This window comes from Miniopterus schreibersii, assembly GCF_964146895.1.
Source record: "Miniopterus schreibersii genome assembly, chromosome: 5".
NCBI classification, from domain to species: domain Eukaryota; kingdom Metazoa; phylum Chordata; class Mammalia; order Chiroptera; family Miniopteridae; genus Miniopterus; species Miniopterus schreibersii.
In genome coordinates this window covers 58,230,326-58,302,414 of record NC_138106.1, presented here as the reverse complement: position 1 = coordinate 58,302,414, position 72,089 = coordinate 58,230,326, and the positions used below count along the sequence as shown (strand labels likewise).

The 72,089-nt window shown below is 37.1% G+C and overlaps 1 protein-coding gene across 1 annotated transcript; it reads left to right on the top strand.

Moving 5' to 3' along the window:
• Positions 1-28,997: 28,997 nt before the first annotated feature.
• Positions 28,998-62,542, top strand: TRAT1 (T cell receptor associated transmembrane adaptor 1). Its single transcript, XM_081138649.1, has 6 exons — positions 28,998-29,156; positions 39,179-39,289; positions 50,617-50,653; positions 55,150-55,211; positions 57,481-57,566; positions 61,963-62,542. The coding sequence occupies exons 1-6, from the start codon at positions 29,150-29,152 to the stop codon at positions 62,218-62,220; spliced, it is 561 nt and encodes a 186-aa protein (XP_080994775.1). The 5' UTR covers positions 28,998-29,149; the 3' UTR covers positions 62,221-62,542.
• The last annotated feature ends 9,547 nt before the right edge of the window (positions 62,543-72,089 follow it).

Below are 72,089 nucleotides of genomic sequence, written 5' to 3'. Positions count from 1 at the left end.
CAATTTATGCAAAGTATCTGCAGATGGCTCAAAATGCACCCCCAGTGGGCTGTGAGCAAAGTTCTGGGGCTCTCCCTCCCAACAGCACTGCGGGAGGGAGTGTGTGGCTGCATGCCCGCATCCCTTCAGAGCTCTCTTAGCCATGGGACCTCCAGGAGTACAGGAGAGGTAGGGTTCTCACTATTTTTGAAGGTATTCTCAAAAGCTATATTCCTTGTCCAGAGAGAAATGAGAAATTCTTTAGGAATATTAGGCAGAAAATGGCACGAAGTTCTCTGTTAACTTTTCCTCTGAAGTCTCTATCTTCCCAATATCCTACCCTTTAGTGGCCCATGTTATCATTATAGGAATAAAAACTTGAAGAGGAGGCCCATGAGCCTGTGTCTCAGATGTCAGCCCAAGTTCAGCATTAGAGTCTTAGAGCTTACCAGGGCCTTTGGAGATTGATATAATCCTATTCCTTCATTCAAAGACAAACTCAATCTAAGACTGAGTCAATTGCTGTGGCTTACCTGAGGTCACAACCGAGCGACTCTGTGGGCACAGAGCTGGGAGTACACCCGAGCGTCTCTGCTTCTCTGCATTGTACTTTGCACAGTGTTGTCCCACTTCTCCAAGCCCGAATGAACCCTGAGGGATGGGATTAGACTTGGCCTTTGCTAATTTTAGGTTCATTTCACATTTCAGTGGGATCACTGGTTACAGGAAAGAGAAATCCTGAAAATTACTCAGTCAAAAGTTTCATACAATGCTGTAAATATAATCATAAAATAAAATAGCAAAGTGATTCATTTCTCTGGATTCAAGACTGCTTGAGATCCCCAGAGAATGAAGGCTGCACAGATTCTGTTTCACAGCAAAGCTGTGTTCTCCTCAGCAAAGCTCCTTCCAAAGCCAGATGTCTGGTGATGGATGTTGACTCTCTCCTCTCCTCCTGGGTAATTGATATTTATTATGAAACTAAACAGGAGCATGTGGTGTTTGGGGAAAAGAATTCTGACAACTGCTAGTTTTAATATTCTATTTTTCACAGTTCATCTGCCCCAAGCATAATCCTCACGGATGTCACCCTCACTGACAGATTCCTCTGCAATCAGCCTCCATTATTATTATTTTCTCTCTTCCATGCTGAGCCCTGGCCAAGAGCCCTGAGCTGCGGGTGAGGCTTCAAAGATGTGTTAGCAAATATAAGGATGATCTATTGTTAACATGCCCAAACTTGGCAGTTGTGCCCATAGATCAGAATCTAGTAGTTAGTCCTGCTCTGAGAGCCCCTTCTTCCCCCTGCTGCACTTTCTCCCTAGAATTAGGTATTTCCAGCCCAGTATTAGGGAAGAATTTAAACCTCTGGCTCTTTCTGAAGCTGTCTGATGCCAACCAAGACATCTGGGGTGGGACCTCAGCATTCCCTATTGGCATCAATTTTGGCATAAGGCTCCATGATGTCTAAGTTTGCCTTAATCCTGACAGGTTCTAATTTTTGTTGGTCCTCTGCGCTCTCATTCATCTCACTTCTCTGCCAGCAAGATGCTAGGTTATGCTTGTGCACGTTTGACAAGGGCCCAGACTATTTTGGGAGCTGTCAGTCTTTGTTGGCATGGAGCTTTGTCCACTTGTCCTTTGTGGGGTCTGGCCGTAGAGGTCTGGTGCTAGGATTGGAGGTCTGGGCCATATGTGGATCAAGAGCTGGAACACCACCCGGCCAGGCATGGCTCTGCGGTTGAGCTTTGACCTGGGATCCAGGCGATCGGGGTTCAATTCCTGGTCAGGGCACATGCCCGGGTTGTGGGCTCGATCAATGACTCTCTCATCATTGATATTTCTGTCTCTCTCTCTCCCTCTCCTTTCCTCTCTCTGAAATCAATAAATATATATTTAAAAAAAAAAAAAAGCTGGAAAACCTGCTAACTTAGCCCTTGCTTTTGAGAGATTTTTTTCATTAAGGTCAAGGGCATGCAGGGCATTTAGAGAAGGAGTCAGAACCCAAGAAGTCAGGAGTTGAGCACACATGTAAAGCAAGATTGGGAGCAAAGAAAAGTCTAATAAGGTCTAATAATACAAAGGATGCAAATTTTGGCTAAGGAGCTTGGCCTGCATAATATTTTGAAAAAAGTAAAATTAGTCGTTCACATTTAATCAGAGGGTATATCACATTCAGATGATTTCCAGCACGTTTGGATTTGCATCTCCTATTGAAGCACCTTGTAGGTCCTCAGCCCAGGTTGGATCTTTCTCTCCACCCACTTAACTCAGCCTAGAGGAAATTGCTCATTTCAGGTTTGTATTTCTTAGTCTTCATTGTCCATTTTCTTCACAAAGCATTGGATAGGGGACAAGGGACACATACCACCATCTGAGTTTTCTTCCTGAGGAGTGATTCACTGTTTAAACCAAGGACCAAGACTTGTGAAACAGAATTCTGACATCTCTGAAGCTGCCTCTATTCCGTGTTATAATTGATGGCGGGGGGACAGCATACTTTGAGTTGGAGACACTCCTCTATCAGAGGCTGACATTTCAATGAGAAAATAATAATAAGAAGAAAAATATTAAGGGTTTGAAAAGTAGCTAATCCAATTGATTTAGCAGCCATATTTATAGAATTTAGATGTCACGCTCTTTGATGCTTTTTTGCTTTAACTTATACAGTTTTATTAGTTCAGGAAGTCCTCTCTGCCTTCTCCATCTATTCATTTTTAAGTCCTCTGTTAAATGGCAGTTTCTTAGTGATGTCTTCTTGTCACCAGGATTAAGCCTGGCATCTTACATGTGCCTTTTCCTAGGCTTTTTTCATTGTGACTGTTTATTTTTATGTCTGATTTCTGGTAGATTATAAAGGCAGCAGTCATCTTCTCATCTTCGTATACCTGATATTTAGCACAATACGTGGTGGCTACTGGCACTCACAGAACCACCGTCGAAAGAAAGGATAAGACGGCAATGAAGGAATAACCAACCCATTTTATCAGTATGAACCAAGGGCAGTGACACGATCATTGTCTTTCACTCGTTAAGGCTCATGAACAGAGGTGAGGGACACCTGGAGGAAAGCCACAGTCCGCTCAGTGGCTAGTCCTTTGGCCCCAGAGCAGGGCCATTCTACTCAGATGATTTAATTCCTTCTCAAAATAGTGCACTTACCTGAAGTGCTCTATCGTTTCCCATCTGGAAGGAAATGGCATCAGAGAGCAAAGTTCAAAGCAACCAAGTGGAGAATGTAGTGGGTTCGAGGTATTTCAAGATTGGGCTGACAAGGGGAGGGTAAATATAGGCACAACCACAAAGCAGGGTTTTCCTGCTCCCGACTCTAGCACGGCATCCAGAAAAGCCACTCGGGCACGCGGGCACAGCCAGCCTCTGCGTCACGTGCCAGTGTGGCCTGAGCCGCTCCCGGGAGCCGGCCCAAAGCGCTGCTGCCCCGAGAAACCGGGCCGAGTGGCCTGTCCCTGCGTGCGCTCGGCTGAGGTCCTGCCCTGCCCCGGGGCGTGAAGCTGGAATGGGCTTGGGGAAAGGTCTCCTGAAGCCTCGTTTCACAATTAGCTTTGGATGGGCTTCCGAGAAGCAACTTGTCACAATGAGCGGAGGGGAGACATCTCTCTGCGTAAGCTGCTCCATGTCCAACGTAGCCAGCAGGTGTGGGCGGCGAAGGTGACAGATGGAGATATTCGTGGAGACTCTTACCAAGGAAGTGATATAAAACAAAAGAGAAACAAACGGGGGGAGCATGATACAAATGGCAGATGAATATAAATTTAAATTAAATGGACACAGACTATAGACAGGTGAAGGTTTGGGTGGGGTGGGAGATGGGTGGAGGGGGGCAAATGGGGGATTTTGTAATACTCTCAACGATAAAATAAATTTTAAAAAAAGAAACAAAGCATTTATGAAGGGCCTAGCTGTGACGAGCTCTTCCTAAGGTTCTCTGGGGAGGCTTTTCAGAAAAAAAAGCCTGAAGGAAGCACTGAGTGATAAGGAGTCGGTGGTTCGGCGTCCTCAGAGGGAAACCAGCTGGTGAAGAAATCGGGTCATCACCAGATCATGTTTGTGGCAAGAGCTTGTTCTTTGTCACTTTCCATTCTTCTTTGTCACAATTCTTCTGTGAAAAGGCCTTGAGCAATATTTGCATGAAGAGATAGATGCCTTCCTAAGGGACATTTAAAAATTAATCTGGTATAAATCAACCCGATTCTAGAGCCCACGATGTCTGGTTCATTGACAGTTAAAAGAAATTTAAAATATTCAGTGATTTAATCAGTCTCTCAATGGACCATGTAAGAGAAAAGTGCGTTTTAAAGCAAAGCAAGCATCTTTAAAAGCCTTTTATCATCACTTTCTCCTCCATATTTTTCACTCAAAACATATCTACTCTCTTCACCCTCTTCTTCCCATGCTCAGTGCTTCCAAACTCCTTCCCCCACTGTCGGGAACAACCCTGAGTTCGAGTGGTGGGAATTAAAGAGACAAACAAAGTTATAGGATCAGGAGGGCTGCCTCCAATGAGGTGCAGCCCCAAATGGCTTCAATGCCTTTATTATATAGTGAGTAACAAACAACTGGTAAGGAACTGAGGGTGATACAAAGTAGTTCTTCCATGGCTGCACAAACACACTTTCAGAGTAAACATCCTGCCTCCTGCATGGGCTCAGACCTTGGTAACTATCTTCATTTCAGCTCCCCACAGGAACCTGCGGGGAGGGTCGAGTCCTTGGCTCCAGGCCCTCAGGCTACGTGGACCATGTCCAGACACGTAGCGGGCTCTCAATATCAAGGGTCACTGTGGGGAGGGTCCAGTCCCTGACACCAGATCCTCAGGTGGCGTGGACCATGTCCAGACACGTCACCGGCTCCCAACACCCCACCTCTCAGAGCTTCCCCAAATGCACACAGCCTTAGTTCCTTATTAGACAAGCCAAAGCTGAATTCTTTGCTTCCCTCGGTACTCCCTCCCCATAAGCCATTTTTCTTAGATCCAAGAAGTGCCCAGGAGGTGACTCAACATGTAAAAAAGGGAACTGAAATCCTTGAGAAAGGGTGAAAATTGAGAATGTTCATGAATTAATCAATTGTTCATTAGTAAAATTTCTATTTTGGGGAACTAAAAAATAAAAGAAATCTTGATAAGGAGTGGTACCATGAAACACACAATTAAACAATAGAATAAAATTGCCTGCTTCTTTCCTGAAGCTCAATTTCAGGGTTACTTTACAAGGTGGACTTCATATAAGAGGAGAAAATCTAGGAAGCATTGTGTGTAAGGCTGGATTTTTTTTTTTTTTTTACCAGCCATCTTTTATTAGATGTTAATTGTAATATGAAAGGATTCAGAGGTGCTGGGCAAAGGTCATGATGAGGAATGTGGAGTCCACACTGGGCCCACTTCATGTTTTAGTTCCTTATATAGAACGACAGTAGTTGAAAAGCACACAAGCTGCCAGCACCGTAGAAACCTCAGCAGTGCTCCTCTTCACATTGACATACTTGCTGTAATACCTGTAGTAACCTCTTTGAAACGCTCCAGCAGTGCCTTTAAGGGGTGAAATCCCGCATCACTATCCAGCTTAGCAGCTTTCCTCTTTTGACATCCAAGAGTCTCTCCTTCAATGGTACAATTGACAGCATCTGGGAGTCCAAGGTGTCTGCTCTCATCTTGGGTTTGAACAAGTAGCTGAGAGATGAGGTGAAGTTGATTCTTTACCACATGGTTGGATGACAATACAGACATTAGTGATTTGGACACTTGTTCTTGTTTACTACATTTATACTAGTGACATCTGAAATGAGGCACGGTGGATTTCTTCTGAGGCCTCTCTTTAGATTGTAGATGTCTGTCTTCTCCCAGTGGCTTTACATGGTCTTCCTTCTGCATATATCTGTATCCTAATCTCTTATTATAAAGACACCAGTCATATTGATTTAGGACCCACTCGTTTTACCTTAATTATCTTTTAAAAGGATACAACTAACTGAATTCACCAGCTCATTAAAAAACACACAACAGGACCAAATATGATTTATCCCCAGAATACAAGGATCATTCAACATTAGGGAATTTGTTAATTTAATGCACCATATTAATAGAACAAAGGGAAAAATCATTTGAGTATCTCTATACATGTTTAAATATCTTGAAAAAACAACAACAGATATCCATCCCTGATAAGAACACTCAATAAAATAGTACTTGAGATACTTTCTTAATATGATAAAAAGTATATACTTTCGTACTTAAAGTAATCACTTTATTGAATGGAGAAACACTAGATGCTATCCCAATAAGGTTAGAAACAACGTAAGTATGCTCACTATTTCTGTTACCACTTTGCATTATATTGGAGGCTTTTAACTAGCAATATTATATTCTTAATGTAGGTGGCTACAGATGGAACGATTTTATAGTCATTTTCTAAATTGTATGTGTGTTTTGTACACTCTTTTGAATATGCATTTCACAATAAAAAAGTAAAAAAGTTAACATAAGGAAACCATACATACATTTAAAAGGGCTATTTGAGGTAATTTATGTTCATTTGTACATTTAAGATATAAAGCCAGGCATGTTCAGCAAAATAAAAGGAAGCACCATAGATACAAAACATGTAGCATAAGATAAAAATGGTTATGTGGTAATAAAAAAGTAAATCAATGGCAGTTGATGTACTGTCAAGAAGAAAAGCACAAACATTTTTAATATTTAAGTATAAAATTTCATCTGCAAAATATAGCCAATGAAAGTTAAATGCAGGCTTCATCTCCAACATTAAAAGAGCTTGGAGGTCACCACTCCAAGTTCACACACACACATAAAAAAAGTTGGACAAATTGAAAATCAACACCTTCTCTTGGACCCCTCAGAGAACTGAGTTTGCAGTACAAAACACTGCCCTGAAATCTGGAGAGACAGGTGGATCCAACATCACAATGGCTTTGCTTGCCTAGAGCAGAGACCACTGAAGGCATAAACTAATAGAAATACTTAAGTGGTAAATTTGATGAATTGCTGGAGGCTGACTATGGACTAGCTTGAGAGTGAGTAACCCCTGAGGGACTAAGTTTTTGGGGCATCCAGATTTTATTGACTTTACCTCTGAGAAACCCAAGTTCTCATGGTGAAGATGTAAGAAAGATAATCTTTTTGGTTCTGGCAGATGGAGAAAAGAAATAATCATTGTGAAATGCATGTTTGGAGCCTCCCCCATAACAAAGGCCCACTTTTCATGGGGAAAGACTTTATCAGAGCATTGTTCGAGAACTGTGAACTGTGCAGAAAGGCATTTCTCTCATTTCAGGGCCATCAAGCCCTCCCGTTTCACCTAAGGGTGTTGGAGGGAAGCAATACAAGAGAAACCATTTGTGAAAGTCACAGTCCAGAACACAAACCCATTAAAAGGCCTCAAGCCCCCACTTCACTTTAGCAACACAAAGACCCAGTATAATAGCATCGGATTACAACTGAGTGACCTATTCTGTCTGAAGAGGAATACATAGGAAAGTCTGGAGTAAAGAAGTTAGAGGGAAAATGAAGACACTAGAGAAATTTTAAGACCCTGTCACTGATAGCTATAGCAAACATTAAATGATACTCAGCTCCTAGACAGATTAACATAAATCCTTACACTAGTGGCCTATTTAGTTGAGTTCCTATTTCCAAACAGCAACATATCTGGCTTTCAACAAGGCATGCCAAAAAGGAAGAAATAAACAGTATGAAAAGAAACATCACTAGAACCAGACTCAAATATGACACAGATGTTGTAATTATCAGACAGAAAATTATAAAATAACTATGATGACTATGTTAAGAACTCTAATAGGAAATGTAGACAACATGCTAGAAAAGGTGGATAATATAAGCAGAGAGATGACAATTCTTGACATGGCTGAAGAAAGAATCAGTGTGCCTGAAGATGAGTAATAGAAAATCCCCAAGCTGGAAACTAGAACTCAATCACAAGAAAAAAACTGAAAAACATATAAAGATGTGGAGGCTAAATAACATATTACCAAACAATGAATGGATTAACAATAAGATCAAGGAAGTAATCAAAAGATAACTTGAGACAAATGAAAATAAAAACACAACAACCCAAATCATATGGGACACAGCAAAAGCAGTCCTAAGAGAGAAATTCATAGCCTTACAGGCCTATCTCAAGAAACAAGAAAAATCTAAAATAAGCAATCTAACTTTACACTTAAAGAAACTAGAAAAAGGACAACAAAGCCCAAAGTGAGCAGAATAAAGGAAATAATAAAGATCAGAGCAGAATTAAACAAAATAGAATCTCAAAAAACAATACAAAAGATCAATGAAACCAAGAGCTGGGTTTTGCTGAACAGTGAGTGTCATTCATCTGTAAGGGAGAAATGGTGTCGATTTCTTCTCAACCACATGACAGCTCAGTTGATATTGACTAAAACTATTTTCCCATTCTTCTTTTAGACATAATTAATTCAGTGTTATTCAAGTAAATGCCAGTTCCTGAAACAGCTGTGAAATTTCAATATTTTTCCTTGGCCAAGATTCTCAAAATTTTTTTTATTTTGCCTGGGTGGTTTTAGGTGCTTCAGTCTGGCAGCTTTTTGGTATCAAATGAGAATCTGGATTTCTGAGCCAAGTGATAGTCTTATGCTGTGATCTCTTCCATCCAAACAGTTTACTTTTATTAATAACAGGGCGATGTTGAGCTTTTTGTATAAATCATTCATTGCTACTAGTTATTTTTGATATTTTGAATACCAAGTCTTCTTCGCTGATATAAGGATTCAGGGAAATAGGCACAATATGTATGCATATTTACTAGAAAAATTTAGCAATGGAAGCTTCTCAAATATAAACATAAATATAAGCAAAAGAGCCTTTTTAAAAAAATGTAATTCTCTCCATAGTGAGAACAGGCTAACCAATGTGAAGGACTTGTATCAACCTATACAAAGCACCTCAATAAGACTAAACAAATAGCAACCGTATCCATAACGCTTACAGCTTTTTCCCTGTTCTCCCTTTTTGTCTGGAAATGTATATGCTTTTAAAATAATCACTTTTATTATCATTATTTGCTAACCCTGCAGAGTTTCCTTGGAAACGATGCCAGTTAAGGCTCAGTGGTGGGAGGAGGAGGGTTAGGGGCAGAGAAGTGGTTTCCCACAGGAAACCCATCTTGCAGCTTATAATAAAACTGACTTCAGGGGCAGGTTAATGAGACTACGGCCTGCTAATCATCCTGATACCCATTATTTGATGCTTCCAAACAAGATGGCAATTATCAAGCAGCTTTATCTTGTAAAACCAAAAGCCTGTAGGTCTACCTTTCAATGCTGCAATTGACAATTTATCTATGTATACAGTGAAGAAAAAGTTTCAGAAACTGATTACATTATCCAGCTGTGGGTTTAGTAGCATGGGACACCACACTTAGTCTAATAAAAAACCATGCAAGTATTTTTGGTGCACTTATTGCTGATGAAATCATAGGAAAACCTCTTCTGCCAAAGTATACTTGCTGTTCAATTCAGTTAGTATGTAAGAGAATATTATGTTAAAGTCTCTGAGTTGGGCAGTTTGAGAACTACAAAGATAAATAAGGTAAGACCCTGTAAGCAATGGCTGTGGCCAAAGAGGAGCAATTAAATGATTTTCAGTGGTAGAAAGAGAAATTGTCATATATGCAAGGTGGAAAATTTGTGCTTTTGCTCTTTTCTCTCCCCTATCCTTAGCTTTCAGATGACATTTTGTCTAACTCCACAAATACCTAGTGACCAGACTGTTCAAAGCCTTCTCTTGGAGAACGACATCGTAGCCCAATATCACTGAGCTCCAAAAAAAGTCCTCCACCCCAAACTGCTCCTCTCTCTCCATTGCTGACCAGACTCACAATTCCTAGAAGAAAATTCTGCTTAGAGAGTGCTTCAGCCACATCTATCTAAACACGCTTAGTTCTACAGAGCAGTTTCCACTGGGGTTCACATGACCATTGCTGACTGTTATAGTCCTGGGGTTAACAGCAAAATTCTTGCTGAGTCTTTGAGGTGTTGTTTCTGGATAACTAGCATGAGCAGGGTAGTGAGTTGGGAAAATCTCAGTCAAAATCTTTAACTTTTGAAATGTCTTAGTCATATTAAGACAATGATAGTCACACTTCTGCCCAATAGACAAGCTTATCAGATCTTGCCACTTTCCCCACAGATGGCTATCAATAAATATTTGTTGAATGAATAATTGCACAAATGAATGAATCCAAAAAGCAACTTGACTACATCTAGAAGCAGCAATAACAATGTTTATTGTTATCCTCTTGTGTGTTCTAGGCTATTTTGAAGGGAGAGAGAGAGCACTGTTTTTCCTGTGGGAAATTCATATTGGCTGTGAAGCTAAGTGATTGGATGTCATTTAGGAAAATGGTCGCAATTGTTATTGCATTAAATCAATAAATATTTGCTGAGCACATACTACATACAGTCACTTTTTAAGTTTGGGGGGAAGCAAACTGAAGAAGGTAGACACAGGGCCTGACTTCCTGGAGCTTAGAGTCTTGTGGAAGAAAGTAGACTAAAAAGAAACAGAAGCAAAGAATTTCCACTTTACTGTGTTATACAAGAAACAGGATATGATAGAGTGGAATGTACCGGGAGAGATGGGTACCCTACTTTAGTTAGTTATATTTATCTGTTCTGAATATTTAATCTTGAGCTGAGCCATTGAGAAGATGGAAGAAGCTTCATGAAGAAACATTTACCCTCTCCAAGCAGAGGGGAAAGCAAGTACAAAGGCTGGAGTTGATAAAGAGTTTATCCTGATCAAGGCAGGGGGAGGAGGCTAGTGAGACTTATAGCAAAACGTTTTCTACAGGGCCTGATACTAAATATTTTGGGTTTTAAGGGCCACATGTTCTCTGTTAAAACACTCAGCTTGTGCTATTGCAGCCCAAAAGCAGTCATACACTTACATAAATGAATGAATGAGTATGGCTGTGTTCCAGTGAAACTTTATTTGCAAAAACAGGTGATGGGGTGGATTTGGTCCATGGGCTGTAGTTTGTCCTGCTCCATACTATAGAGAAAAAGGAAAACAGTTACATATTGAAATCGGAAAACTGTGCAGTGACAAGACCATGAGGTGCCTGAGGGAGGAAAGGAGAGAGAGAGAAACATCGATGTGAAACATCAATCAGTTGCCTCCTGCATGCACCCGGACCAGGGATCGAACCCGCAATCTGGGTATGTGCCCTGACGGGGAATTGAACTGCCACCTTTTGGTGCGTGGGACACTCCAGCCAACTGAGCGACAGTGGCCAGGGCTGGAATTTTATTCTTAATGCAATGTTAACACAGTGAGAGTGCCCATTAAGCAAGGAAATGACTTGGTATAATTTAGTTTTTAAAATATTGTTCTGCCCGGCCGGGCGTGGCTCAGCGGTTGAGCGTCGACCTAGGATCCCGGCGACTGGGGTTCGATTCCCCGTCAGGGCACATGCCCGGGCTGCGGGCTCGAGCCTACATGGGGGCAGCAAAGAGATGGTGTGAATGAATTAGTATTTCTTCTGAAGCGGGGCATGAAAATGGATTGGATATGAGGGTGAGAGACATGCCAAGGCAGCAAGGATGAGGAGTTTGGGGTTTCTGGATTGAATTAGGTTTCTGGGTAATGATAGTGCTGTTATCAAAATGTGGGAGATGGAGAAGTCATCAAAAGTTCAATTTCAGGAAGCTTTAGTTTGACATGTCTATGAGACATTCTGAGTCATCCTTCAAAAGAAGAATTACAATAAATAACTACAAGGAAAAATGGACCATTTTTGAAGCAGGTCAAAGACAGAAGCAAGACTAGTATCCAGTCATTCACACTAGAATGACTCTGGAGGAAGAGTACCAAAGCCCCTCTCTGTAGATCATGATATATAGAGATGCCAGGCTCGGAAACTACGTTAGCAAATGCAACTCACGACTTTTGGTAAAGTGTCCACAACCATTACTTCCTGTGTCAAAATAGAGGATTGTCCGTCCAGGCGTGGCTCAGAGGTTGAGTGTCAGCCTAGGATCCAGGAGATCTCGGTTCAATTCCCAGTCAGGGCACATGCCCGGGTTGCGGGCTCGATCCCAGCGGGGTGTGTGCGGGAGGCGACCGATCAATGACTCTCTCATCATTGATGTTTCTGTCTCTCCCTCTCCCTCTCCCTTCCTCTCTCTAAAATCAATAAAAACATATATATCTATATCTATATATAGATATAGATATATAGATATATATGGATGGCCTCCTTCTTTAGCATGGAATGCTGCCTGTATCCACCTCACGTCTTTGTTTCTGTACTGTCAATGAGCAAGCTCGCACAGTAGTAAAAGGGGGCTGATTGCAGGCAGATAAAAATAACTAGTATAGAGAGACACAGGATGTTTACTGTGACCAGAAAAAAAAGTGTGCAGGCTAGTTGTGATCTGCAAATGTGCTGCATATGTTTCTGTGTTGGGCTTTGACCACATCCTAGAAAGATGGCAATATTTCAGAGCTAACTAGTTTGCTTGCTTGAGAAATCTGGGGCAACCAGTTTTCACTGTTTTGCTTAATTCAACTTAAATGGGATGATCCTAGGAAAACTGCTGCAGGAAATAATCATAGAAATAGAGAACAAGTTAATGAACCACGGATCAGAACACATGCTAAACGAAGTTTCCCAGTCCATTTCACATAAGCGGGTAAAGTTTTACTAGGTATTTTTTAGTTCGTTGAAGTAGGTTCATTTATGGCAGAACATCTTAATGCAATTAATTGATATCATGCATGCTAATATGCAGTATGAAATCCCAGACGGAAGATAGAGTATTTGGTGTTTTCGAATTTATTGCCAACACACTGCAATTTGGTAAACACACACACACACACATACATGTTATCAACTATATATTTTCAATAGAGTCATTATCCTATCTTATAACTCTTCATTCAGTTTGGATTATGCTTTACAGCCAGGGACAAAATATCCAATTTTAGCTACTTTAACAGTTAGGGTTATTTTTCTTTAACAGCTACCGAGGGTGGGAGAGCAAGTAGAGGCTCTAGGAAGCAGAGAACAGGATTCTTGTAATCGATTTAGATACTCATGTTACTTGGCCTGCCCTGGGTATGTCGCTGCTTCAAACAAATTAGGACGCCAGGAGAACACGGGTCTTGGCCGGGCAACCAATAGTATCGGCCACACAGATCGTGTGACAAGACAAACTTAGTATAACTCACTTGTATTTTCAAATTGTGATGAACACTGTAATGTGCTGCACACACACATCTCCCTTCAGGAGTAAAGGGCTGATTACTCAGCTGCTGGGAGGGCTGCTCCAAGAAGAAGCCCTTCAGTTCCCTTCACCACCTGAACCGAGCAGAGTCGCCTTACCAAGGACACGTCCCCTTCTCAGGGATGGCTTCATCCGTGTGGGCCTGCAAAGGCCCTTCCCCGTCCGCTTCCCCTTCACTCCTCCCTCTTCTCCACTCCTTCCTTACCTCTCAGAACCGCCTGAAAGGTCATCCCATCTTTAGGGTGGTGGGTGGGCTGGCGCTTCTATTGAGACTGCGTTGCAGCTTAACTTTTCCCTTTGCCCAGTCCTGCTTCTGTCCCTTGTCTTCCACAGGCACCTGTGATCCCGACTGCACTCCTAATAAACCTCCCGCAAGCTAATGTTCATCTCAGAGCCTTCTTCCTGGGAAAGCCAACCCGCTACAAAAACAGAAAAGAAAACGGAACATACTCAAAACATGGCCTTTCCTCTTTTAGTTTCAAAGCTTATTTGGAATTTTGAAGTAAATTTTTAAAATTAGAGTTATCAAAGTTGAAATGTAATTTTTAAGACTGCCACGTGCCAGTGAAATTCTTTGTCCTTCCAACGTTGGCAAGTAAGACAATATTTGCCATCTGCACCAACTGTTCATTTCCCCAGTTGAGCAAATACTTGATTTGTTTATAAAAATGTATTGTTTTTGGAAATAGCTGTATTTTTCTGAATATAAAATTAATTAGTACTCATTGAAAAATTACAAAGCAGGTGAAAGTTTAGATAAGAAAAAAAATTCCTATACTCGTAATGCATAACTGTTACTGATCTTTGAGTGGTATCTGTGAACTTTGTTAGTCTCAGGAAAATTCGAAGATTTGACTCATGCTCCATCCTTTGCAAATTAACTGAAAAAATATTTAGTAATTTAACTACAGAAGACCCATATTAAAAGAGAATCTGGCCAGCGACTAGGTACAGGATCAACCATACCTCCCTCATTATTGAGACGGAGTATTGAACACTTGGGATTTAGGAGATGCAGCTGTGCCAGAGAATTGAGGCTGGTTGCAAACACTTGAGAGATTAATGTGACTAACTAGGAATAAAAGCTTAAAGAAATATGTACAGCACAGAGAATATAGTCAATAATATCATCATGACTTTGTACAGTGACAGATGGTTACAAGACTTACTGTGCTGATCACATCATAAAGTGTATAAATATCGAATCACTGTGCCATACACCTGAAACTGATATAATATTGTATGTCAGCTATACTTTCATTTAAAAAAAGAAAATGTGAAATTAAAAATAAATGAAGATTTTAAAAATTAAAAAGAGGAAAACCGAGTCACTGATTTAAAAAAACAAAAAAGCTTACGGGAAACCTACAGCAATGGTCCCCTGAGGTCCCATACTCTACACATTTCAGCTTCGTTCCCTATGACCATGCGTGTTCTCTGAGCACCATGACAGGAGCATTGCAAGCTGGGCCTGGAGATGCAACACCGTGGGCTGCATTGTTGCATGTACTGGGCTCTTTCCTGTTTGTTCTCTTAAAACTAAATGAACTTGATGCTGGGTGAAGCCTGATGTGTCCTAAGAGTTTAATATTTTAGCTGATCTCTAAAAGACTACAGGTAGGAGAGACAGACATTTTTATCATCACACAAATAATTCATCACTATATTCTCATTGTAAAAGATTCAAATAATATAGAATTTTATAGTCTCCCTCCTTCAATCCTCCTCTTCCCTAATTTTAACTACTATTTTAATTTTAATTTTCTTCTTTTGCTAGGTTTATTCAGGTTTTCTATTACTTCTCAAGTCTGTTTTGGTAATTTGCATCTTTCTAGAAATTTATACATTTCATCTATGTTTAATTTTTAGGCATGCAAATTTGTTCATATTTTCTTTTAATTATTTTTATTCCTATAGGGTCTCTATTTATGATTATCAATTTTACTGACCTTTACAAAAAAACAGCTCTTGGTTCCACTGATATTTTATATTGTTTTTATGTTTCTATTCTACTGATCACTGCTCTGATCTTTTTTATTTTTTTCTTTCTACTTTAAGTTTGAATTCTTCCTCCTTGCTTGTCAAGTAGAAGATTATTGATTTAGATATTCCTTCTTTAATTATGTAAGCATTTTATGACCTATATTTCCTTCTAAACATTGCTTAAGCTGCATCCCCTAAATTTTGGTGTTGTGTTTTTATTTTCATTCAGTTTAAAGTGTTTTGTAATATCCCTTGTGGGTTCTTCTTTAACCATCAGTTATTTAGAAGTCTGCTGCATATTTTCCAAATATTTGGGGATTTCCCAAATAACTTTCTATTGTTGATTTCTAATTTAATTCCATTATGATAATAAAAATACTCAGTGTTCTTTCAATCCCTTTAATTGTTGTAAGACTTGCTTTATGAAATAGCACATACAAGTCATCCTGAAGATTGTTCCATGTGTGTGCTTAAAAATGTGTATTTTGTTAGAGGTGGATTAAGTCCTTTTGATGGTGGCGTTCAAGGCTTCTATATTTTTGCTCATGTCCTTTCAACTTCTATCAATGACTGAGTCAGGAGTAGCTAAATCTCCAACTCTGGCTGGTGTAGTTTCTATTTCTCCTTAAAATGTGTCAGTTTTTACTTCATTTGTTTTGGGGGACTATTGTTATAAGCATATATATTTATAATTTTTATATGTTTCTGATGTGTTGACCCTTTTATCATTATGAAATGTTGTCCACAAAATCACCACCAGTAATATTCTTTGCCTTGAAGTCTATTTCATCTCAGATTAATAGAGCCACTATGTGTCATGGTTACTATATGCATGCATTTTTGCCCCATCCTTTTACCCTCACCTATTTGTATCTTTGAATCTTAAGTGTTTCTTTTGTAGACAGATTATAAGAGCTTCTGGTTTTTTAAAACCTATTCTACCTCTGCCTTTTGAGTGGAGTGTTCAGTTCATTCACATTCACTGTAATTATTAATATAGTTAGATTTATAGCTGCCATTTTGCTATTTGTTTTCTACATATTTCATTTCTTTTTTGGTCCTCTGTTCCTTATTACTGTCTTTGTTCTAAATAAAAACTTTTTGGATACCATTTTAATTCCCCTGTTGATTATTTAACTGTATTCTTTGAGATTTTTTTGTTACTCTAGGGATTAAAATATTCATCTTTAACTTTCACAATTCATTTAAAGTTAGCACTGACTTACTTTTAGTAAAAAATATAATATCATTAAAGCTCCATTTCATCTCTCCCCATTCCTTCGTGTTACTGTCATATACATAAAAAGCTTCATATATATTATAAAACTAATAATAATGTGTTAGAATTACGACTTTATGCAATCTCCTGATTTTAAAGAAATTAAGAAAGAAAAAAATTATACACACACACATAGTCTTTTCATTTACTCATATATTTCTGATGACCTCCATTTCTTCCTGTGCATCTGAGTTAGTATCTCATGTAATTTCCTTCAGCGTCAAAGATTTACTGTGTGTTTTTTTCTTGTAAGTCAGGTCTGCAGTGAATTCTGTCAATTTTTGTTTATCTAGGAATGCCTTTATTTTGATTTTTTAAAAAGGATAATTTCACTAAGCTATAGAATTCTTGGTTGACTTTTTCTCTTTCGGTACTTTGAATATGTCATTCCTCTTTCTCGTGGCCTCCATTACTTCTTATAAAAAGTTAACCATTAATCATATTGCTGTTTCCTTCTATACGATGAGTTGTTTTCTCTTGCTGCTTTCAAGACTTTCTCTTTTCTTTGGCTTTTATGAATGTGAATATAGGGTGTCCCCCCAAAATGTATACACACACTTTGAATAATTATAAAGGCAGTGTTTATTAAAACACATTTCATTTTTTAAATTGAGCTATCAGCTGTTAAAGTATACATTTGGGGGGGACACCCTGTATAATGTGTCTAATTGGGTTTTCTTTGTGTGTGTGTATACTTGGTGTTCATTGAGCTACTTGGGTCTGAAAATTAATGTTTTTCATCAAAATGGGAAGGTTTTGACTATTATATTTTAAATAATTTTCTGCCCTTTTCTATGCCTTCCTTTCACAACTCCCAATAAATATATGCTGGAATTATTGAAATTGTCCTGCAGAATTCTGAGACACTTTTTTAAAAATTTCTTTTATTTTTGCTCTTTGAATTAGACAATTTCTATTGATCTGTCTTCTAATTCACTTAGAAGGCTTCTGCTATTTCAAATCTGCTGTTGAGTCTACCTGATGAATTTTTTATTTCAGTTATTGTACTTTTCAACTCTTGAATTTCCATTTGGTTCTTTCATCTGGGTTCTTAAGAGTCAATTTCTGTTAACTGTTTTTCCGCCCTGAGTATGGGCTGCACTCTTCTGTTTCTCAGCATGCCTTATAATGGTTGTGTGAAACTAAAAATTTTAGGTAACATATTATAGCACCTGTGCAATCAGTTTTATTTTCTAAGGCTCACTGTATTGTGGGTTTTTTTCTATTGTTTGTTTCTTTGTCTTAGTAACTTGCCTGGACTTAAACCACAGAATCTCCTTTCTTCTAAAGCCAACAATATGTCTGCTCAGTTTTTTCCCCCCTTAGCATTCCTTTCTTAAGTTCCCCTCTGAGCAGACACCTTCATTCCCTAAGGCTTTCCCAGACATTGCTGACTGAGGTGGGTGTAGTTGAAGAAGGCCTTCAGAGTTGCAGTCACGTCTCAAGTCTACCTTGGCTTGCATTTCCCCTGGCCCCTCTTAGCTTCTCCCAGAGACCAGGCTGGTTTAGCAGCCAGGCACGGGTGAGTGAAGAGCTTGTCTCTGTGCGCTTGTGGTCCTCACCGTTATATTTGTGTCTGGCACGTCAGTTGTTCTAAACCATGCCTGCAGCCTGGACCTGCAAAGCTGTGATCTTTCCCCATTCATTCTGAAATAAGGTTGCCACTGTTAGGCAGCAGTGTGTGGGATTTTCACACTCATCTTTCTACCTCACTCTTTTTATACCCCCCACCCCCAGATCGAATCTTCCAGCTTGGCTATAAAGCTATTTGCTTTGCTGCCATTTTCAAGCCTGTATCCTACCAAGCACCAAAAGGGGAATGAGGAGTGGGGGGTGAAGGTGGTGAAGACCAGAAAACCATGGACAGCTGCCAAGCTTACCTGAAACTGAAATTTTCCAAGAATAAGAATTTCTTAATTTTCAGATGGTGGTTTTAAGCATTTCCCCCCTTTATACTTGTTTCATTGCAAAATGGAACTCTATAACCTCTTCATGTCACTATCATAAGATCTCCCTCCATCTGATTTTTAAAATAATAACACGTTTGATATTGATGAAAATACAATCAGATAATTCAATGACTATTTCTTTAGCATGATAATATACCTCTATCTTTTGAATATCTATTTTGTATCTATAATTAATCTATATTTAATTATCCATCTGTACCTCTATCTCAAGGCAAATAAGGAAACTGTTCAGTGTTGAAACACTAGAAACATTCCCAATAGTAAAAGGTTGGCACTTTTTTATAGGGGAATCCTTACAATTTTTTAAATACCTTGAAAATTTGCCTGTTTAGACATCTCTTTTAAGGTCAGTTTGGGAAATTTATATTTTTCTAAGAAATCATATCTTTCAATTAGGTCATCAAATATATTTTCCTGGAGTTAAACAAAGCACTCTTTGTAATCCTGTCAACTTTCTCTATACTTATGTTATTTTCCCATTCTTATTTCTGTCTTATTTTGTATAAGAAATATACAAAATATTACCCACTTTAACTAGATTTGGATAGCCAATAATTTGTCTGTTTTAATATTGAGGTTTCAAATAACTAGCTTTTAGATCTACATATTAATTTAACAGTTCTTGGTTTTCTAATTTATTAATTATTGCTTTTATCTTAACTATAATCTACATTAAATTTTTGGATTTATTTTATAGTTATATAACTAACTTATTGAGTTGGCTGTCCAATTCATTTAATGTGTTCTTATTTATTAACAGCATAATTTTTTCTGAGCTCTAGTTAAACCATAGCCTATAAATTGATAGCACAAAAAAGTCTCATTTGCCTTTTATTCAAATACACCAATTGTTAACATTCTCTCGCTTTGCTTTACATTTATCATTTGCTTGCTCTCTCTTTCTTTCTGTGCATGCATTTGTAAATTGATTGTAAACTGCAGAAATTATACCCCTTTATCTCTAAATACATTAGTGTGTATTTCCTAAGATCAGGCCTTTCTATTCTGAAAACGTAGTACTATTGTCAAAATCAATAAATTTAACATTGATACAAAACTGTTATCTTATTGACAGTCCATATTCAAAATGTAACAATTATCCCAATAATGTCCTATATATTTATTTTTCCCTAAATCATTTTTTTCCTGAATCAGTGATTTATTTGATAGTTTCAAAAAGGTGGATTTTCTAAATCCATCATTCCTCCCACACATATTAATTTGCACAGTAAGAAACAATTTTCCCTTTTCATTTATTTATTTATCAACATGTACTCATAGATTCTTATTTTTTCTCTTTTTTAATCTCCAAATTTTTAAAGTTAGATTTATTGAGGTATATACAGTAAAAATGAAACTATTTAAAATGGTTCCCTTGTGTAATTTTCAGTCAACACCTTTTCCAGCCTTTAGTTCTCAAACCTACTGATCTCATTTGTTCCCATTTTAATTTCAACTTCTAATTTTTGTTGGTAGTATAAAAAATACAGTTAAGTTTTTTATATATTAATCTTATGTTCTGAAACCCTGCTACACTTGCTAATTAGTTCTAACAGAGTTCTTGGTAGATTATATAGAATCAGGCCTCTGTGAGGCAGCTTTACTTCTTCCTTTCCAATCCAGATGTATACACTTAATTGCCTTTTATCTTTTTGCTTGAGCTAGAGCCTCCAGTGCAATGTTAAATTATACTGGAATTCAATTGAATTTATACACACACACACACACAGGGGTGGGCCAAAGCAGGTTTATAGTTGTGTGTACACAAACACAGTTTATTCTTGTATTATTTATTAATTATTGCATTTATTTATTTGCACTACAACTGTAAGTCTACTTTTGTCCACCCCTGTATATAATTTATATATATAATTATAATTATATATATTTATTGAATAAATTTTTTCCCTATTATCCTTGCCTTATGGCCGTATTAAGGGGAAAACATTCAGTAATTGACAAGGATAATGTCCTAAATCATTGATTAAGGATGAGGTGAGTTGTAGGTTTTCCATAAGTCCTTTTACTATGTTGAGGAATTTCCCTTCTATTCCCAGTTTTTTGACAGTTTTATGGTTTTACTTTGGAATGTATGTTTGGATTTTGTTACATAGTTCTTCTGCCTCTTTTGAAATGATCACGTGGTTGCTTTATGGTTTGGGTTGTTTTTTTTAGCCTGTTAACCTGATTGCTTACATTGATTAATTTTCTAATGTTAAACCCACTCATTTATGATATATTATCCTTTTAATATACTACTGGGTTAATTTTTCTATAGCTTTCTTGTAATGTCTTTATTAAATTTTGTTATCAGTTTAATAATGACAGCAACAACGTTTAGTACTTACTGAGCACTTCACACATAGAAGATACTGTAGTAATTTACATATATTCTTAAACTTGTGCATTTGACATCATTTCAGACTTCACAAAACAATTGCGAGAATGGTACTAAGCATTCTCATATACCTTTCATTTAGATTTTTCAAATATCAACCATCTGCCACATTGGTTTACTTCTCTCTCTGAGTTTTTTCACTTTAAAGATTCATATCTTTTTTTATTTAACTGAACTTATTAGGGTGACATTGGTTCACAAAATCATATAGGTGTCAACTGTACAACTCAATAAAACAGCATCTGCTCACTGCATCATGTGCACATCACCCCACGCAAAGTCTCTTTCTTTTTATTTTTTATTTTTGTTGTTGACATTATTATAGATGTCCTGCATTTCCTCCCCTTAACACCCTCCACCCAACCCCCGCTCCACCCCAGGCCTTCAAAACACTATTGTCTGCATCCATGGGCTATGTGTATATGCATATATGTTCTTTGGTTAATTTCTTCCTGTCCCCTCCACCTCCAGTCTGAGATCTGTCAGTGTGTTCCATGCATCCATGCCTCTGGATTTATTTTGTTCATTAGATTCCAAATATAAATGAAATCATGTGATCTTTGTCTTTTTCTGATTGGTTTATTTCTATTAGTATAGTATTCTCCACGTCCATCCATGATGTCACAAAGGGTAAGAGCTCCTTCTTTTTAACAGCCAGGTAGTATTCCATGGTGTAAATGTCCCACAGCTTTTTCTCCACTCATCTACTGATGGGCACTTGGGCTGTTGCCAGATCTTAGCTATTGTAAGTAACGCTGCTATGAACATCAGGGTGCATACATTCTTTCTGATTTGTGTTTCAGGATTCTTAGGATACATTCCCAGAAGTGGATTCACTGGGTCAAAAGGCAGCTCCATTTCTAATTCTTTGAGGAACCTCCATACTGTTTCCACAGTGGCTGCCCCAGTCTGCATTCCCACAGCAGTGTGCTAGGGTTCCCTTTCCTCCACATCCTCACCAGCACATGTCGTTTGTTGATTTATTGATGGAGCCATTCTGACAAGCGTGAGTGATATTTCATTGTCATTTTAATTTGCATCACTCTGTTAATTAGTGACGCTGAGCATTTTTTCTTATGTCTATTAGCCATCTGTATGTTCTCTTTGGGGAAGTGTCTATTCAGTTCCTTTGCCCACTTTTTAATTGGATCTTTTTTTTTTTTGGGTGTTGAATTCTTTATAAATTTTGCATATTAACCCCTTAGCAAATGTATCCTTGGCAAATATGTTCTCCCATTCAGTGGGTCGTCTTTTCGATGATGGTTCCCTTTGCTGTACAAAAAAAGTGTTAGTTTGATGTAGTACCATTTGTTTATTTTTTCTTTTGTTTTCTTGCCTGAATCAATATATCAGAAAAAATATTGCATGAGAAATGTCTGAAACTTACTGCCTATGTTTATTTTTAGGATCTTTATGTTTTCAAGTGTAACATTTAAGTCATTAATCCATTTTGAGTTTATTCTTGAGTGTAGTGTAAGAAGGTGGTCTAGTTTCATTTTTTTTGCATCTGTCCAATTTTCCCAACACTTATTGAAGAGACAGTCTTTATCCCATTGTATGTTCTTGTCTCCTTCTTTATCAAATATTAATTGACCATAAAAGCCTGGGTTTATTTCTGTGCTCTCTAGTCTGTTCCATTGATCTATATGCCTGTTCTTGTGCCAGTCCCATGCTGTTTTTATTACTTTGGCCTTATAGTATAGTTTGATATCAAGCAGCATAATACCTCCAACTTTGTTCTTCTTTCTCCAGATTGCTGAGGCTATTTGGAGTCTTCTGTGATTCCACATAAGTTTTTGGAATATTTGTTCTAGATCTGTGAAATATGCCTTTAGTATTTTAACAGGAATTACATTGCATCTGTAGATTGCTTTAGGTGTATGGACATTTTAATGATGTTAACTTTTCCTAACCATGAACATGGTATATGCTTTCATTTATTTGATTCTTCTTCAATTTCTTTTTTCAATATCTTATAATTTTCCAAGTACAGGTCTTTTACCTCCTTGGTAAAACTTATCCCTAGGTACCCTATTATTATTATTTTTGCAATAGTAAAAATGATTGTTTTCTTAAGTTCTCTTTCTGATAGTTCATTGTTGGAATATAAAAATACCACCAATTTTTAAATATTAATTTTGTATCCTGCCACTTTGCTGAATTCATTTATTAGATCTGTTAGTTTTTTGGTTGCGTCTTTAGGGTTTTCTATATACAATATCATGTGAGCTTCAAATAATAATAGTTTTACTTCTCCCTTTCTAATTTGGATGCCTTTTATTTCTTCTTGTCTCATTGCTGTGGCTAGGACTTCCAGTACTATGTTGAATAAGAGTAGTAAAAGCGGACATACCTGTCTTGTTTCTGATCTTAAAAGAAACAATTAGTTTTTGTTCATTGAGTATGATGTTGGCTGTAAGTTTGTCATATATGGCCTTTACTATGTTGAGGTATGATCCCTCTATTTCCACTTTGCTGAGAGTTTTTATCATAAATGGGTGCTGGATTTTTCAAATGCTTTTTCTGCATCTATTGCTATCCTGATGCGGTTTTTCATTTTGCTTATGTGATGTATCATGTTAATTGATTTTCAAATATTGTACCAACCTTGCATCTCTGGAATAAATCCCACTTGATCATGGTGTATGATCTTTTTAATGCATTGCTGGATCCAGTTTGCTAATATTTTGTTGAAGACTTTAGCATCTATGTTTATCAGAAGTATTGGCTTATAATTTTCTTTCTTTGTAATGACTTTATCTGATTTTGGAATTAGGATAATTCTGGCCTCGTAAAAAGTACTTGGAAGTCTTTCCTCCTCTTGGATTTTTTGGAATAGTTTGAGAAGGATAGGTATTAGCTCTTCCTTGAATGTTTGATAAAATTTGTCTGTGAAGCCATCCAGTCCAGGACTTTTGTTTGCTGGGAGTTCTTTGATTTCATTACTTGTAATTGGTTTATTTGGGTTTTCTGATTCTTCCTGATTCAGTTTTAGAAGATTTCATGTGTCTAAGAATTTATCCATTTCTTCCAGATTGTCCAATTTGTTTGCACATGGTTCTTCACAGTGTTTTCTTATGCTCCTTTGTATTTCTGTGGTGTCAGTAGTTACTTCTGCTCTTTCTTTTATGATTTTATTTATTTGGGTTCCTTTTTTTCTTGACAAGTCTGGTTAAAAATTTGTCTATCTTGTTTATCTTTTCAAAGAACCAGCTCTTGGTTTCATTGATCTTTTATAATTTTTTTTTTTTAGTCTCTATGTCATTATTTCCTCTCTAATCTTTATTATTTCCTTCATTCTACTTACTCTAGGCTTTGTTTGTTCTTTTTTTTAGTTGTTTTTAAGTGTAGGGTTAGATTGTTTATATGAGATTTTTCTTGTTTCTTGAGGTAGGACTCTAATGCTATGAACTTCCTTCTCAGTACTGCTTTTGCTGTGTCCCATAGATTTTGGATTGTTGTATATTCCCTTTCATTTGTTTCCAGGTAACTTTTAATTTCTCCTTTGACCTCATTGTTAACCCATTCATTGTTTAATATGTTATTTGGCCTACATGTGTTGAATGTTTTTAAGTTTTTTTTATTGTAATTGATTTCTAGTTTTATACTATTGTGGTCAAAGATGCTTGATATGATTTCAATCTTCTTGAATTTATTAAGATTTATTTTGTGTCCTAACATGTGGTCTATCTTTGAGAATGTACTATGTGCACTTGAGAAGAATGTATATTCTGTTGCTTTGGGATGAAATGTTCTGTAAATATCAATTAAATCTATCTGATCCACTGTGATGCTGAAGGTCACTGTTGCTTTGTTGATTTTTGGTCTGGAAGATTTATCAATTGATATCAGCAGGGTGTTAAAATCCCCTACTATGACTGTATTGCTATTGCTCTCTCCCTTAATATCCACCAAGGTTTTCTTTACTTTTTTTTAAAATATACCTTTGATTTCAGAGAGAGGAAGGAAGAGGGAGAGAGAAATAGAACATTACATAAAAATCTGTACTGGGGCATATTATTTTCTTCTAGAAAATTTGGATACTTAAGCCTTTCCCATGAAGGAAAATAGGCTATTCCTGCTATTAGCCATTTCTCTCTCTTGTTTCTAAATTTTTATTATCTACTCTATTGTTTTTGTGTTTTATTTCTTAAGAATTCTGGTTCTGTAAGGCTATAATAAATGTAACAAAAAGATCTGAGACTATTATGCCAAATCTATGCATTGTTCTATTGCTTTTAACTTGTTTTTTCTTTTCCATCTGAATAATTATGTTTTTTCTGAAGGATCTTATAGTGTAAAGACAATGAAAATATGAATTATCAATATATTATAATCAAGTACAATTGTAACACCATAATTAATTTTGAATAATTTCCCCCCCTTTTTTTTTTAATATATCTTTATTGATTTAAGAGAGGAAAGGAGAGGGAGAGAGAGAGATAGAAACATCAATGATGAGAGAGTAATTGATCGAGTCCGCAACCCGGGCATGTGCCCTGACCGGGAATCGAACCCTGATCGCCTGGATCCTAGGTCCACGCTTAACCACTGAGCCATGCCCTGCCGGGCAATAATTTCCCATTTTAAAACAGCATAATTTGAAGCACAGGGACCCTGTCCTTCTTGTCTAAAGGTGTTTGTTTATTTTGTACTAGCTTTGGTTTTACTAAGGAATGATTCATTGGAATAAAGAAAAACCACACAGAGAAATAAATTCTGTTTCTATAGAACAATGTCATTTTAAAGGGTCTTTAAAATAAGGAAGCATCCTTTATTACAACTATAACAGTTGTGCATGTTATTATAAATAACTTAAACAATAGATAAACATATAAAGTGTAAAGTCAAAGTCCCAGATAATCCCTTGCTGAAAACTACACTTTATAGTTTGGAACCCCTTGCATTAAAAAAAGAAAAATATATATGAGCCTGTGTATAATATATGTGTATATTATATACATATGTGTATATATATATACACACAGATATAAATAAATATACTACCATGATAAAGATTAATTACAAAAATAATAGATAGCCATAAAAAAAGAGATTTGAAAACTGGGATTCTTTTTATACTCTATGACCTGTTTTTTCTGAGTGTGGAAACTCTGACTGGCAGCTGCCATTCTGATATGTTTTTAATTTTTTTTGGCAACAAAATCTCAATTTTGTTGGCCTTAAAATTCTCCTTTCTTGACAGGTGCTCATCAAAACCACATAACTTCTCTCAAAATTTCCTACAACATTTCTAACTGTCAGGACAGTTCTGCTGAGTCTAGCTATCTTATAAACTTCATTTTGATAACCCATCCCATTAAAAAGTACTACAGAAGCCTCATGTTTATTTATCATTTGAATATGCTCATGAAGCTATTACTCAAATCTCTGAATGCTCTCACTAACATATATCTGTGTGGTTTTTTATGATAATGTCTCTATGTGCTCAACCATCTATATTTGATGAAAAGCTATCATCCCTGCACCCACACCCCCCAGCAAATTTCAAACTTCTGTGGAGCTATCTAGTGCACAAATACAAACTTTCTGTGTGACCTTGGACAATCTTGCTCTATCTCTGGATTATATAAATCTATGGAATGGGGGGACATTATAATGTAGATCACTTTTAAAAAATATTATAATTGGAAATTGTGAAGTGGTTAGGGTTTATCAGCCTAAGTTTTAATATTTTGGAGATACCAATCATGTTTATTAACTCTTTGAAGCCATTAAAATGTGTACCACAGACTGCTTTATTGACCTGAAGAGGGACAGTATACCCTTTCTCTGTCTCTGCCCGTCTCTTCTGCCCTTGCCTTCCCCAGATCTCACAGAGTTGAGGCAGAGAAGCCCTTAGGCAGCTTCAGGCACTGTCCCAACTGCTGGATTTACTTTGACTCTCCCTCCCTTTGGGGCTGCCTTGAGAGGTACACCTACCTCCTGGACTATCCACAGAATTCCTGCATTTTTACCTGAATCATTCTTACTGAGTCTGACCTTCTCTGCAGCCAAAGCCAACTATTGAACACCCTTATTGTTCCTGGATTTGTGCTTTATCCAGAACAGTAAGGCTGTTCAGTAGTTGGCTTTGGCTGCAGAGAAAAATGGAGGTATCCTGATCTTCCCTATTCATCCTCTGCACTGCTCTTGTTCTAACCAGGGGATGCCTGCACCTATTTCCAGTCCTGAGACCACTTCTCTCTGCCATGTATGCTCTCGGTCTGTCTCAGTTGATATAAGAGGGCATCTACTTTGTCCATGCTCCAAGATCTGGTGTAGGTAATCCGTGCAGGTCCTTTTTGAGCCTGGGGCTCCTGTTCTCCTTGCCAGTTCTCCTATTTCAGGACCAAAACTCAACCCTCAAGGCTGCCCCAGAGCTGGGCCTTCTCCTCTTAAGCGGATATCTCAGGTGTTCAAAACTACCTGAAGTCTGGGCTTCAGCTTTTCAGCAGCCTCCGTTCCTGTGTTCTGCCTTATTCTTGAACGGAACCTTCTGATTTTTTGTTGTCCTTTGGTCTCTCCAGGAACCTGAGACTTCTGTTCCCTTGAGCTCTTGGTCTGTGGGCACCCAGGCCTGCTGCACGCGACCTGCCACCTTCTGATTCTTTGCCGTGTGCAGCGGGCCTGCATGCCCTTCTGAACATCTTTTGAAAGTGCCTTTTTGATTTTGTTTTTTAAGTGAGATTAGATGAGGAACCTCCAAGGTCTCTTTCAGTTTTACAGATTCTGATTCAATGATTCACGAGGCATGTTTTTGGAGAAAGCGATTGAAATAGAAAACTCTGTTAGCATTTAGTCAACTCTGCCCAAAGGGTACGGAAGCCCTGCGTTTTGGTTACTAGGGAGCTGCCTTCTGTAACGAAGCGAGGAGAAAGCAGAAGGCTAACATTCCTTTCCCTGTTCAGTCATTGTGGGAATATTCACTGAGAACTACAGTGTGCCAGGCATTATTCTAGAGGCTGGAATTTTAATGATGGATAAGATCAATACTCTCCCTGCCCCCAAGAATCTTAGAGAAATCAGCCAGAGTAAAATATCCTGCCAGCCATCTATCTTAATACCTTTGCTCTGAGTCTGTGCATCAATTCTCATTTCTAAGTTTCCCTTAAAGTTTAAGTACATCTCCTTTTGTAATAAACTGGATTCAGGCTTGTCATTCTTCTATAATTAAAGAAAACCCGTGGGCTACATAAGCAAATATGCATAGTTACACAACACGCTGCAGATGTACATACACAGGAACACATACAAGCCATATACGTACATGCCACTGAGGCAACCTTCATCTGATTAATGTTAAAAATAAAATGCTACCATTGATATACATGTGAGTTTCTCAGAACATGTTCAGAAGGCCTGCATTAAAATAACCAGGGGGACTTGTGGAAATGCAGGTTCCTGAGCTCCTCTCCAAATATTCTGATTTAGAGGGCCTCAAGAATATATATGCTAAATCGGTACCACATAACACACTTACGCTTACTAACATTTTAAAACTTCTGATTATTGAGACCCTGGGGTGGGGATTGGGAGCCGGAGCTTGTTGCCGAGTGGCCTAGGTTGATCAAAGGGACCCGCGCTGGTTGAGGTGAGGGTTGGCAGGAGAGAAGGGGGCACTCATTTTCCTAGTCTGGTGGGATAATGTAGAGAAGGCAGCTGACACACAGTGTGTTCAAACAGCATCAATTCCCCCTCTTCTGTCATGCGTCAAAGGAAGCGCGACAGACAGCTCAGCACACCTGGGGGCTTCTCACTGTTTCCTCCCCAGTTTAGTACATTTTATTTTATTTTTATGTAAACTCATTAGTGAGGAGATCCCTGCATTCTCTCTAGAAAGTTTGGAGATCCCTCCTAGTGGAATTTGTAACTTGATTTCATTGTTTAGTGTTAAATGAGGTTTAGGTGTTGATAAAAATTTAAATACCAGAGTACAGAGCATCGTGGGATTTTTCTCACGTTACACAAAATCTTCAGAGCCTGCTAGTTTCACATCAAAAGTCTAGAAGCCTCCATCACCACATTTCCTGTTTGTAACTGAACAGAGTACACAGGAAAGATTTTAAGAAACACACAAGAGAAAAAAGCGAGGCAGAGACAAAGACAAGTTTTACTGCCACACTTCTTGAACATAGCAAAGCAACATCCTTAGAAACAAAGTTTGTAGGAGTATATTTAATCCATGTGTTTGCCTTATGGCTACATAAGGATTTCTCTGAGGAAAGAAGCATGTCAGGTAAGTGGTGTTTTTAATTCTTTTGTTCCATTTCTATGCCTAAAATTTCACTTAATAATCTCTGAGTCTCCAGCAAAGACCCTTAAGATTTGGAAAGTAAATTAGTTTACACATTATTTTTAAAATGTGAGATAACCCTTAGAACATAAACCTCTTACCATAAATAGAACGTATTTTTAATTTATTAATGAGTGTAAATGACTATTTTCTCTTAAAAGAAAGAATTGAGAAGTGTTTTATAATATAAAGCTAGTTGTAGCTGTTCAGTGTTTTTTTTTGTTGTTGTTGTTTATAATTATGGCATTTAAAGGATTTGCCGTTTTTAAAGAAACTCTCATTGACCATACACATTCCTCTTTAGTTAGGTTCAGTTATAAAGCAAGTTAGGAGTAATCACATTCTAATTCTTTAGAGTTTAGCAACTATATTAACTCCTCAGAAGTCAATCCAATTGTTAACATTCAGAGAGATGACAATTTTGCACAGGCCAGTGAAATGCCATCAGTTGTGGAACGGATTGTGAGAGCTGAATCCACACCGAGTAGCTCTACTTCTTCCATGTCGATGATTTATTCCTCTTTTATTCATTTATGTACTTTTTATTTCTCTGTGGTAAGAGAAAACATGCATATTTAGTAAAGATGAAAACTGTGAAATATATGTCAAAAAGAAAAAAAATTTACATCGTTCCCATCTCCTTAAAAGTACATTGTATTTTCAATTTTTATTTCTTTATATTCTACATGGCTTGCTATTCACAACTGAAATAACAATGTACCTAAAATTATAATCCATCTTTTTTCACAAACATTATAACTATTTCTCTTTTTACAATAATTTCTGTCTGATTATTGTACATGATTGCACAAAATAACATCTATGGGTTAATTATAGTTTACTTGGTTACTTGTTTATTGTTGGGCAATTATGTTGTGTCCAGTTTTTTTAAATATTTTAAATGTCAGAAAGATGAACATCTCTATAGCTTTTCCTATATTTAGGATTATTTTCTTGGGAAAGATTCCTAGAATTGGAATTACTGAGTAAGAGGTTATGAACATTTTAAGTCTCATTATTACCAACTTGCTTTTCAAAGAGCGATGTCAATTCGCTTTCCTCCTAGTAGTGCTTCTCTTTAACAGGCTGATCTAACTTAAAAAAAAAATCTTTACTTATAAAAAACACAACATGCTAATCTATTGTTTAATATGCATTACTCTGATTATAATGAGGTTGAACACTTTTGCATAGATTTTTAAACTGTTTATAATTCTATCACTTGTAAATTGTCTGATAACATCTTTTGCTTAATTGTGTTTATAGCACTTTTAGTGTTAATTTGTATGAACTATTTATAAAGATATTATATCTTAGAATTTCTGTGTGCTTCCAATGTTTTGTTTGCTGGATTTTAAAATCAATTGATTGGATTAATCACACTGGGGAGCATAAATTGACATATATGGTTCTCACACCTTTCATCTCCTCCAGGGTCCATAGATTAGCAAAGAACAAAAACAACTGTTCCAGTTTTGCTAGTGTCCCCCAAGAAATGAACTCAACAATACTATGAACAGTTCCCATGAGCTGATGGTGATGGGGAACTTGGGAAGGCCAAAGTCAGTGGATATGACATTCAACAATTTCCAGTATTAGTTAATGCTAATTTTATAAGGGATATGCTAAAATTTCCTCCATAGTACTTTGAAATTTAGATTTTTCCTTCATGTGTAATACAGGAGCTCCTCCATTGTCAATTAAGACCTTCTACAATTCCACAGAAGAGACAAAAATATAAAGTATTCATCATGAAAGCCTCATAGATCTTAAAACAAGACAAAAACCTTAATGTGAAATAAGATGACAATCAGATGATAATATTTTTTACATTGAGATAGGTAAAGTAAAAACGAAAATGAACACAAGAAAAAAGTGAAATCCGCAGCCAATTAAAACAATGCATGAGAAGAAAAACCCAAATCTTTCCTTTTCTCCTACCTATATGCCTGGTAGTAACTGCATCAATAGATGTGCCAGTATCATAATTCCCAGTGTTTCTACATTCACACAAAATCACTATTAGCTGAGTTAAGTGGTGAAACAGTTCCTTTGGGCTACCATTAATTTAGTTTAAACAGTGATTCACAGTGTAGTTACATTGCTGTTTTTCTAAAAAAGAATGCTCACGGTCTTTGTTCAGTTTTCTTTTCCCTTGAGCCTCAATCACCTTTTTTGAGAACAATGAAGGCCTTTGTTTTAGAAACTAGGTAGGTGGGACTAATTTAGGATTCATCTTTTAAATTCAGATGTTCTTTAAAATAAAAATAGGTAAAACATCTTGTTTCAACTTTACTTTAGATAGTTTGGCAGTGGTTTTAAGGAAATTCAATCCAGGAAAAACTGTCACTTTAAAGGTCAAGCTGAGGATAAATAGCTAGTTAATAATAAATATTACCGATCGCTTTTCCAGGCATTTTTAATTTCATTTAATTTTCTCGGCATTTGGACATGGGTATTGTACTGGTCGGAATTAAGAGCTTTCAGAGAAATTATGAACTGATACATGAATGAATAGAGTTAAGATTCGTCCGGTTCCTTGCTGTGGTGGCTGAGAGCAGACATATGACCGCAAAGGGTTAAAAAGAAGAGAGTGAAAATTAACAGACCTTCTTAAGACATTAAAGAAACATAGTAAGTAGTTAAAGTATTTTGTTGGATGAAAGTTTCCACACAGTCATGTCATCTTCAGAGGGTGCTTCACAAATAGGAAACAATAAGTGCCTATGTAAGATGGACAGATGAAGAGAGAATCACCTACAGTAGGGATCTGAGGATTACTTCAATCCTAATAGGATTTCTAAAGTTTACCAATCACAATTAAAGTTTAATTATAAAAGTGACGGCAGGAATCACACATATTGTCTTAAAGTCTTCCCTCCACCTCACTCCCATATGTATGCCTTCCTTGATTAAATTTAGTAAGAATTGGTTAAGAGCACTCATGATGTTCTAAAAGGAGGGAACCTTGATGTCACAAACTTGGGGATCTGAACTCCTGTTCTACCAGTGGCTTAGGGAGTGAGGTTCAGTGATTTGCAAAAAGTCACACAGCTAGTATGTGACTGCACTCATTCACTTTCTCCACACTGTTTGAAACACATTCCAATGGGCTATATTGCTATTGTCCTCACTTTCATGGCCCCTCTCAGACATACACCATTCACTTCTCAAATAGCCCTTTGTTATAATAGACATTTAAGGTAGACAGGTTTTAAATTTTGCAAATTTAAAAATTAAAAATTTAAAAATTAAAATTTAAAAATTAAAAACATCATCTCATTGCCCCGGCCAGTGTGGCACAGCTGGCTGAGCATCCTCCCATGCACCAAGAAGTCACCAGTTCGATTCCCAGTCAGGGTACATGCCTGAGTTGTGGGCTACATCCCTAGTAGGGGGTGTGCAGGAGGCAGCCGATCAATGTTACTCTCTCATCAATGTTTCTCTCTCATAGATGTTTCTCTCTCTCTCCTTCTCCTTTTCTCTCTCTAAAATCAATAAAAACATATTTTAGAAAAACCATTATCTCTTTTACTTGGAGGCCTGGGACTGGATTTGAGAATCCCTCCCAGTGCTCCTATCACTCTAATGCCTTCTAAAGATAGGGTATTGGAGATGGACCGTGGTGGTGAGACTGTGTGGATAGTGACAACATGCCCCATTCAAAGAGTCAAGAGTGTGCCTAGTTTGGCACCAAACCATCTGTAAGAAAAACTCATGAGTAGAATCTGTGGGGGTTAGACCAGAGCTTTTTCTTTGAATTTTCTGTGGTGCCTAAAATAAATATATACATTCATGGAATGCAAGGAAGAGATAGTCACTGCTCTGACAGAGTTTACAAGCCAAGAACAGAAACCATCAAGAGAAGCCATATCCTAAATACTATAAACTCACTCATACACTTAACTCAGTTACAGAACCCCTGAAGGAGAAACAATTAAGGCATTATATTTATTGCTTTTCTATTGTTACTTGTTTAAGTAAAGGCTTCTGTATGAATCAAACCTGCAAGCAGAAAGACATTACATTTGCTTAGCTGAGTTTCCTTCCAGAGCACATGTAATTGTGAATTTTAAATACAGTGCCTGCCAAGTAATATTGGCTTTAAGGGAGAAAGAAGTCTTATAATTAAACCTATCTCTCTTAGCCTCTGGCAGTTGAAAGCTAGATTGAAACTTAAACCATGGTTTTCCTGGTTGTCATTGCCTCACTAATAACTTCTTGAGGCCTTTGGCTTTTTAACAGTGTAAATAGCTAAATTCAAATTATGCAGTTCTTTTTAAATTGATAAAAGCTATACAAATGAAAGTAATTACAATGAATAAATATGATACTAAAGATTGCATTTGTTGGGCAAAAATTTTTGAGCACTTTGTGCATTCAATATTATAAGAGGGATCTGGGAATATTTATATCACATATAGAAAATAACTAGGTAAGGGAGGGATGAAGTATGTGTGTGTGTGTGTGTGTGTGTGAACATTCATAAAGATTTGCCTTTCAAGTTGAAAATCTTCACCATTTAGCTACTCAATATCTTCTTATCTGTGTGTGTTTTGTTTTGTTTTGCAAAATGGGGATATTTATTGTTGGCAATCAAAGATTACGAAAGACATTAAGGAAGCCATGAAATACAAAGCTTCTAAATGAAAATGTGCTATATAAAACTCAGATCACATTACAAAAGGAAAAAAATCTTGGAAAATAAAAGGGTTCGCTAACATTAGAGGAAAACTGGTTTAGTATGTCTTGATGAGAACATTCACCAAAGCCACAGCGGCCTAATGAGTTACTCTTCTCTCCCGGTTCTATTTCCCAGCTTCTGGAAGGAAGGTCTTTTCTCAATAGCACTGGAGACAAATGTAATAAATCTTCAACTTGTCTTCCTTGGGTTGTGGGCATTTCTAGACCTCACACTTGATTGGGATCTTTCTGTTGGCCCTAGCCATTACATTACTCTTCTTTACTCTACTTTTTACTTGTTGTCAACTCTATAGTTGACACATGTTTAGTGAGCACCTACTTTGTGCTAAATAGGTTGCAGAAATGATGGTAGGAGCCTTACTAGCAGTAAGATAATAATAAAAAGAACAATAACTAATATTTATTAAACATTAAGCATTAAATATTAGTGAGAAAGACTACTCTCCAAATCTCATTGCATGTCTTAACTCATTTAATCCCTATAATAATAGGTACAATGAAGAAATGAGGCATGAAGATGAAGATAAATATCATAGTCTTTCTGTCCTTTGGGAACTTAAGAGTCTATTGGGGAGAGATATTTATATATAAATGATTATGTCAATACTTGTTGAAATGTAGAGGGACATTGGGATGTCACTTGGTGGGAGACAGGAAGCACTGAGTGAACGCTTCCAAGAGAAGGTGGTCTTGAAGGATGGCTGGGAACTCATCCGATGGGTAAGGGAGAGGTATTTCAGGCAAAGGGGCAAGTACACAGACGTAAAGACATGAAATGGTAAGTATGGTATCTACTGAAAATTGCAAGTGCTTTAGAATGATTGGAGCGTGGTGTACTATTAGGTGGGTATAGCAGATACACCTTAAAAGATATAGGAAACCTGAAATAACATTTTGTGGAACTAGTTCGTGGTAAGGAAAGAAAAGTGGGATGTTCTCCAATTTTAGGGCAGAAATAGGAACAGGTAGGTTCTTTGGAAGGACCTATGTCAGACTCCAGAAAGACAAAGAAACAACTTTCTCCAGAAATCATGGAGGAGGGGAATATACGAGGACAGTGTGTAGAAGGATAGAGCTAGATCCTGAATAGTGGCTGATGTAGTGTGGATTAATCTAAAGAGTTATAAACATATGTCAGGGCCGGTTGAACTAATAGGAAAGAGGGCAGACTGACCTGAGAACGGTTTGCTTAGTATTGTAGTTTAAAACCTTGGACATCAAGATATTAAGATGTGTATATTCTTTAATCCAGCAATTCATCTTCAAGAATTTTTACCTAAAAAAATAAGGTGGTTATATAGTTTTAGCTAAAGATATTCATCACAACGTTGCTTATATAGCTAAAAATTAGAAGCAACTTAAATATCTTACAATAAGGAATTATTTAAATCTATTATGGAAAACTCATACAATGGAAGATAGGGCAGCTAAAAGAAATGGAAGCATATTTTGTTTATAGGAAAAGGAGCACACTATGAAATTATTGGGGGTAAAGTAGATAACAGTATAGCCAGTATAACTGAATCCTATGTCTTCATCTGTAACAATTCCTACATAGAGAATAACAAGTTTGGAAGTATATTAATCAAGGTGTTCACAGTGATTGTCTCTTGATAAAATTGTGGTTGATACTGATCTTTTTATTTTTGCTTCTCTGAGTTTACTAATTGTTTTTCAACATTGAACATCGATGGTGTGTATAATACATCTGCCTTCTTTGTAACAATTAAAATTTACTTATTTAAACGCCACTAAATACAGTGACTGTAGAGGGTGAATGAATATAGTCTACTCTGGCTGCCTGAATAACCTGAAATGATCGTTGTGATATATCTCAATAGAAAATACAGTGTATGCCTTCAACTTGCTTTAAAATGTGAAAGAACTTAGAACTGTACCTAGACTGTGGGCCTTAAGTGACATACGCAAGAAGAAAAGAAGAGAAGTCTTTAAAAATAAAGCCATTAATTTAATAATAGACATCAGAAATTAATATTTCTGTAAAATTTCTGTATTGTGACAGCAAGAAGGGAAACTGAGACCCATCTGGCAAGTGAGACAACTTGCTGGCCCCATTTTGCCCAATTATGTTAAATCAACCACCTGAAAAGGATTATTATCAGTGGGAGGTGGGGATCGATCTCTCCCTGAAAGCATGCTTTAAAAGTTCCCATTGACACAACAAATCTATTCTCAAGAACCTCTTCTACAAATAACCCACATATGTGCAAAATGTCTGTACAATGGAGTTTCTTGCGTTTTGTTTATAGGAGAAAAACATTTTAAAACATTAGTATATCCATCTTAGAGAAATGGGTAGATGAATTCTATTACAGCAAATACTGTGGAATTCCATGCACCCACTTAAATTAACATACTAGCATGGTAAAAATCCCCCAAACACACTCGTAAGTTTTTTTAAAAGGCCAATTAGTGTAATATTAGTGTCGCATTTATGTTTTAATAGAGGACCTTATGTGTTATTTTGTATTTTAGTATTGCTGGAATTTTTAAAATTTACTCTCAGCAGGCACTTGTGGTTTTTAAACATAAATATCAAATAAATAATTCTAGGAATATATGCAGCATCATACAATACCTAGAGTTATTATTATATTTAAAATAGTTTATAAATATTATTGTAGAAGTCTCTTAAATATTTACAAGATTATGTTCTTGTTGAATAAATTAGCCCCTTCCAAACCTTAGTGTTTTTAACCAAATTAATTGGTAGGTCTATTGCAGAAGATGAAAGACTATTCCAGTCTTCTCGATTTTCTTATACTTTCTGAAGTATAAAAATTCCCTTAAAGAAAAGAAAACCACACAGTTTCCTACCATTTATTAATTAATTAATATTTGAAAAATTTATTAATTAATTCTTGAAACATTTTTATAAATCATATACTCTATGTCTGGCATATCGGGGTAGAGGCAGAAATCGTCCTATTCTTTGTGGAACTTGCAGTACTTTGAACATCTAACGTGGTGCAAAACTAAAGAGGAGGTAGCAAACATTAGCAGAAAGATTTGCTGCTGTTGTATGAGCCACCGACTAATACAAACAAAAGCAGTGTATATAAGAATAAGTGATATGCAAATTATATGCATATATGCATATGTACATCTATATCATAAATACATATGTACATTTGATATATTTAATCATCTATATGTTTATATTCATTTAAAAATAAATGATGCCAATAAATAAATAAGCCAACTAACATACACAGGACTACTTAGGGCGGTTCAACCACCAAGGCAATGTCAACAAGTATTCAAAGAAAACAATTAGCAATTCAAACGTCAAATTTGAGACAAAGATAGAGCAGCACAAAGAACACTTGGGTTTAGGTAGTCTTTATTGGATGATCTAAAGACAGATTAGGGAAGCAAAACGAATTTCCCTCCTGTTAAGGGTTTGCTTGCTTTTTTGTTGTGTTTAAGGTCACTATTTAGATTTCTTTGAAAGGGTCTAAAATGGTTTCCTTTTTTAAAAATTAATTAATTAATTAATTTATTTTTATTGTTCAAAATATTACAGATGTCCCTTTTTGTCTCCATTGACCCCTTCCACCCCACACCCCTCCCCACTGCAAGCCTCCACCACACCATAGTCTGTGTCCATGGGTTATGCATACATACATATAAATTCTTTGGTTAATCTCTCTGCGCCCACCTTCCCTCTGAGATCCCTCAGTCTGTTCCATGCTTCTATGTTACTGAATCTATTTTGTTCATCAGTTAATTATATTCTTTAGATTCCACATATAAGTGAGATCATGTGATATTTGTCTTTCTCTGCCTGGCTTATTTCACTTGGCATAATTTTTCATCCATGCTGTCCCAAAGGGTACAAGATCCTAAAATGGTTTCTTTTTCTTGGTAGTCACAGAGAGTTGTGCCTGGAAGGAACACGATCCCTGTTGTAGCTATTTACACATTGCATTTCTAATGGTGTGTTTACACATCCATGTCCCCCACCCCCACACCACCCCCAACTAAACGGAGTTCCTGGAGGACAAGATGCTGTTTTCTTTATCTTTGATTCCCTGATATCGGGCATAGTTCCTGGCACAGAAGAGATATCTCATTAATACTGGTTGAATACATAAATATACAGTAATGTAGAATCACAAGCTACTTTTCTAGGTTCAGCATTCATATGGGTATATCACTACTAATATAATTAGCCTAACTGTATATATGTATATTATAATATAAAGGCTATAAAATTAGGCTCACATATATTATAATATATATAATAAATAATATATATTAGGTTACTATAGATAATTAAGCTAATATATAATATATACATATATTTATATATTATATAGATATAAATGATTTTAAATATAGTAAGTTGTATAATTTATGTATACTATATATTATATTATAAATACATAAAATTAAGCTAATTATCTTAATAGTCACTCATATGTGTAAAGATTGCCATAAATAATCAAGGGCAACTGATAGGCAATATCCCACAGAACCCCCTTTATGGCTCAGGAATGAAAAAAGAAGCCTTCACAGATGAGAAAGGGAAGCATAATCTACTCTCCATTCATGGGGATCTAAAACATGAGAAAAGTTCCGTATGGCCAGTGTTGACAAAACTGGGTTACTGTGATTCCAGAACTAATGTTTTATCCCAACACACAGTATCCTATACTACTGGGGAAAATAGAAGAGAGTAAGTCATTTTCAGTAAATAATGAAAGCAAATATGATTATAGTCTGAGGATGAAAGAAGGGGCAGAAGTATAGAAAATTATGATTTTGGGTAGTATGGATGTTCTTGATTTTGAACCAAAGTTTTTATAGTCAGTCACCAGTTGTCAAATTTTAGTAGCTGGACTAAAAATGTCTTCCATGCCATTAACACTAAGAATCTTCTTTTTGCCCATGCTGAATTCAGGGACCTTCACCAATACCCATTTTGAAATCTGTAAAAAGCCTTTGGCTTTCAATGTTAATTAATTTCTTAGCAGAGGATTTGTCTTTCATTGTAAATAAATCCAGTAGTTTTAACTGTGGAAATACCCAGTTCAAAACAAATAGAGAGTAGCTACTATATATTGTTTTATTTGACAGCACATTTTATTTGTTTACTTACTTAATTACAGTTGACATTCAATATTATATTAGTGTAAGATGAACAGCGTAGCCATTAGACATTTATATAATTTACGAAGTGATTCCCCCAATAAGTCCAGTACCTATATTAAGGTTATGTTTGCTTTGCTTTGCAGGAAACTCTGAATGCCAGTTTTATGTCTGGGCAATTATAGCCTCCTTGGTTTTAGCTCTGGTTCTATCGCTCATCTTCAATGTTTCCCACTATGTGGAAAAGCAGCGACAAGGTAAGACATTTTGAGAAATAGCTGTATGGGACCTGCTTGAATGGAAAACGATTCACTGCAAAACCTACAGAAGAAGACAATTTTATAAAATGTTATCCAACAGGATATTTTTTTCTGTAGAAAATCTATTTGATACATTTTTTACCCTAAGGGTTCTCTTAATTTAAGAATGCAGTCACATTAAGAAATGAACGTAAAAGACTCCCAATCTTAACTTTATCTCTGCCTTAAGGTATAGAGTAGGAAGAGATTGTCCTGATAAAACCTATCTGTCTCTCACCAGTTGAACAACCTATAGAGTTAGTCTATTCTGGAACAGCCATAAAGATTCCCTCTGATACATGATGAAAAAATTGAAGACTAGCTCTTTAAGGTTCCACTCAATCCTGCTCCAACTTCTCAGCATCTGTCAGGGCGAAGGCTCTTTTGGGACAGAAGAGAACTGAGCCATGGGCTTGTTTTTAAACACTCTCAGAGTCTGGGGGACTTGCCACTGTCAGCTTTTCTTTTCAACAAACTGAGCAGCAGTTTTAAACATACGAATTTTACCCTCACGTGCATTGTTGAAATAGTGCAATGGCCAGCAACTGGCACAATCTTTGCACAGTGTAGGCATTCAATATATGTACAATGAGTGCATGAGTGGATTGGATGGGTGGATGGATGTGTGGATGGATGATGGGTGGCTGGATGGAAAAATGAAATTTTAACTATTTTTGGGAGGGGGTCTTAATATTCTAGAACCAACAACTTATTAGAGGCAGAACACTTAAGTGATAATAAACAAATATAAAAGATAAATACATTTTCTTTTTTTCTTTTTTTTAATATATCTTTATTGATTTCAGAGAGAGGAAAGGAGAGGGAGAGAGAGAGATAGAAACATCAATGATGAGAGAGTCATTGATAGAGCCCACAACCCGGGCATGTGCCCTAACCGGGAATTGAACCCTGATCGCCCGGATCCTAGGTCGATGCTCAACCGCTGAGCCACGCCTGGCCGGGCAAATACATTTTCTTTTAACAGATCTAAAGAAATCAAATGAAGTTAACCAAACTAAATTAGACACATGCCACCGAGAAAAATTGCATAAAGCTAATTTAGAACAATGGTCAGATTCTGGGGCAAGTCCTGGATTCTCTTAGGAGTGTCCTCTTCGGTGCTGATAACAGTAATGTAAAATGTGAGGGGGAAGGCATCACTGTCATGTGGGTTTAAAAAAAAAAAATGAGGCACTAGAAAAGAAAGTGGCATAGCTGAGGTCTCACATCTATTTAACAGCAAAATCAAGGAAAAGTGTTCAGTTTTTCTAATTCTCTGTCCACAACGGTTTCCACCAGCACATGCTGCTTTTGCACTGTTGACCAAAAGTCCTCAGCCAGAAAACCTACCCTCTTTCAGGACCTCTATCATATCATTTCTATGCCTAAGATGAAATTCCAGGCAAGCAACACTTTCATTAGCAACAATTTTATTTTTTATATTTTTATTTTTTTTAATTTATCTTTATTGTTGAAAGTATTACAGATGTCCCCCTTTTTCCCATTGACCCCCTACACCCTGCACCTGCCTTGCCCCAGTCCTTCACCACACTATTGCTTGTGTCCATGGATTATGCATATGTGTGTATAAATTCTTTGGTTATTCTCATTAGCAGCAATTTTAGTAATTACTTTTAAAATCAAATATTTTTCAAACAAAGTTTATATCAGATGCACAAATGACCCAACATCAGACATCTTCTTTAAAAAGTTTCCTTCCTTTATAGAAAAAATGAGCTAAGAGTAGCACTTTTCTTTATACAATAGCTCGAAATGAATATATTTTAAATTTTATTAAAATAGTTTATGATTGCAGATAATATTTTCACCTGAGTTACAGAAGATGAACTGAGACTACAGAGGTGAAATAATTTAAGGTGGAAACCAGGACAACAATAAGCATCTGAAGCAGTGCTTCACCCTTCCACTGATTGTCGTGACAATCATTTGGAGATTTGGGTGGGGCCAGGGAACAAGTGGGTTTTCCAAATCTCAATTAAAAAATATATATATACATATATATCTTTATTGATTTTAGAGAGAGGAATGGAGGGAGAGAGAGAGATAGAAACATCAGTGATGAGAGAGTCATTGATCGGCTGCCTCCTGCATGCCCCCAGCTGGGGATCGAGCCCGCAGCCCAGGCATGTGCCCTGACTGGGATCCAACTTCGATCTCCTGGATCTTATGTCGATACTCAACTGCTGAGCTATGCCTGGTTGGACCCAAAACTCATTTTTGATAGTTTGTACACTGAAATTCATTTACCCATATCCATACCATGTTGCCACCATACAAACTCCTTTGGGGAATCATTTGCTTATAATGGTTAATTGACCACTGCTAAAAGATAGCAGCAGGCTTTTAATATGCTCAGATTTATTTTTTCTTTTCAATTTTACAAACCCTTACCTCCTCTGTCATACCATAAATGAATCTATTGCGTAAAAGCAGTATAGAGGGAAATAACATTTTTAAAAAACTGGAAATAATAAATTACATTCATTAATGTATTTTTAAAAGTCAGTTTCAGTTCCCTCAGCTTTTAACATCATGACTTTTAAGCTAATCTGACATTGAATTAGAACTCTGCTTTTAATATTTACCTTGGAGATCTTATACAAGTAGTGTAAATTCTTTGAGTTTCAGTTTCCTATCTACAAGTTGATGTAATATCATTTAGACTGTAGGGTTCTCGTGAGGATTATATAGATACAGTAGTCCTCCTTATCCAGGGGGATACATTCCAAGACTCCCAGTGGATACCTGAAGTGGATAGTTAACAAATCCTATATATACTATGTTTTTTTCTTACATGTATGTACCTATGATAATGTTTAATTTTTATGTTAAGCACCATAAGGGATTAACAACAATAATAATGAAAGAGAAAAATTACAATAAAATAAGGGTTACTTGAACACAAGCACTGTGAGTCCATGACAGTCGATCTGATAACCGAGAGGACTACTAAGTGACTAATGAAATGGGCAAGGAGTGTATGCATTGTGGATGGGCTGGACAAAGGGATGATTCCCACCCCAGGTGAGACGTAGCGGGACAGCTCGAGATTTAATCGTGCTACTTAGAATAGCACGCAGTTTAAAACGTATGTATTTATTTCTGGAGTTTCCTATTTAATATATTTGAACCAAGGTTGACCATGGGTAACTGAAACCACAGATAAGGGGGGACTTCTGTATGTCAGCACAGTGGCAGGGACTCAGTAGGTCAGTCCTGGACAGGATACACCCCGTATCACCATTCTTGGTGGCCCCGGCGCTTCCTTTCCTCAGTTCACAAACATTTAAGGAGTTACTATGGCTGCATGTTATCCCATTTAATGTTAATGTCTGTTATTTCAGTGAACATGAGTTCCCCTGGCTTCTCTGCTCCCACCATTCCTACACTCTCTAGGGCCCTCCAGCTCCCATCTCGCTTCTTGTCCCCATCTCTCTTTAACACGCCTGTACAATCCCCTGGATTTTAGCAATAACTGTTGTGTTCCTTTTAGTCGCATAGTTTCATTTTAGAGAGTTTTCTGTAGGCTTTCATGGAAATGGTTGTAAACATTAGCCTGTTGCAAATTATTTACTTGAGATGCAACGTGTCCTCCTTAGGTGGTGCACACAGCCCTGGTCCTGCCCGTCGTTAGCGTGCAAACCTAAGATGAGCCTTGGGGGAGTGTTTGTTTATGCTGAAAGAATGCCCTTCATTCTCACCCCCTCTCCTTTTTCTGTCTGCTGTCCCTCCCCAACCTCCTCAGCTTCTCCCTACATCTTTTCCCAAGTATCAGGTAGTAGCTGCCTTCCTCTCTATTACATAGGAGCAAACAGAATTATCTTTCTTTGCACCCAGAGGCTCCAGGTGATTTGGGATTCAGCTCTGCCAACTGACTCCTCTCCAGTCCTCTTGCTGATTCCTCCCTGCTTTGCTTCTGCTAGACAGACAGACTAGAGGAGATTCCATCCCATCAGCCAGCTTTTCTGCCACTTGGTCTGGGAATGCCATGCTCATGTATCTGGCCTCATGTACTTTTTTTTAATTTAAATTGTTTTATTGTTGACACTATTGCAGATGCCCCCCATTTGCCAGCCTCCACCCAGCTCCTGCACCGCCCGCTCCCTTGGCCCCCCCCACACTATAGTCTGTGTCCATGGGCTATGCATATGTGTTCTTTAGCTAATCCTTCCACCTTATTTTTGCATCTTTGTGTTATTTTTTGTGGTTAAGAAACTTGCAAGATATGACTCCACCTTGGCAAACAGTGGGTGAGTAAGTTCTGCTGGTGTATTAAATCGTTTACAAAAGACAATCTCTATCCCAGCAGCAGTATAATATCTACACGCTCAATCAGATAGACAAGATAAGCCTCTCCTTGAGGTTTTCTGTAGCAGTGCTAGGTAGAAGCTTTGAAATGGAGTTCTTTCTTCCCTGCAAAATAAATCTTTCATTTTTATGTGATTTTGTCCAAATCTGTTCTTCAGGAGGATTAAGTTTGTTTCTTTTTCTCTGATGGGATTGCATTCATTTTTTCCCCTCTTTTAAAGCAAAAAAAAAATCTATATTCAGCCTTTTTTCTCTTTTTGAGAAGGATAAACAAGTGCACAGTTTGCTCATACATCAAAGTCCTATCAGTAGATACAGCAAAGTCTTATTCACTAGAAAATTATGGCACATTTTTACATTAAAGATGTATCAAAACTATTTTTCTTATAGAGTTTCAGCCACGTGCTATTGTTTCTTGTTGCTCTGCATTGCACACGGGAGGTGAGGAAGGGCGAACACTACGAAGGGGAAAACACAAAAGCAAATGCTGGCTCACACCCTCTCAACCAAGATCCCGAAACAACCAAGTGTTTGCACCTGAATCACAGGGGAGGCCTATGAAAACTCAGCCAGCTCTTCTCTAACAAAATCTTGCCAATGGAACTGCTTTATGCAAAATAAAAACTGCTTTTTTGTCTTACTGATTATCACTGTGATGATGCGGTAGCTTTCAAGTCATTCCAGTTATTTGTAAAGAAACTTCCGAGCCCTCATGACAGAGGGAGCCCTTTTCGGGAGCCTGAGCTCGCTGACCTTTCTCCTTAGCTGTAGCCTCGAGGCTTTTGATTGCTGCTCCCCTGCTGAAGGAGGTCACATCTACCCTACTTCTTAGAGTAAGTGTTGTAAAACTAAAACCACTCAAGTCCTGAGCATCCAGCTCCAGAGGGCACATTTAAATCGGGAGAGTCGCGTGGAGTGCAGTGCTGTCCTTCAACTTTGCTTTTGAGTCCCCCCCGGGGGCTTCTTCAATGTAGCTGGTCCTGCCATATACCATTTTTTACCTGTTTTTTTTTCTTCTTCACATTGTTTTAGTTTTCTTTCCTTTTACCTTAGCATCACATTATTGTTTTGTATCCTTTACCTAATTGCTTCTACTTCCTTTTTCCCACAAAAGCTTTTTGGTCTAAAGCTCTGCTTTGCTTTTCCCTGGTGATTATACACCAACTACATTTCCTTCCCAGAGAGCTGTTCTCTTACACATGCCGTCAGCATGCTTTCCAGGGCCCAACATTCATACTCCAACCACCTCCACTGGAAAAGCCGCAGGATCTTTTAGCTTGTTCGGGGAAATAGTTTTACTCCACACCTGTTTTTTCATATTCTATTTAAGCAATGCCACTCTTTATTTTTCTTTTCACATTCTTTATTTTTTATCTTTTTTTTTTTTCAATTTAACACTCAGATGGTGACAATCCCTCCTGCTGAAGGCGAGGTTTGGTTATTTCATTCTAAATCAAGCTTTACTTATAAATATTTTACCTTTAAAATAGCATCTTAATTATATCAGTTGTTTTCAACTAACCCATTTTAATGAAAAACTTCCCAATTCAAATCAGCACAATTAAATTGTGGCTTGTTATATGATTTAGATTTAGAATGTATAATATTAAAAACCAACTTTGTCATTTTCTGTGATGTTTTTACAAAAATTTTTTTACTTGTCTTCTACATCTGCTTGCCTGACACACGCATTGTTATTCCTGATGGATAAACTGAGAATCAGAGTTTTAAGGTGATTTGCATGTTGTCACATGGCAGCTTCATCGAAGAACTGCTACCTAAATCCAGTGTCTGCTGATTTCTCACCCTGAGTTTGTTCCATGATACATCAGGCTATTCTTGTAGATGTACTTTAATTCTAGGCAAATCTGAATAATTATTGATGACCTGAGTATAAACATTTCTGTCATATCAAAAAAATTCAACGTATACTTTCTATTTTCCAGTTTACATTTTTCTGATCTATTAACTAGTTTTTATTCTTATGCTCATTGACATTGTTTCTCAAGCCTTCTGATTGCGTTGGGCTCCCATTAACTGTGGTTTTGTGCAACAGCAGATGCTTCTCCCTGACCTACGTGCTTTCATATTGACAAGGCTAATCTGAAGGTAGTTGGAAACATCTGCATCTTTTATATGCAGCTCACGGGAGGGCATTTCCTGGGGGCTCGATAAAGAGTATTTTGGATACATCCCAATGGACTACAGTCACCATTTTGGTCCCACAGCTGCTTGGCTTTGCAAAAACTTTCAGCATTTGGTCCTTCACAGAATCATTCCACACACATTGACCTGTGACGTGTCCATTTCATTCCCCAATGTAGTGATTTTAATGTTGTCCCGGTAATGTTTCTCCAAGAGCTAATGACCTCTCCGGAGAATAACCTAACTTTGTTGCACTTAAATCTACCTAAGTATAATCTTTGTAGTTTGGAGATTCATTCAATGATTTGGAAATGTTTGTGCTGGTTCCTTAGAAACGCACAGTGCTTTTCATATGTTAAAGCTGAAAGATCACTGGTTATTGTTGTGTCTGAGTCATTGTGAGAGACTCAGATAACACCGGGCTTCATTTTTATAGGAATAACTTCTGCAGGATTTTGGCTTTTATTTAATTTTAGATTAAATATATAATCAAAATACAATAATTATCATATCATATTTATTCACCCAGTTCAACATCAACAAAAATTTATTGATGAACAGATAATACACACTTCTTCATTATATTGATATATTTTTTTTAATCCTCACTCAAGGTTGTGTTTATTGATTTCAGAAAGGGGGAGAGAGAGAGAGAGAAAGAGAGAAAGGGAGAGAGGAAAGGAAACATCAATGTGAGAGAAAACATCGGTTGGTCACCCTCCATGCCCAGAACGGGGATCTAACCTGCAACCTAGGACCAGGAATCAAACTCACTACCTTTTGGTGTATGGACGATGCTCCATCCAGTATAGGGGCATAATACCACTGCATTGATCTTAATTATTAAAACCGTACTCTGAATTTGCTTTAATGTCACTCAATAATTCATTATTAATGCCTTTCACTAAAAAAAAGAAAAAGAAAAAGAAATTCTTGAAACTATTTTTTCAATTTTGAAAACACATATTTAATTTTAAATAAAAATATTTCTTTTATTTGCCTTTGAACCAGCACCTTCAAGGTTCAACAGTGGGTTACTTTCTGAGAACTGGCACATAATTTTTTCCTGGTTTTACAATCCTCCGTCAGAGTACTGCTTCTTCTAAAAGCCATTTTATTGTTGTTATTTTTTATTCAATGTATTGGGATGACTTGGTTAATAAGATCATAAAAGTTCCAAGTGTACATTTCTATGATACATGATCTGTATATTGCATTGTGTGCCCACCATCCAAAGTCACATCATCTTCTGTCACCATATATTTGTCCCCCTTTACCCTTTACTACCCCCCCAACAACTTCCCTCTTATAACCACCATGCTGTTGCCTGTGTCTGTGAGTTTCAGTTTTATTTTATTTATTTATTTTAATATATCTTTATTGATTTCAGAGAGAGGAAAGGAGAGGGAGAGAGAGAGATAGAAACATCAATGATGAGAGAGTCATTGATCGGCTGCCTCCTGCACGCCCCCCACTGGGGATGGAGCCCGCAACCCGGGCAGGTGCCCTGACCGGGAATCGAACCCTGATCGCCTGGATCCTAGGTTGACGCTCAACCACTGAGCCACGCCTGACCGGGCTGAGTTTCAGTTTTATATCCCACATATGAGTGAAATCATATGGCTTTTAGTTTTTTCTGATTTACTTCGTTTAGCATAATATTCTCAAGGTCCACCCATATTGTCAGAAGTGACAGTATTTCACCTTTTCTTATGGGTAAGTAGTATTCAATAGTATACATGTACCACATCTCTTTATCCAGTCCACTATCAAAGGACACTTTGTTTGTCTCCATGTCTTGGCCACCGTGAATAATGTTGCAATGAACATGGGGGTGCATATATCTTTGCGAATAAATGCTTTTGGATACGTACCCAGAAGAGGAATTGATAGGTCATATGGTAACTTTATTTTTAACTTTTTGGGGAACCACCATACTGTTTTCCATAGTGGCTGTACCAGTTTACATTCCCACCATCTCTGAATAATGGTCCCCTTTTCTCCACAACCTCTCCAATACTTGCTATTACCTGTCTTGTTGGTAGTAGTCATTCTAGTAGGTGTGAGGTGGTATCTCATTGTAGTTTTTATTTGCATTTTCTTAATAGCTAGTGAAGTTGAATATTTTTTCATATATCTGTTGGCCATTTTTATGTCTTGGGAGAGGTGTCTGTTCAGGTCCTCTGCCGATTTTTTAATTGGATTTTTTTGTTTGGTGTTTAGTTGTATGAGTTCTTTATATATTTTGGATATTAACCCTTTTTCATAGGTGTTGTTTGCAAATATCATCTCTCATTTTTTTGGTAGTCTTTTTGTTTTGTTGTTGGTTTCTTTTGCTCTGCAGAAGCTTTTTAATTTGATACAGTCCCATTCATTTATTTTTGCCTTTACTTCTCTTGTCTTTGGGGTCAGATTCATAAAATGTTCTTTACAACCACAGTCTGTAAGTTTAGTACCTATGTTTTCCTCTATGTAATTTATTACTTCAGATCTTATAGTTAGGTCTTTAATCCATTTTGAATTAATTTTTGTACCTGGGGACAAACTGTAATCTAGTATAATTCTTTTGCATGTGGCTTTCCAATTTTCCCAGCACCATTTATTGAAGAAGCTTTTCTTTCTTCATTGTGTGTTTTTGGCTCCTTTGACAAAAATTATTTGCCCATGTACATGTGCTTTTATTTCTGAGCTCTTAATTCTGTTCCGTTGGTCTGTGTGTCTGTTTTTCTGCCAGTACCATGCTATTTTGATTACCATATATCTGTAGTTTAATTTGAAGTCAGGTAGTGTGATACCTCCGACTTTGTTCTTTTTTCTCAGGATTGCTTTGGCTTTTTGAGGTCTTTTGTGGTTCCATACAAATCTGATTATTTTTTTATTCTATTTCTTTAAAAAATGACATTGGGATTTTGATGAGGATTGCATTAAGTCTGAATACTATTGCTTTGGCCATTTTAATTATGTTGATTTTTCCAATCCATGAACATGAAATATCTTTACATTTAATTTTGTCTTTTTCAATCTCTTTTAATAATGCTTTGTATTTTTCAGTATTTAAGTCCTTTACATCCTTTGTTAAGCTTATTCCTAGGTATTTTATTCTTTTTGTTGCAATTGCAAAACGAATTGTTGTTTTCATGTCTTTTTTCTGAAGTTTCATTGTTAATAAATAGGAAAGTAGTAGATTTTTGTACATTGACTTTGTATCCTGCAACTGTACTGCATTTGTTTATAGTTTCTAATAGTTTTTTGGTTGAGTCTTTAGGGTTTTCCATATATAGAATCATGTCATCTAGTGACATTTTTACTTCTTCCTTCCCTATTTGGATGCCTTTTATTTCTTTCTTTTGCTTGATTGGTCTGGCTAGGACTTCCAGAACTATGCTGAATAAGAGTGGTGAGAGTGGGCATCCTTGTCTTGTTCTGATTTTAAAGGAAAAGCTTTCAGTTTTTCACCATTGAATATGATTTTAGGTGAGGGTTTGTCATATGTGGCCTCAATTATGTGTAGATCCTTTCCTTCTATACCCATATTATTGAGTATTTTCAACATAAATGGATGTTGTATCTTATCAAATGTTTTTTCTGAATCTGTTGATAAGATCGTATGATTATTACCCTTTCTTTTGTTAATGTGTGTATTACATTGATAGATTTGTGTATGCTGAGTCATCTTTGCAGCCCTGGAATTCACTTGATCGTAATGTATTGTTATTATTATTTTTAAATATATCTTTATTGATTTTAGAGAGAGGAAGGGGGAGAGAGAGAGAGAAAGAGAGAGAGAGAGAGAAACATCAATGATAAGAGAATAATTGATCGGCTGCCTCCTGCACGCCCCCAACTGGGAACTGAGCCCGCAACCTGGGCATGTGCCCTGACGGAGAATCGAACTGTAATCTCTTGGAGCCTAGATCAATGCTCAACTGCTGAGCCACACCTGGCCGGGCGTGATGTATTATTTTTTTTAATGTATTGTTGTATTTGATTTGCATCTGTATTCATCAGAGACATTGATCTGTAGGGTTTTTTTTTAATGTTATTCTTGCCAGGTTTTGGTTTCAGGGTTATGTTGGCCTCATAACATCTGTTAGGAAGTAGCTCCTCTTCTTCAAATTTCTGAAAGAGTTTAAGGAGGATGGGTATCAAATCTTTTTCTTATGTCTGGTAGAATTCACCAGTGAAGCCATCTAGGCCTGGACTTTTATTTTTTGGGAGGTTTTTGATGGCTGTTTCAATTTCCTCACTGTTGATCAGTCTATTTAGATTTTCCAATTATTCATGATTCAGTCTAGGAGGTCATATATTTCTAGCAACTTATCCATTTTTTCTAGGTTATTCAGTTTAGTGGCATGTAGTCTTTCATAGTATTCCAGTATAATTCTTTGTATATCTGTGATGTCTCTGGGAACTTCTCCTGTTTTACTTCTGATTTTGTTTGTATGAGTATTTTCTTTTTTCCTTAGTGAGTCTAGCCAGGGGTCAACTTTATTAATCTTTTAAAAGAACCAGCTCTTTTTGTATTAATGTTTTGTGTAGTCTTTTTATTCGATTTCATTCAATTCTGCTCTAATTTTTATTTTAACATTTCCTTTTTTCTGCTGCACCGTGTTTTGATTACAAATTAGTAAGAGAGAATATGGACTGTGATTGGCCCAAATCAGACATGCTCTTTATCTCTATTTCAAACAGTGGTGGCCAAATGGTTTAATTAAAGACATTAGCTGACATTGATGCTAAGCTCCCCTCACAACCCTCTTTAGAAGATATAACAAATGTATTTTAATTTGTTTGTTTTGAATATCTTTCAGGTAAAATATACAGGTACTCTGAGGACTACATTACTAGGTATGTAGAAATGAGTTATGTATTGTGATTCCTAATTAATAAGGGAAAGTAACAAGTGCTATATTGCTTGTAGGTCTGGCTCAAGGATATTGTATTTGGGTTAACAATAAAATTTAAAGTGAGTTTTAATTACTTTTACTCCCATCTGAAAATTAAAAGCTATAGCATTACTATCTGCCCTAGTTACTTACACATCCTGAGTCAATAATAGAGCTGGATAAAGAACGAAATGGGATTCTAAACTCTTATCTACAGAATTATCATCAATTTCAAGAGGAAATATCCTAGGTTATAATTCAGAGCAGATTGCAAGAATGCAATCTAATTATGTATAAAATTTTGTAGGCCTTAAGAATCCAGGGTAAAAAGAAATCTGGCAATACCTAATAAAATTTAAGGTATGTTTACACACAAACATTGACTAGGATGCTTCTTGGTATGCTGTTTTTAAGGATAATGTCAATCACTAGAAAAGTGTGCTCAATCAACTCTAAAATAATATGCAGTTATAACTTACTCTCTTTCATACTTTTTGAGCTAGTTGCAGGGAAATTGTATAGTATAATACTTTTTTTATATATAAAAGGTTTATGGTGTGAGTTATAGTAAAGAAGTTTCATTTTCTTAGTATATTCTGACCCAAATGTGTCATTAGATTGGAGCTTTCTCTTTGGGGATTAAAAAAAATCTAAATGTAAAGAATTTCCTTGAGTCCTTTCTGAAATGGTAGAAGGAAAGGCTGAAAGGTCTTTCAAAAACACAGCTTTCTCACTAGGTAGAATATTATATAAGCTTTCTGTTGACCTCTAAAAGGTCTTTTTTTTCTTTTTCTTCCTGTGGAAATGTCTCTGGCAGATTCAGGATCTATGCTGCAGGCAGATTCACACACACACACACACACACTCATTTTTATGAGTACTCTTAACCTTGGATTCTATACATGAGGAAATTTTCAAGTCATTCGCTCAAATGGAGAGTAATTTGCTGACTTGGTTGTAACAATGTAACAAAGAAAATCTTACATAGCTATGTATAAATTAATCTGAGGATTGATTTGATACTTGTCATTTGAAGAACAATTAAGATGCAATATGATAGAAAGTCTTTCAATTTGAACATTTTGCTAAATACTGGGTTGGTAGTTTGTAGATGAAGATGGTAAGTCAAAAGGGGAACTTGGTAAAATACCCATCTAAAAGTAAGCAGGCTCTTAGCTGCACGGCAAATGCAGAAAAGAGGCTGGTTCTTTTATCATCTATCTATCTGTCTATCTATCTATCTATCTATCTATCTATCTATCTATCTATCTATCATCTATCTATCTATCTATCTATCTATCATCTATCATCTATCTATCTATCATCATCTATCATCTATCTATCATCTATCTATCATCTATCTATCATCTATCATCTATCTATCTATCTATCTATCTATCTATCTATCTATCTATCTATCTATCATCTATCTATCTATCTATCTATCTATCTATCTATCTATCTATCTATCTATCATCTATCATCTATCTATCTATCTATCTATCTATCTATCTATCATCTATCATCTATCTATCTATCTATCTATCTATCTATCTATCTATCTATCTATCTATCATCATCTTTATCTAATATATCTTTATATTTGAAAGTATTACAGATGCCCACCCTTTTTCCCCTATTGACCTCCTCCACCCTGCTCCTGCCCCCTCCCCAGGCCTTCATGGCACTATTGTCTATATCTAAGGGCCATGCATACATGCATATAAATTCTTTGGTTAATCTCTTCTCACCCCATTCATTCATTTAATAACGTTCATTGAACAAATAAGAACTTTGCTAGACAATAGGCACACAAAGTTGGAAAGATGCAGATTCCCTCAAGGATTTAATAATCTATTGTAATGAATCTCCACTTAGGCAAAATTTGATTATGCAATGCATATTTTATCTATAAAAAGTGGTTGGCATGTTAATTCACACACATTTATGAATATACTTCACAACTTGTCTATATCTGATTATGTACTTTGGGAGCCAAAATGACCCATGGCTTTAAATAACATTTATACCCTCATGGAGCCCAAACATATATCTGCCTAAACAAAGAAATATCTATGAAGCAATCAAGTTAACACCCAAACCAGCTCTGATAGACCCCTCAGCTTGCTCGTTCCTCAATCTGACAACTTTCCAGCCTCTTAAAATAGCTTGATTTAGTTTGGTAGAAATATCTTTCATTTTTATTTGAATATTGGAACCCTACATTTATATCATAGAATTATAGAACTGAACAGAACAATGGGTATTAAATAGTTTAATATTCTTGATTTATAAATAAGAAAGTTACACTCAGAGAATTTATGCCCAAGGTCAGTCAGGAAGAAGTAATGATATTTTTTAAAAGTTGAATTTATTTAATCTACTTAAATAATAAAGTATTGAGATGTTTTTCTGAAAGGACTTAACAATTTTAAAATGTAAACTAGAGAAAATACATGTGAAAATAGAAAATTTGGGCCCTAGTAAAAGACAATTTTAAATTTTAGAATGTCATTAAATTTTATGAAATGTCATGGTATATGCTTATTGGTTAGGGGACTATTTCAGACATGTTCTGAACAATGGACAGTCTGATCTGACCAAAACTCAGAGGTGCACAGGCCTCTAGGATATAATTTACTTTCAATAGCAATTCATCTTCCACATAAAACACTGCCAAACACTTGTGCTTGAAGTTTATTAGATATTTGCAATAGGCTGAAGCTATTTGGAATTGATAAGAAAATACATAGATTTTTTTTTTTTAATTTGTTAGGCAACTGCTTCTGAATATTTTTTTATTTGAGATGATTAATCTTTGGAGACCTGTCTGTAGACACAGGGCACTGCATTATAAATCACATCTTATTTTCATTCATAATGAATGAAATGATGTTCATTTTTTGGACATGATTTATCATTTGCAGATTGTATCTGCTATCTGTGTGGACTAGGAAAATAGATGGATTGTCTTATTAAAAATTCTTCACCTTTCGCTATTATATTCTCTGCATAGCCAGAGAAAACCATGAGCAGTGTCTCCTCCATACCCCAATATTAAGCTGTATTGAATTACCGATGGAAAGAATGAATTCCTTTGTTATAAGATAAGCAAAATACATGCCAGCATCTGGACTTTTCAAACCATTTTATCCAGGTATCATTTGATCTGTAATTTTTTAAGGACAACTACTTGCTATTTACATATACTCTGTCTTCTTTCAGAAGCACAGTGAGTAATATAGGTGTTATGCCTTGAGATAAGGGTTCTTTTTTTCCCCCAGATGCAATTCCCTCCAGCTCTCTGTGATATCTAATCTCAAAGTTAAAGCAGTTGCTACTCTTTTATGAAATGTCACTCTCACTGCCTGATAGGTCTCTGTTCCCAGACTGCTATTGTGAAAGCTGGTCACCAGGGCCATCTTTACTGTCTGGTGCCAATGGTGGGATGTCTGCTATAATCCTAATAGTATTACTCAGATGAGGCTGTAAGGGAACTTAAACAAACGTCAAGAACAAATAGGATTCAGGGTTTTAGAATCAAAGCAGCACTGCCAGCTACTGTCTGTGTGTCTTTGAACAATTTACCTGTATGAGCTGCAGATTCCTTGTATGCACAGTGGGGATAAAAACAAAATGCATCTGAGGGTTCAGTGAGCACCAGCGTAAAGAAAAGCTTTCATAACTGGTGGTTATTGCTGACATCACACATAACGCTAGGGAAAATACATTAATCTTTCTGACCTCAGACTTCTCATCTGTAAAGTGGGGACTGATAATAGTATTTTGGCAGAATTTCTCTGGGTCTTTGATATAATGTATGTAACAGCATAGCGCCTGGATGTAATAGGTAATCAATCATTTCATTGAATCTGCCAATATTTCTTTGGCCTTTTATTTTTTAAACATCCTTGTCAATGAATATTTACTTAGTAAATATAGTTTTAGGGGATTGCTCAGAGTGAAAGTCTGGGCAAATAAGCAGGCGGTACAATGTATAGTTAAGAACACAGGTAATCAAGGTTCTAATCCCAGCTCTGCCACTTACTACTCTTATGACCTTCAGCAAATCTATGACCTCTCTGTGCCTTAGATTCCTTACCTTAAAATAGGGATGTTGTAGTGCCTATTTTTCCAATTGTTGTAAGGGTTAAATACATGAATATATAAAATACTCTTCCAGTAGCATCTGACAACAGTAAGTGCTAAATAAGTACCTGTTATCATTATTCCCTGAAAGAAGGCCCCCAAAATTAACTTTTCAAATGGATACAACCCACGGATGCAGGCTTGCTTGCACTCCCGCATTCACTCACTCACCCATAAACGTGTCGACCTTGGTTGGCCAAGGCTGAACAAGAACAATAGTTTACCCAGCATCGAATTTAACTGAGGAATTAGTTAAGAACTATGTGGAAAATGGATTCTAATAAAATAAATTATTTTTCCTTCTTATAGGGAGGATGACTATTATATTGAAGACACACCAATTTATGGTAACTTAGATAATGTGGTTCCAGGTAAGTTTTAATTTTTTCAGAAATTAATTTACTTATAAATTAATACTCATCCCCCCCACACACTTAATTCCACAAAGAATTTGAGTTGGCTTATTTTTTGTCACAATCACATTTAAATATCCCAATGATAACCATAAATTCAAGAATGTTTAGCATATCATTTACTATGTATTCCCAAAGCCACACTTTATAAATTTTATCTCAACATTTGTTGTAAATTAACATCCTGTTTTCTATGTGCTCTCCATTTCAGTCTAGTAGTGATGAGAACACAGGAAGAGCCTATTACTGTGAATTCTGACACACAAAATTCTACGAATACTATTTCTAGAACAGAAAGTGGCCCACCCAGGGAAACAGTACTTTATGCACAGCATACAAAAGCAAAACTACAGTGAAATATCTGGAATAATAAATACGTTTTCTGGTTTCCCTTATGTTAACTTGTTCTTTGTAAGTAGAGAACCTGGGGCTATTTTCATGGCAAGTAGGGAAAGAGAAGAGCTAAATCATCACTGAGTGGGTTATATATTTTTGTTCGTATGTGACAGGTACTCATCAATTCCCGACATCCCTTATTATTTGAAACATCCCAACCGCTCCAAAACAAAACACTCTATATTCCTCAAAACAGACACCTGTGATCTGGTCCCAGCTCTCTGATGAGAGGAGGCAGGAGGGTGATGTGAGCATTAAGCCCATCCTTGCCCTGCAAGCAATTCACTTAATTCATGACAAGAGAATTGGGCTTCACTCCTGTGGGTCTCTGAGTCTCGAGCACAGAGATGTCCAAGAATGGACTAAATTGATATGGATCTCTGTATATCAAAATAGCGTGGAATTCTCCTAAAGTTAGAAATGTGAGAGTTTTATAGGATTCAAGAGCTTATATCATTGTTGTCTTTCCTCCATTGTAACGTGCCTTCTGATCTCTGCAATCTGAGGATTAGGAACTGTTTTTCAGTAATGAACTATTAAAATGAATTTCCCCCCCTGTTTCACCTTGCAGGATTGTGGTGGTCCCCTATTAGATTTGAGGACTTCATTTATTATGTATTCTGGTTGCTTGAAGCCACCATATCTCTAATTTCCATATCTAAGTGAGCACAGGGTTACCCCCACAGGTTCTGATGTAGGAGGTCCAGGATAGGGCCCAGGAATCTGCTATTTAACACACCTTCCAGGTGATTCTAATGCATGTTTTCCATGAACTATATGCTTTGAGAAATATCACTCTATGGACCCTTTCTTTAGTGTTGCTTTCAGAAAGGGCTGCATAATTATGAGGTACCTTGTATTATAATAAATATATCTTTTTTTCTATGGGGTCAAATTGGGGCAGTTCACATGTTACTGGCCATTCTACCAGTCACTAACTCTCTTTCCTCTGCATTTAATTTATTTGTTTACTTATTTATTTATTTAAATTTTTTAAAATCCTAACCTGAGGATATTTTTTCCATTTCTTTTTAGAGAGAGTGGGAGGGAGGGAAGGAGGCAGAGGAGGAAGAGAGAGAGAGAGTTTGAGAGAGAGAGACTGAGAGAGAGAAACATCCATGCAAGTGAGACACATAGATTGGTTGCCTCCCACATGAGCCCAGGATTGAAACTGCAACCCAGGTAGCTTGTCCCCATGGGGTGAAATGAGTACAGGCCTGCTGGCTGGTGATACTGCACAAAAACTCCAAGTATTAGAGTCAGCCTTAGACAGCCTGCCTTCAGAACAGCCTGGCTGCACTGTCCTGTCACTGATTTATGGAACAAAAATGATAACCTAAATTCTATTTTTCAAAAGTAGGATGTAGGGTTCAGAATGCCTCTGAGTAAAACTTCTTACTTATGGAGAAAATCACCAAATTGTAGTCATCAATGCAGGTGTGCTGTGCGTATGCCACCATACATCATTTGCAATCAAACTGAAGAGAACACAGCCCAAAATTTAGCTCATGGGATCTCTATAACATCTAAATGGTAGTTTGAGACTGTCATGGCCTATAATGGTATTTAAAAAAAGGACTATGATCTAGTCGTTACCCCAAGTGACATCCTTTTGTCTTATTGTTAATGCTATGGGGCAAAAGACTTCACTATCTGACCTGCAGAGAAAAGTTAGCACTTTCTTACCTCTTTCCACCTTCATGAAAAAGACAAGTTAAATGATTCTTGGGGGTTTCTCATTTACAGCTAAATGTTGTTTGGGTCATATTTTTTACTTGTTCCAGCATAATTTGTTTTTCCATTGTCAATCATAATATTTTCAACTCCCAAGAACCAATGGATGAAAATTGCTATGAACAAATGAAAGCCCGACCAGAGAGGTCCGTGAATGAACGGCAAGCTGCCCCACCGGCGCAGGTGAGTTTTGTTTTCTCCATCAAGGGTCTCGTCTAGATCGCAGCACAGCTGCAGGTTTCAAGAGCAGAGAGGGAGCGCATTCTTGATGCACAACTAGAGCAGGTGATAGAAATTTTGCGGTGAATGTGTCAAGTTCTAGGACCTGAGGTCTAAAGGAAAACTCAAAGGCAAGTAAACGCTACTCAGACCCACATTCAGAGTCCAAATTATGTACAATTCAAAGGCAACAGATTTGAATGGAAAGTGAATTCTCTTCCTAAATAGTCAATTTAAGCTTTTACTTTTAGATTGAAAAGAATTGTGTGTGCCACAGAGATAAATATGAAAGTTGGCACACAGATAAGGCTCGCAAGGCCTAGGTGTTAGGAATTTATGGAGAGGGGGGAGAGAGAAAGAGAAGGAGGGGGGAGAGGGAGAGAGAAAGAGAGAGAGAGGGAGAGAGAGAGGGAGAGGGAGAGAGAGAGACGGGCCTTTGGTTAAAAGGTAAATTAGCCAGATATAAAAGACTACACTTCTATTTCACAAGACAAATGAGTGTAAACTTTAATACAATTCCAATGACTTTGGTCTTACAGCAAGAGATTTATTTACACACAGCTTAATTAGGGATAGGCAGGGCAAGAGCTTAAGCAGAATGTATAAAAACCTAAGAAGAAATGTAGAGCTTCTCCTTTTCCTACCACAGTCAGCTCAGCCTCCTCAGACAGAGCACTGACTTCCTCAAAAGCCATTTACATGCTACTGAAGTATAAATTTCAGTTAAAACAACTTTTATTCCTTCTCTTCCCAGATCTTGTTTCTTCAATGATGTGCACTCTTGCTACTGTCTAGAAGCAGCCATAGGGCCAGTATTTCCTATGCAGTTGTGATGTGTCAGGCTTGTATTATGTGCTTTATATGCATTATCTTCTTAGATTCCTATGAGGAGGCAGCATTATTATTCCCATTTGACAGTCTTGAAAATGATGAAAAACTTGCCCGAGAGCACTCAGGTACTAGGTGGGGAGACAGAATCTAAACTTAGTCTCTCCTAACAGAAAATATCCTCCTTCCTAAGATGGGTCACATCTTGGAAACTTCCCAATAAAGTAGAATTTTTCTGTTTTTCTTTATATGAGCTCCCTACACAGTCAAAAATTCTTGAAATTTTTATTAAGAAAGCAAGATGTGGTAAGGTTTAAGCAAATGTATAGTCGCCCTCTGATGGTCAAATCTGTCATCTAATATTCAATTAATTGTAAAATGTATTTTTAGATAGAAGCTATGAAAAACTGCATGTTATAATATGACCTGCTAAATCCATGCTAACAAAAAGAAAACCTCTAAAAGAAGGTTAAAACATAACCAGGCCACCTGAAATGTAGAGATTCACAGCACCTTAGCTGTAAAAAAACCAGAATTTGGAATAGAAATTGCTATTTAATAGATATGAATTGAACAAGCCTTCTTTGTTTGAGCTACATCTGCTTTTTACTAAAGTCAAAATTGTGCAGAGCCTTAAAATGTCTTTAAAAGTCTGTTGTTTTATAAATTATATGATTAAAGATATTCTAAGGAGATTAGCTTTTATTCTATTACACCCTTCTCACAAATTTAGTTTCATGAATTAGAAGTAATTTCTTTATATTTACTCAATTCCATTTTATTAGAATGATGATTATCATCAAAACACTGCCAAGTTTGTTACCACAATATGTACTTTGTTACTATAATCAATTACAAAAGTATAAGGAATCTATGATATGCATAAAGTTTGACGGATGAAGTGACTGTTGAAAAAATGGAAATAAGTTTCTTACCCCTTGAAAATCATGTGTACTGTTCAGAACTTGTAATTTCAGTATCTCAATCTTCTATTAACTAAGAAGAGTTTATCAGGAAACCCAATAATAAAATGAGTCCACAAGAATTCTCATATCCTAAAAAATCTGAGGGAAACAAGTGTGCACTTGCTCCTCTCTCTTATCTTCATGTCAAAATCTTGCATCAATCTCTCCTTTCCCTGTGTCAGAAGCACCCTCTCTCCTTTCCAAAGCTAATGCTACTACTTATGCTCTTGACCATTTCTCCTGTGTCTTTCAAGATCTTGCACATTAAATTATGTGTCTCCATTTCTCACTTTTTGAAAACTAAATATTACTATTTACTCACCAATATGCACAAATCACCCCAATATTTTTAAAAACAAAACAGCAAAACTTGACTTCAACTTGCTTATCTCTCTAATTCCTAAACTAATTCTTACTTTCCTCTACTGTTTCCATTTCTTTCCATAGATACACATTCGTTTACCTCTGGCTGTATATTTTCCACCCATGCACTCAACTGAAATAACACTCTGTAAGGCACAAGTGACTGTGCCACGTACAGTTTGTGGTTCTTTCTCAGGATCACCGTTGCTGAACTCTGCAGCACTAGATCAAGTTGGCCAATTGTTGACCAGGTATACATTATTGGGAATCTTTAAGTTATCAGTACAGGAACACAATCTAAACCTCTTTAGCATAAGAGGAAAAACACTGGCTCACATGACAGGGAGTTGTAAGGGGTATTTTGTTTTTGAGATCACTGAATATGAGGGCTCTCTTCCTGTCTCCTCCCTCTCTGCTTCCCTCTGTTACTGACTTCATTCTCTTCTGTTACCACAGGCTCTTCCATTGAGGCTTGGCAAGCCCCTGGGAGACCCCGATTTTCTTCCTCCCAACTCCAGGAAACAGCATGTTTTCTATTCCTGCATCAGTACATCAATTCCAAACATGCCATATAATTGGTTCTGCTGAAACCACATGTCATCTATTCTTGGGCCAACTTCTGTTGCCAGGGGCATAGATAGTGTGATTGGTTCCAGCCTAGGCCACATGCTCAGTCCTGTGCTGGGCTTGTGGTACAGCACTGTAATCCAGGCCCAGGTAAGGGAAAGGAATTTCCCAAAGGAAAATGAAGAATTGTCCAGTTTGCCTGAAATACTGAGTGTATGCAGCAGAGTAGTATCAAGCATGGAAAACCTTGAATGTCAGGATATGAAATTCAGACTTTAGTCTATAGGTCAAAATTTTGGAGGCTGAATGGTGAAAATATGAAAGTTGTGCCTTAGGAAGATAATTTGAATATATAGTATAAAAGCTAAATGGCAGAGGGAAGAGTCTAGAGCAAGGATATCAGTTAGGCAGCTATTGTAATTTTCCAGAAAAGATTATTTTAGGAATAAAAAGTCAGGCAAAAATACCAGAGAAGTTGCAAATAGAACTATCTCTGCTGCCTGGTAGCAACTATCACACATTTAACTCTTAGCATGAAAATGAGTGCAATAGGGCGATGCTTACTGATTCATTAGGAGTTCATTTAATCCAAATGTTGCTTCCTTCCCCTGCCCTCACAAGTTGCTACAATTTTGGCTAACTTTAAAGGTAAATCCATAATATGGATTTTTTTTGTTTATTCAATGGCTGTTCTAAAGTTTTAGCCTATAAATTCTAATAATTATAATCCTGCACCTTACTTTTAGACAGTGGTTACAGCTTCCACATATATTATCTCTATACTCATAACACTATGATTTAGGTACTCTCCATTTATAAGCGAGAAAATTGAGGCTCAGAATAGTTTTTAAAAACAGCCCAAGATCCTATGATTAGTACATTACAGAGGCAGAATTCAATGCTCAGCTTTCCAGCACCAAATTCAAGGTCTTGCCTTTAAGCCTATTGCTTCCCCAAGTTTCCCTAGTCTCGGGTTCTTCCTAGTCTAGTACTGACCCAGCTCTAGGCCGGAGAGGACTACCAGACCCTCTTAGATGCAAATAAGTGTTTTGAAGGCCAACCTAAAATGAGCTCAAAGGGGATCTAGGGATAGGTAGGCAAGAGGAAAGTAACAGAGAAAGATGGGAAGTGTAATTCTTGCCAAATACCAGTCATATAAGTGGACACTGTCATTTTTATACTTCTGAATTTCAAAAATGTAGACAAATTGGGGACTTTAGTGGATACCATTAAAGGACCAATTATTAAATTGTAACGTAGACCTTGTGATTTGTTAAATTCCTTCCTGTTATGCTTGTTCCCAGTTTAACAAATTGGAGTATTGTTACCTGGTAAGAACAACATAGGGCAAGTGCTCCCTAAGGTAAAGGCAGGTAAGAGCCCATCTAAAATGTATATATATAATTTTGATTTAAGAAAGAAATAAAACTGAACACACAAAAGTTCATGTAAACACTGTTTTCCACTAAAATATCTTGAGTTGACTATTGTTTTTTTATCATCATTCTGATAAATTTGGCAAAATCAGGTAGCTGAAGCCCAGACTGCAAGCTTCTTGCTTTTCATATGACTTAGAAATTCCCAGAGGTCATCAAAGAATGGGCTGCCATGAAAAATTAACATGCCTTTCTTTTTAGACAATTGATGAAGCCCAGATGTTTTATGCTTCACTGAATCACAACTATGAGGGAAAGTACAGAAAGCCCAGGAAACAAAATACGTACATGTCAGATAAGAATGAAGATGAACTGTTACATGGAATGAACGCCAGCGTTTCGCAGACGACTCTGGTGGACAGTTTCCCGCCGGAGAGCCAGGCAACAGAGGAAAACATTCATGATGATCCCGTTAGACTGTTTGGATTGATTCGTGGGAAGACAGAACCTGTAAACTAGCTGGACTGTGATTTGGCTCTTGTTGAAGAAGATTGTGAAAGAAAGCGAGATCCCTCTATGACACAGCATGGTGTGGTAGGGTGTTGATCTGATCACTGGTTGGTGAGATGGTGATTTAGCTCTTATCATGAGTTTATGTTCTTGCACACTGAATGGAATGTCATGAAAATTAGTTATTTGAATTAGTTATTTGAATTCACTTTAAAAATGTCTAATAGTAAAATGTAAAATAAAATCAAGTTTGCAAGTTGAGCTTGATGACAATGTCACAACTTCAACAACAATGCTTAATACTCAGTGAAATAAAACCAAATATATATATATATATTTTTTTAAATATATCTTTATTGATTTCAGAGAGAGGAAAGGAGACAGAGAGAGATAGAAACATCAATGATGAGAGAGTCACTGATCGAGCCCACAACCCAGGCATGTGCCCTGACCGGGAATCGAACCTTGATTGCCTGGATCCCAGGTCAACTGCTCAACTGCTGAGCCACGCCCGGCCGGGCCCAAAAAATATTTTAAGCATTGTGTTCTGGAATACACTGGAAGAAGAATAAAAGTCAGTTTCTTAAAACATTTCTCTTTTCTAACCAAGGTGAAATACCCTATAATTGGAAGACATTTCTTTTTTTTTAATTTCTTTTTATTTTATTGAATTTATTGGGGTAACACTGGTTAATAAAATTATATAGATTTCAGGTGTACAATTCTATAATATATCATCTGCATATTGTATTGTGTGTTCACCACCCCAAGTCAAAGTCTCCCTCCACAACCATTTATCCCCCTGTACCCTCTTCTACCTCGCCCACCCCGCTTTCCCTCTGGCAGTCACCATACTGTTGTGTCTATGAGGCTTTTTTTTTTTTTTTTTTTTTTTGCTTAATCTCTTTACTCTTTTCTCCCAACCCTCATCCCCTTTAATAGCTGTCAGTCTGTTTCTACTCTGTTTGTTTATTTATTTTGTTCATTAGATTCCACATATAAGTGAATTCATATGGTATTTGCCTTTCTCTGGCTGGCTTATTTCACTTAGCATAATACTCTCCAGGTCTGTCCATGCTGTCGCAAAAGATAAGATTTCCTTCTTTTTTGCAGCTGAGTAGTATTCCATTGTGTAAATGTCCCACAGCTTTTTTTATCCACTCATTTCCTGATGGGCACTTGGGCTGCTTCCAAGTTTTGGCTGTTGTAAATAACGCTGTAATGGATATAAGAGTGCATGTATACTTTCAAATCAATGTTTCAGGTTTCTTCGGATATATTCCCAGACGTAAAATCACTGGATTATAATAAGGTGGAAGAAATTTCTGATTGAAATACATGTGAGACAGTTAAATATATTCCTAAGAGAAGTGGGATACTGTTCTTAAAACGTATTTTTTTCCAAATAGAAATATATTTATTAGTTTTAAAAAATACTATAAAATAAATGCATGCTTCTTGTAACAATAAACAAGTTTCAAAAGGAATTGAGAAATTCCACTAGCCAAAAATAATCACTATGAGCAAACTTCCTATATATCCTTCTAAATATTTTTCTGGGCATGCCAACATACATATGTCAATTGTTTTTGATTTTTTAATAAAAAAAGGAGAGATTACTGTTTATGTGTTAAACTTTTTTCACTTAACAATTTATTATGGATTTATTTTCCCTGTGATTTTTAACTATAACTAAATACAATTATATACAGGGTGGGGCAAAAGTAGGTTACAATTGTAGGTGAAGCATAGAGTTTATTCTTGTATTATTATTTATTATTGTATTTTTTCATACGAGTAACTGTAAACCTACTTTTGTCCCACCCTGTATTATAATTTAGTGCTTGCATAGCATCTCATTGATGACTACATCAGGACTTATTTAAATAATTTTGAAGTACGCTTAGCTAATTTCCAACTTCTGTTTTTTGCTTTTACAAATAACAATGTGATGAGAATTCATCTCCCCGTACGTTTGGGTACTTGTCTGACTTCTTGCCTAGCAGGAAAGGAATTGCTGCCTCAAAAGGTGTGCATATTGGGAGTCTCTATAGACCACATTACTGAAAGGTCCAGAGTTTGGTCAAAGTATGTGTTCAGTTTCAATCCTGATAAGTGTTCCTAATCATCCCTCCCAGAAGATAGTTTTTAAAACATTCCTGTTATCACTGCCCAGGAAGCCTGCGCAGGCCGCGGCCAGCCCTGCCTCTGCCCAGAGCGCGGTGGGTTTTATTCAGGCTGCTGCGGGTCTTTCTGGAGCTCCCCCTGCAGCTCAGCGTGGATCAGAGCCTGGCGCAGCGGCGGGGAAACAGGCTCCCTGTCCCGTGGAACTCACAGGCTCGCAGAAACGACGAGCAGCAGGTTAACGACAGAAATGTGTAGCTATTAGCACTAAAAAAGACTATGAAGAAAACAGAAGGTTGAGGAATAATAATGGCGAAAAGGCATCTCTGAAGAAGAAATTTTGAGTCGGAGAACTGAGGGAAGAGAAGGAGTCATCTCTGTAAAAAGAGGAAGGACGACTACGTGGTTGTGTGAGAATTCCATCCGTACTTGGAAGTACCTACTTCTGTCAACAATTATTTTCATTATGAACATGTATAAAATTAAATAATTTAAAATGAAAAATTTGAAGTTGCCCACAATGTCGTAGGAAACGCAAAATATAGTGATACCTGAGGGTGGAAGAAAAGGAATCAGGTTTCTGATTCCAGAGAAAAGCCAAAACACCACAAGAAATAAAATTATTAATTAACAATTACATATTGACTTTAAGTTTTACTTTCAAATTAAAATAAAGTCTTTGCTGTCATATGTTTATATTATGTTACATTTCTATATCTATGCACCATGGTTCAGTGAAAATAAAGTTTGATTGTATTTTTGGCAGTTATTTTTTCCTATAACTATTTTCAACATTCATTTACATTATTTACCTTGCTCCCAAAGATATTTAAACTTTTGCTTCTGTTTTATACCCTTTGAATTCCACTCAATAACATTTTGAGTTTTATGCATCAAATATACCTAATGACTGATAACTGGGAAGACTTTTAACTGCAAATTCAAATTCTACTATAGACGTAAGGCTATTCAAGTTATCTATTTCCTGTAGAGTGGACTTTAGTAGTTTGTGTCTTTCAAAGAATTTGTCCCTCTCATCTATGTTGTTAAGTTTACTGGCATAAAGTTGTTCAAAATATTTCCATATTAGCCTTTGAATACCTGTAGAATCTATAGTGATTTGAACTCTCTTTTGTACTAGCAATTTGTTTCAATTTCTCCTGATCTGTCCAGTTTTATCAATTATATTGATTTCCTCAAAGAACAAGTTATTGTTCACATGATTTTTCTATTGTTTTTATATTTTGTTTTTATTGATTTGTCCTCTGATCAATGTTATATTTTTTTCTTCTGCTTATTGTGTGTTTCATTTGTTCTTCATTTTTTAGCTGCTTAAGGTCGAAGTTGAGATCATTAATATGAGACTTTTCTTCTTGTTTAAAATAGTGATTTAGTTTTATAAATTACCCTCCTTAAATTATTGTTTTGCTTTAGCTGCATCCCACAACTGATATATTGTGTTTTCATTTTTATTCATTGCTATTCTTTCAGGCTCCGTTTTGATTTCTTCTTTGACCTATGGGCTATTTAGAAGTGTGTTACTTAGTTCTCTAATATTTGAGGATTTGGGGGGGATCTCTTTCTTTACTGATTTCTAATTTAATTCCACTGTGGTCAGGAAACATGACTTAAATCCTTTTAAATTTACTGAGCCTCCCTTTATTGCCCAGGATATAGTTTATCTTGCAGGATGATGGTGTGCACTTGAAAAGAATGCATATTTTATTGTTATTGGGATACTGTTCTATAAATTTCAATCAGGTCAATTTGGTTGATGGAACTTTTCAAATCTTCTATATTCTCATTGGTTTGGCTTATTTGTTCTATTTATTAAGGAGGAAATTACTAAGAGGGAAATGTTGAAATTCCAGACTATAATTGTCTAAATAAACATTTGTCTATTTCTCCATGCCATTCTAACAGTTTTTGCTTTATGTATTTGGAAGTTATATTATTAGGAGCATAAATGTTTAGAAGTATTATATCTTTTTTATGAATTAATCCCTCATCATTAAGAAATGTCCTTTTATTCTTGCTAGTATTATTTTCTATGAAATCTACTTTGTCTAATATTAAGACTGTCATTCCAGATCTCTCTTGATTAATGTTAGCATGGCATATTCTTTTCTATCTTTTTAAAACTTATTTACATTTTTATATTTAAAATGCATTTTTTTTTCTTGTTGGCAGCATACAGTTGCATACAATTTAATCAGTTAGAGTATTGCTTTTAAACTTTGTTAGCTAAGACCAGAGTAGTGCCTTGCCTCAGTAGTAGGTCAAGTTAATTCAATTAAAAGCAGCTCTGTGCCCAGGAGGCATGCCTCAGTGGTTGGGCGTCGACCTGTGGCAGGAGGTCCTGGTTCAGGTCCCTGTCAGGCCACATTACCAGGGTTGCCAGCTTGATCCCCAGTAGGGGGCGTGCAGGAGGCAGCCTATCAGTGACTCTCTCTCCTCATTGATGTTTCTATCTTTCTCTCCTTCTCCCTCTCCCTTCCTCTCTCTGGATTCAGTTCAAAAAAATAATAATAATAAAAAAAATATATATATATATAGAGAGAGAGAGAAGCAAGGACCTGAGTCCAAGACTACACTATGTAGCAAGGCTATCATTTAAAATTGAACCCCATGTGCATCTGTAATAGTGTCAACAATTTTTAAAAATTAATAAATATGTATAAACATCAAAAAAAGATGTAAATAAATAGGAAAGAAATTGACTCAATAGTTTTAATTCTTCATACTGAAAATGGGCACTCCTATACTGCTGGTAAAGATGCAATATAGGATAATTTAGCAATATTTATAAACTATAAATTCAATTGCTGTTTGACATAGCACTCCCATTTTAAAGAATTTATTCTGTAGATACAAAATAAACTGACAAACAAAATAGGTCCACAGATAGAAGCATGTAACAGACTGACAGATCTCAAAGGGAAGGGGGTGGGTGGGAAGAGATTAACGAAATAACTTACATGCATATGTGCATAGCCCCTGGACATAGACCATAGTGTGGTGAAGGACAGGGGTGAAGCAGAAGCCAGTTGGAGGGGAAAAAAGGGGGTGAAATGGGAGACAACTATAATACTCTCAACAATAAAAATAAATTTAAAAAAAATTCATTCTAGAGATACATTAGAATATATGAAGTGAAATGTCTACATAGTATATATTGCAGCTTTATTTGCAATAGCAGAAGTTTGGAAATGACAGGAATCTTCTTAATATACTCCAGTACAAAAACTAAACTGACTGCTATAGGCTTCTTCTATGCTAATTTGGTTTTAAGAGGAGAATACTTCCCATGATATAAAAGGACTAAAAGGACCTGTGCTCTTGCCTCTTTCTGCATTGTCAAGCTTATTTCACCCCCTGTATTGTCTGTTAGTGTCTCCAATCAGCAAACTCTTCATGTCTCTGAAATTCATATACTCTATACATTGACATGAAAAAGAAACATCACTTCCAACACACACTCTCCTACTTTCCATCTATGTATCTATCTATTGATCTATCTGTCCATCCATGCATCCATCCATCCATCCATCCATCCATCCATCGATTTATCCATCCATCCATCTATTATCTACCAATGTAACTACCATCTATCTGTCCCTATTATATCATTTATGTACGTATGTATATATGTATCTGTTATCTATCATCTGTCTATCTATCCACGTATATATGTATGTATGTTTATGTATCTATCACCTATTTCTCTATTGATCTATCTCACTATCTATCATCTATCTATCTATCTATCTATCTATCTATCTATCTATCTATCATCTATCTATCTTCTATCTATCTATCTATCTATCTATCTATCTATCTATCTATCTATCTATCATCTATCTATCATCATCTCCAAAGTATCCTTTAAAGCTCATTTCAAGTGAATCCTTCAAATAAACTTTCTTTCCATGCCCTCTCCACAGTGGAGTTAGTGGTCAGGTCCCTCATTTCATTTCTCAACACTCTCTTTCTTTGCAGCACTTGTCAGAGTCTGGCCTTCCACAGTTATTGGTGCGACTCTTTGTTTGAGTTCTGTCTCCCCCATTCAAATGGGGGTTTCTGAGAGTTGGGCCTGGGTCATTCAATAAAAATTTTTAAATTCCTCCAACTTTAATGAGAATCAAGTGAAAAATCAGGTATAGACTCTGTCCTTGAGGTCCTTAGAGTCTAGGGGAGGGAAAAGATATGTATATAAGTAACCATTTCCAGAAGCCTATAGGGAAAGGACAAATGTTGTCAGGGGGATCAAGTTCAATCCTCCTTATTTGTCAAACAGCAATGACCAATGAGAAGGGCGGTGTGAACTTCTAAGGCAGCTGAACTTGAATCCTTCCTGTTACGTTGTGGCTGCCTGGCTGCAAAGCACCTCACCTATCTGGGTAGCCTCCTCATCTGCAAAATGGTTAGTTTTCTTTCTTCAAAAAAATATGTTTTTATTGATTTTAAGAGAAAGAGGAAGGGAGAGGGATGTATGGAGAGAAACATCGCTGAGAGAGAAACATCATGGATGGGCCGTCTCCTGCATGTCCCCGACTGGGCATTGAGCCCACAACCCGGGCATGCGCCCTGACTGGGAAGACCTCTTGCTTCGTGGGTTGCTGCTCAACCACTGAGCCACAAGGATGGGGCAAAAGGGTGAGTTTTCTAGTGGGAAGGGAATACTTTTTACATCAAGTGTTCTTACCAGGCTGCTAGAGGTTTCATAACATTGGAAGATAGACACATGGCAAATAAACACCTGAAAAGCTGTCAGCAACATTAACCATCAAGAAAATAAAATTAAATCCACAGTGGAGTCTCACCACACGGCTATCAGAATGGCTGAAATAACAATGAAAGCACTGAATGCTGGTGTGGATGTGAGAAAACGGAATCCCTCATGCAGTGCTGGTGAGGCTGTGACATGGTACTGTTGCTCTGGAACACAGTTTAATAGTTTCTTAAAAAAAAAAAAAAAACAGAGAACTACCACATGGCCCAGCAATTGCATGCCTAGGCTTTAAACCCGGAGAAAGGAAGACTTACACTGACACAAAACCCTGTCCACAAATGTCCGTAGCAGTCTGATGTCTAATAGCCCCAAACTACACACAACCCAGAAGTCCTTGGGCTGTTGAAGAGTTAAACAGACTGAGATACATCACCACCACGATTCCTACCAGGCAAGGCTGAGCAACGGACCCCTGACACCTGAAACAATGCACAAGAACCTCCAGTTATGCCGAGTGCAAAGAGCCAATCCAGAAAGGCCACAAACTCTGCGATCCCATTGACACAACATTCGTGAAAGGGCAAAATGATAGAAACGGAAAAGAGATGGGTGGTTGCCAGGGATGAGAGGGGTGGACCACATGGGAGGGACGTTTGTGTGACTGTACGTGGTGATACAAAGGGTCCTGTGGGCATGACAGTGGCTCTACCAGCGTCACTAGCTCAGTTACGATGTGGTCTACAGTAGAGGAATTGCCCTCAGGGTCAACTGGGTAAAGTGTGGGTGGAATCTCCGTGGCATCTCTTACAACTGTCAACGAATATAACAATTAATTCAAAACTCAAGATGGAGGACACTTTAGGGAAACACGTCCGTCAGTTGGTCGGGGGCGGCGTGAGCCTCAGAACCCTGACATCACACTGGCCGCCGTCTCGACCACTGTGGAACCCTCGGGCTTCCTGGCACTCTTGACAGTTTTCTGCCAAGTGCTGCAGACACACTCGGATTCCAGTGCGAAAAATCGACGCGAAGAGGATGTTCACGTCGATCAGAAAGTGCTGGGGGCATTCGGATGTTTTCTCAAGGCTTCACCGCAGAAGGTAGGCTTTGAAAATACTACTTTGGATCATTGAAATGGTCTTGGAGTCATGGGAACTGTTCTGTTTTCTTTCCTCTATAACATATGGGCTAATTCTTAACTACAGCCCTGGTTTCATGCAAAGCTGCTTTCTTCAGTGCTGCTGAGCACAAGAAAGCCAGCTTTGCTTTGTCAGGGAGGAGGACACCTTCTTGGCTCCATGGGAGAAGATTTTCTGTAGATCTATGAAAATACCTTTCCTATTATCAAAGGCTTTTCATGGTCAGTTCAGTGGTGCTGCTTTACCTGTTTTGACCAGCAAGTCTTGCTAAAGGCTAGTCACTGCTCAACTCAATCATAGCTAAGCACCTTCTTGTGTTTCCAGTATTATTTGCTGACCTTTGAGAATTTCCCTCAATTTTTCACTATTGATTTAGATAAGATTAGGTCAATTTTCCACAATCCTCAGTCATCTACATTTGTACATTAACATGAAACCAGAGTGTAACTACTTCTTCACAAGTCTGTATCATTTTATTTAGACGATGTTAGGCCACAAACTGCCCTGCGTTGGTTGGGTTCTGAAGTCTTGTGACATTCTCTGCCTTCGGCCCCTTGGTTCTCCCCTCCCAATGGCTCTGATCTGATCCACTCTGTGGTTTCTCCTTTCCCTCCTCTAGTAGCTTTCAGTTCCCAGGACGTGTCCTGGAAACGCTTCTCGATCTGCATCAGCTCCCTAAGGGGCCTCCTCTCTCTCCATAGCTATCTATACCTCAGTGACTCCTGCATTTGAGCTCTGGGGCTCTGTGGGGGGCATCGAGACTCAGTTTTAGTTTTGTGCCAACCTTGACCTTCAGCATAAAACACTAGGGTAAGTTTGACCAGTGACTGGTTATTGTGTGGCGTTTGTTGTGATGCAGGAGAAGCCCTTCTGCTGAGGAGGACGGCAAGATACAACACTCTGCGACATCAGAGGGTGCCAGTATGGAACACTCCACAACAGCTGAGGACACCGGTCGCACCCTGCTGATGCACAGCCCCGTTCAGCTCGGGACAGGCTGGAGGAAGAAGAGGCGCCACCTCTTCTTGTTCAGCGATTTGTTACTCATATCTAACACCAAGTACGTCTACACACACACACACACACACTCCTTAATACCATGGGGTTGCATTTTCACTAGCCCTCACTTGAAAAAAAAATTCCTGCCATAAATCCCATTAAAGTTTTAGCTGAACTGTACCCCGAATTGGTGGTCATAGGGAATTTTCTACGTGGCTTTCTTGGATCTCATTTGATCTTTGGTGTTTCCATAAGTGGCTTCTGATTCCCAGGGAGTTCCAGCTGTGTGCCCATGTGGCCTGCGCATCCTCCATAGGTTCACAGGGCCTGTGACTATTTTAGATCAAGCCCACCTGCGCTTTAAAGTTGTGAATTAACCAAGACATATGCTGGTTTCCATGTCAGAGCTCAAACGCAGATTTGGCAGAAATGGCCAGAAAATGATTTCACTATTCACAGAGCTGATCAATTTCTGAGTTTCTAGACACAGCTGGGAAGTAGGTCCATTACTTACATTTACTACCTCTGGGCCACTGGTCTGGGATGGATGGGTTGATTGATGTTTTAAACTGGGTTCAGTCTGTAAGATACCACTTTTTCAGTTTTCGCCAGAATCTCAGAGAAAACAGTATGAACAAAATCTGAAGAAAGGAAATTTGAAATAACCTATGCCTTAAAGACTAGAAAAACTTTTTGCAAGTTAAGGTTGAAAACGTATTTGAAATCCCTCTGTTCCAACCATTTATTTTTTAGTTTTCCTCTCTTAAGAAATAGGTCGAATAAATGTTTCATACATCATGTATCTTGGCTCAGTTTCTCAAATTTGTTTTGATGCAAGCAAGACATGTCTAATTAATAAATTGATAATAATAATAAATATAACA

Coding starts and splice junctions, on each gene's coding strand:
- TRAT1 (XM_081138649.1), top strand. Junction 50,654..55,149: donor TCTGAGGACTACATTACTAG/GTATGTAGAAAT, acceptor TCCTTCTTATAG/GGAGGATGACTATTATATTG. Junction 55,212..57,480: donor CTTAGATAATGTGGTTCCAG/GTAAGTTTTAAT, acceptor TCAACTCCCAAG/AACCAATGGATGAAAATTGC.